The 72,089-nt window shown below is 39.2% G+C and overlaps 1 pseudogene; it reads right to left on the reverse strand.

The window, feature by feature from the left end:
- Positions 1-7,451: 7,451 nt before the first annotated feature.
- LOC126470762 (glutaryl-CoA dehydrogenase, mitochondrial-like) lies at positions 7,452-36,797 on the reverse strand (annotated as a pseudogene).
- Between the last annotated feature and the right edge of the window lie 35,292 nt (positions 36,798-72,089).

Below are 72,089 nucleotides of genomic sequence, written 5' to 3' on the forward strand. Positions count from 1 at the left end.
AGTCACTCTAAACAGTATGTATTGTCAAAGTTTTTCATCATCGTTATCACTGAGAAACATGGCACCACACCCTCTCAGCTACTGTTCAAAAACAGTATGAACAATAATGGAAATTCATAAACTGTGAGTTACCTTATTACATTACGGTATGGGAAGATTTCAACTTACTAACTATAGGCTGGAAAACTCTATAATGATTATGGCAAGCAATAACAACAGGGATTTGTGTGATATTGTTATGAATCCTTATCTAAAATTTACCTTGAACAATTAGTAAGGGAAGTGACTTATAAGGGGAAATGTCTTAAATCTTGTTACAAATTGGTCATAACATTTTAATTTAGTTAACATAAAGCAGAGAATCAAAGCTGATATAGCAGTTATAGCATCACCAGCATGAGTGTTATTAGATATGTTAAGAAAGGCAGATAGATATTTCTCATTAATAAATGTGACAAGAAACAGATTTCAGATTATCTGAGCAGACAACATGAAACATTAATCATTCTGCTGTTAGCTGCCCTAAATGGTTGGTATTCCACAATTTTCACTCTTATAAACGACATAAATTGATGTTACAGTATTCATCTGTGGCATGCTAGTGTAGAATATGTGACAAATTCAGCTAAGTAAAAAGACCCAAACATTGCACATGTTTATTTAAATATGTAAACTAACTTTCAGTTTTTCCATGGTGTGAGACCACGTCATGTGTCAGGTAAAACTGATGCAGAATTCTAGAAATATTTTATTGTTTGTATTAAGGCTTGTGTGTATCATAATATATTGTGTATCTTCAAACATCTGTGAGTGCTGCAAAAGATCTGTACTACAATGTCAATTGCAAACTACATTTTGGCAGCAGAACCGATCATTTAGACAACCACTGCCTCCTGATTTCAGTTGGTACACGTGTGCTAAATGATACATTTTTGAGAATTTTTGGAAGCTCTGAGTGCTGTGTGTAACATATTTGACAATAAATCAATGGTTTTGAGCTATGGTTGTGTACTCTGCAAACTTTAGCAGCAATATATTTTTGGAAAATCATTTCCCCACGTGAATCTGTTAATGAAGATGATTTCAACAGAAGTTTGAGACAAAGTAATCTTCAAAAATTCACTGATATTTAACAAAAGCCACTTTCTTGGGTGTTGAAACTTCATATCTTAAAAAGGAACTTGGAGGCCTTGTAGAGTAATAAATCACAAAACTAAAAAATCCAAGATTAGTTTAAAGTTACTTGTTTATTGTTCAACAAAAACAATCAGTTTTTGAAAAAATAAGTTAAATTTAATTGGATAAATAAAAAAAATCTACTCACCAAGAGGTGGCAGAACACACACATAAAAGAAAATTGTAATTAAGCAAGCTTTTAGAACCAGTGGCTCCTTCTTCAAGCAGAAGGATTGAAGGGGAAGAAAGAGGGGTGAAGGAAAAGGACTGGAGAGGTCTAGGAAAAGTGGTAGATTTTGGGAAAGTCACCCAGAACCGCAGATCAGGGGAGACATACCGCACAAGATGAGAAGGAAAGACTGATTGTTGGGGACTGCATCAGATGATATTTGAAAACCTGAGAGCTTAAAGGTGGAACACAGGGTAATATGCAAGACAGAGATTACTGCTTACACATCATGCACAAGTTAATAAGAGCAAAAAGATAAGTACATTGTATGTAACAGACGTGGGAGGGGGTGGTGAAAAATAGATAGGTAAGATAATGAAAGATGTAGAAAACTAAAGTGGAGTGAAGAGAAGAGTAGTTACTGTGAAGAAATGCTGGGATGGAAGAAGTTAACATATATTAAGGCCAGATGGTTTGCGAGAACCAAGGACATGTTGTAGTGCTAGTTCCCACTTGCAGAGTTCTGAGAAACTTGTGTCTGGGGAAAGAGTACAGATGGCATGTGTGGTGAAACAGACTCCGAGGTCATGGTTATCATGTTGTAGAGCATGCTCTGCAACAGGATATTGCATGCTCCCAATATACACCCTCTGCCTATGCCCATTCATCCTAATTGATAATCTGGTGGTTGTCATGCAGATATAAAAGGCCAAACGGTGTTTACATACCAGCTGGTACAAGACATGTCATTTCACAGGTGGCTCTCCTTTTGATAGTATATCTTTTGCCAGTTACAGGGCTGCTATAGGTGGTGGTAGGAGGGTGCATATGGCAAGTCTTGCAGTGAGGACGGTCACCAGGCTAGGAGCCATAGGGTAGGGAGATGGGTGCAGACGGAGTACAGGACCCGACAAGAATATTGCAGAGATTGGGAGGGCAACAAAAAGCTGTTCTAGATGTGATGGGTACAATTTCAGACAGAATGAATCTAATTTCATGGTATGTTTTTAGGAAGTCATGGCCCTGTTGAAGTAGCTGATTACACATTAAAGTCCAGGATAATACTGAGTCACCAGTGGTGTGCTTCAAAGCTGTTTTTACAGTGATCAGCAATACGAGGATTGGATGGGATGGCCCGGGAAATCTGCTTTTGAACTTGGCTGGTGGGGTAATTATGTGCAGTGAAGGCTGAAGTGAAATTCTTGGTGTATTGCTCTAAAGAGTTTGCATCTGAACAAATACGTTTGTCTCAAATGCCAAAGCTGTACGGGATGGAACATTTGACATGTCAAGGCAAATGTATTTGTTCAGATGCAGACTCTTTACAGCAATATACACCAGTCTCACCTCAGCCTTCACTGCACATAATTACTTCACCAGCCTAGTTCAAAAGCAGATTTCCCGGGCCATCAAATCCAATCCTGGTACTGCTGATCCCTCCAAAAAAACAGCTTCAGAACACAACACTGGTGACTCAGTATTGTCCTGGACTGGAATGCATAAATCAGCTACTTCGACAGGTCAATGACTTCCTAAAATCATGCCCTGAAATGAGATGCATTCTGTCTGAAATTTTTCCCACCACATCTAGAACAGGTTTTCGTCACCCCCCTCCCCTCCCCTCCCCTCCCCGCCCTTCCCTTCCCCTCCCCTCCCCTCCCTCCCCCCCCCCCCCCAATCTCCACAATATTCTTGTCAGACCCTATGCTCCTTCTGCACCCATCTCCCTACCCAATGGCTCTTACCCCTGTGACCATCCCTGCTGCAAGACTTGCCCTATGCACCCTCCTATCACCAACTATAGCAGCCTTGTAACTGGCAAACATATACTATCAAAGGGAGAGCCACCTGTGAAACAACACGTCATGTACCAGCTGTCATGTAAACACTGTTCGACCTTTTACATCAGCTTGACGACCACCAAATTATCAATTAGGATGAATGGACAAAGGCAGAGGGTGTATTCTGGCAACATGCAACATGCACGCTCTACAACATGACTATCACGACCTGGGTGTCTGTTTCACCAAACATGCCATCTGGATTCTTTCTCAGACACTAATTTCTCAGAACTCCGCAGGTGGGAACTAGCACTACAACATGTCCTTGGTTCTCACCACCCACCTGGCCTTAATTTATGTTAACTTCTTCCACCTCAGCATCTCTTCACAGTAACTACGCTCTGTGTGCTCTCAGGTTTTCAAATCTCATCCGATGCAGTCCTCAATAATCAGTCTATCCTTCTCGTCCCGTGTGGTAAGTCTCCCCCAACCTGCGGTTCTGGGTGACTTTCCCAAAGTCTACCCCTTTTCCTAGACCTCTCCATTCCTTTTCACTCATCCCTCTTCCTTCCCCTTCAACCCTTTTGCCTGAAGAAGGAGCCACTGACTCTGAAAGCTTGCCTAATTACAACATTCTTTTATGTGTGTGTTCTGCCACTGCTTGGTGAGTAGATGTTTTATCTAGCCAATTAAATTACTGTTTGTTGTTCAGATAAACATTGCACCACCCACATGCAGCCCCACTGTGAATGCTGCTCTCAGGCACTGGGTGAACTACTTGGTGTTTGCAAGTAATTGGAAATTGTCCAGACTGCTATCAAGCATTTGAAAGCCGGTGTGAATGGATGGTTGGGTAGACTTCTGTCAAAGGAGCGTGAACTACTACCCTCTCCCAAGGGTACTGTTCCTTCTCCAGGAAATACAAGATGTTGACAACTAGACTTTGAGTGGTGAGTCAATGTTTGGTCCAGAGGAAGGCCAGGACTGGGAAGAACTTCAAAGTTCTACACTTATCACTTTTACCAACAGGTTTAAGGTGCTGTCTCCCACTGGAATGATAACTGTTGGGGCAGTAGGACTAAAAAAAAACATTGTTCATTGTTCATTGGTAGCATAGTAGGATAATGCAGTCAATCTACACAGGAAACTGCTTAAAAACACTTCCACATTCCATTTCAAGTGTATGGGGCCCATAACAATTAGTACTGACATGTATATTGAATGTAAACAAGTAAAAGTAGTATGAATGGTCACAGGTTTGTTTGACTCACAGGAATGCTGAAAACCTTAAACTGGCACACACTTGAATATAGATGCCATCTGTTACTGGTAGTGGTGCATACACATCTTGCTGACACAAGCACTAGTCATTTTTTTAATAGAATTATTCTTAGTCTCGCAGCCCAACCGAGATGATGCAGCTGTGCCAAATGAGGACACCACATGGGCTTGTCAACAGAGGTTATTAGTCGAGGCCACTGCAGGACAGCAGTTTTGCACACTACATCTCTCCACAGACTTATGGAGGCATGACACCACTGGCCACTCATGTGCATCCCCGGCAGCACAGCACCTTTCAACGAAAGGTATGGCACATACACAATGGTACTCATGTTCTCTTTCTTGTTTTTGTTCCACAGTTGCAGTTTTACCAATGGTATTGAAATATATTCCTCTTCCGCAACTGTAATAAGCGACTTATTTAGACCAGACGCATTTCTCTCTTTTGAAGCATCTTCAGAGGACAGTATTTTGTCTCCTCCATTGCCAAGTCACCTATCATAGTTTTGCGCTGCGGTTACACAATATTCAATGTTTGTGTCGGCTGATCAGTGTTTTAGCAAATAAATGCTGTTTGTGTGTGCCACACACAAAAATTATATTTGACATAGCTCAGAACACTTCACTGATAAATGGAGTCCTAATGTTTTTGTAAGTCCACAGTTTTGTTTAATGTATTTTGTCTACTTCCTTTTGATCGCTTGAAGTGCTTTTAAATAAAGCCAAACGTGCCCAGTGTAAATAAAACTTTTGTTACAGTCGCGAAAGATGGAATATTTCTCAATATTACATACGACACCTATGTGGTACTTAAATTAAATGAGATATTGTTATACAGTAAATTTTACATGAAATTTAGGTATCTTGTCCACATTTCATTCTCAACGTTGTGGCAACTAAAATCGACCATATGGAAAGTATACTCTATGGACTTTTACCTCTGCAAACTCTTCAAAAATTTCGTGCAATGGTTTACTATATTTAATGCTGCATAATAACTGTGTTGAACATCAAAACAAAATTAATTCATTTATGGGGGGAAGGTATCAGTCAAGAAAATGTGTAAAAATCTAATTTTTGGGCCAAATAGTTTTTGTGAAATCGAATGATAAGTGTGTCAAAGCAGTCAGAACACCATGTGTCTGCACAGGCGAGCAGTGCAGTGACAAACGCGCACAGCGCAGAATGCAGGGAGCACGTCTTTGTAGCAGCGAAAGGGTTAATGCGGCCGTAGTAGCTTTACTTCATGAACTGCGCGTTCCCTCCTAAATGTAAACTTGCGAATTATTCTATACTATGGCACTGCTTCTCTTGGTGCGTGCGTCGTGTGCAACTGGCAACGCAGCAATCTCCCGCATCTGGGCGGGCATGCGCGAGCCGCCAAGATAAAAGAATTGAACTATAGTGCACACATAAAGTTACACAGATGTAAACACACCTTTACAAGCAGGTTAGTTTACATGCATCTAGCAGTAGTTTTGTCAGAGAAAGTTGTTGTTGCGTCAAAAGAAAACTTCACCTGATAAAACAATAAATTATGAGACAGAATTTCCTCCAAGTGCCTATTTTCTGGGGGCAAAACTGTTAGTACGGCCAAAACATATAAAATTATACAAAAATACCCTAGCTTTCAAAACTATCTGCTGCTGCTACTGCTGCTGGTGTGTGTGTGTGTGTGTGTGTGTGTGTGTGTGTGTGTGTGTGTGTGTGTGTGTGTGTGTGTGTGTTTTGTATGTTCCACATCTTCTCCTAAACCAGTGGACCAATTTCAACCAAACATGATATACATATCCATTACTGTCAAGCAACAATTGCTGAGGGGCAAGAACCACCTACCCACCACAGTTCAGGACATATGACTTCATTAACACTGAGATGCATGAAAAACTGCTACATTGTGCATGACATTTACATTTTTTACTCCTTTGCTACTAACTCTATTCACAACACATTTTGCAGACACTATCCACAAAAGCTGCTGAATGTAACTATAAAATTATATCATTGTATGATATACAGATCAGGAGAAACTTTTGCATCATGCATGACATTTAAATAAACTTATTCTTAAGTACTAAAACACTCCTAGTCAAGTCAACTTAAGGTAATCCCTTACACCTGCTTGTGCTTTTGGCATGTTTGAACTGTGAAGCACAAACGGCATTAGACGAAAACTATAGCTGCCTACAGAGATATGGAGAGGCATTGCCATAGTGATGTTCACAAAACTGCACATCTCACACCAAGTATACTGCTCAAATACATACAAGGTTTCATTTCTAATAGAAAATTGGCAAAATTAATATCCACGCAATGCTGGGTTTGTCAGCTAGTAAGTCTATAAAAATCAGCAGCAGGGTGCAGTGCTGTTTATGAAAGAAGACAGTATATTGAACATTTCAGAAACAGAAGTCAGTGTTTCCAGTAAATGTTCAGTATTTATGAGAAATAACATGTTCTTACGTAGTACTTGAAAGTCAGTAATAAAAGTTAGTGTGATCTTATAATCTTTTAAATGAACAGATGCATCACCCATGGGGCAAGTGAACAGCCGATCTATTTCCTAATTCTTGTCAGTAAACTTTTACTTGTGTTTTATCTTTGTATCAAACTGATGTTGGACATATGATTTATCTATGGATAAACAATAAACTAAACAATTGTGGCTTCATACTTCTACAAACATTATTCATTGTATAGGAATCATAGCCAGAGTTAGGAAATTGTATGTCCTGTTTTCCTCATTATATTTTCCACACACAGTCAAACATCAGTTCAGTGTCAGTTATTATTACTAAATTTTATGGACAGAAAACTAGAACTTACAGTGTTGACATAAAATTTACACTTCATATTGCAGGTAAGTGTGGCTTGGTGGTAAAGTGCAATCTTTGGATTGGTGACTGATTTACTTTTTCTATTCCAGGTAAACTTCGAGTAAAACACACTGGATATTCTCATTCAGAATAAAGCAATAAATAAATAAATATGTACAGTATTATTTACATATTTTAGAATCACAGTGAATAAGTATTGTCACACATACCTCAGAAAGTACAGCAATGCATAAATATTCAGTAGCAACACAATATTTAGTCCAGTTTTTAGCTAAATGCTTGTATTCCAGTTATAGCTCTCCCAAGAATGAGAGCATGGATATCGTGAGTACCTATAACAGATTGATCAAGTGCAGTTGTCCATTATTTGCATTCAGGAAACAAAGAGGAAAAAGACAGAAAAAGTATATGACCTTACCTTCATATGTATTGACTGATTCCAGATTCAGAACATGTCTAATAACATGATATTCATCAGAAATGCCATTCCCACCCAACATGTCACGGGCAGTGCGTGCAATGTCCAAAGCTTTTCCACAGGAAATATGTTTCAATATTGATATCATTTCTGGAGTACACCTTAAAAGAATATGTACAAAATGAAACTTTACTTATGTGGAGAAAATGAAGATGGTTTAATATGTAAGTGAGAAAGTGAGGAATTTGTGTAAAATCTTGAGAACAGCTATTTTTATTACATTATTATGAAACACGCAATAACAAATGGCTTTTCATGTAAGACAACTTTTGTTGGTGAAACTGAAGCATATAATTAGGAGACCACTCTTGCATCACAACATCCAGTTTCATACTACACCTAGTCACCTAATAGATAGCTGCCTCATCTTGACATACAAGACAGCTGCACATTATCAGAACATGGAATCTCCATGTCCCCAATGCATGGTTAATGACACCCCAGACCAATTCAACTGGGATTATGTGCAATCAGGACATCAAATATCCCTCAAACCACTGTAGCGTGATTTTGACCTGTTGGTATGGATTGTGTTTTCCTGGGAACGCCACATCTGGTAGGGAGACCATAAACTATGAAGGAGCATATGTGACTAATAAAAATACTCGCATATTCCACAACTTTCATAACGCCTTCTATAACAACCGCAGGTCCCAACAAGGTCCATGTCACCTTTTCCGAACCTTCAACTGAGTTGCCACTCTGCTACTAGGAAATACATATTTCAAACTCTAATCTCTAATAGGTTACAATATAATTAGTTTGCTTTTGATAAATATTAGTGATATCAGAATATGAACATCCAATAACCTATGCTGCTTTTGCAGTAATCATTTCTAGCTTCTAAATTATCAAAATGTGACCTCTGTTGAAGTTAATCAGCAGTTTTCTGTAATCTCAGAATACGGAGTACACTGAATGACTTAATTGCACTCTTGGCACCTGTCATGCCATGAGTACATTAATTTGAGATAGTTGCTTTGTAGGAAAGAGAGTGGTCCCGTTTTCAAAGTGAACACTTCGGCATGCCACATGACTGGCAGTCATCAAATTTTGTACTGGTCATTGGCATAACAGTTGAGAGCAGGATGTTAAAGATATGCAATATTAGCATATTTCATCAAGATCAGATCATGTGTATATGGCACGTGAGACACTTCATTTGAGGCTATGCAATTGATGGGCTTTTCATATGCCACTCTTTCAAGGGTGTTCCTGAGGACTTGCTTATAGGGAAAATAACTACCACCAATGTCATAAGTCATGAGAAATAACACAATAATGAAAGAGATTGCCACTAGCTCCATTAGTTAGTGCAGGTTGTAAGATTTAAGTGGTGGGCCACAGCCAGTTCAATGCAGAACAACAACAATGTCATTTTCTCCTCTGTCATTCCTTAGTTGCTTCAAATTTCATGGAGGTACGTTTCAAAAATGTAAGTCAATGAAAGTTAGATTGTTTATGCCATATACGTTTCACTTCTTTTATTCATGAAGCATCTTCAGTGGCCTGTAATACATTTTTCTTTTTATACATAAAATAAATGTATTATGTAATAGTTACAATATGTTACTATGTTACATTTTGTCATGTTTTTCTCTTGTTTTTTAGATTACAAACAACTTTTATTTCACAGATCTTGTGAGGTTCAATTATCATTTGATGTTACTTCCGATTTTCAGTATTGTTTGTCCATATGTGTGGTCCTGTAGCTGTGTTCGTTCAGTCCCCATGCTCCAGCTGGCCGATTTCTGGCAGTTTTTTCACCCACATTTATTACAACACATTACTTGCACTTTTCATTTTGTGATCAATATGTGCTTGTTTACAGTATGTGGTATTGCCAACTATCACCATGTGGTTTATCTTTTGTCTTTTATGTGTGGTTTCATATTTTTCATCTGTTTTGTGTGTGTCTATTTTGTTATGTGTAAATGTTACATTATTTGTGAGAGCAGTCTTCTTTTTCCTTAAGTGAATAAGTGTGTGTGTGTGTGTGTGTGTGTGTGTGTGTGTGTGTGTGTGTGTGAGACAGAGAGAGAGAGAGAGAGAGATGGGGAGGGGGGGGGGGGAGAAAGAGTCGTCAATTATTTACTCTGGTTAATGTTTCCGATTTCTGTTTATTATTGTTTTAGTGGCTAACATGATCAGAGAGTTATTGATTACATTAATTAGGTCATTAATTACTTTCTTTTTCATTGCATGGGCTCTTTGTATGTGAAAGTTTTCTCGTAATGTCAGGAGTTTTTTGTTGTGACTGTTCACTCTTCTCACATAAAATTATTAGAGTGAACGATCGCAACAAAACTCCTCATATTAGAAGAAAACTTCCACATGCAAAGAGCCCTTGCAATGAAAAGGAAAGAAATTAATGACCAAATCAACACAAGCAATAACTCTCTGATCATGTTAGCCACTAAAACAATAACAAACAGAAATCTGAAACATGACAAGAGTAAATAATTGATGGATCTCTCTCTCTCTCTCTCTCTCTCTCTCTCTCTCTCTCTCTCTCTACACACACACACACACACACACACACACACACACAGACACACACACACACACAATAAATGAAAAATGATAAATGTGGGTGAACAAACACCAGAAATCGGCCAGCTGGGGTATGGGGACTGAATGAATACATCTCCAGAACCACATATGGACTAACAACACTGGAAATCATAACACCAAATGATGATTTAACATCACAAAATTTGTGATACAAACGTTGCTTCTAATCTATAAAACAAGAGAAAAACATGACAAAATGTAACATACTAACATTCTGCAACTACTACATAACACATTTATAAAAACTAAAACTTTGTGTTCTGCCTTATGGCAGGTCTTGTCATGGAGGAAGCCTCATCAGAGAGGTCCACCCCATGACCATCTAGGGAAGTGATTCCAGTGGTGGTTTCCTTTTGCCTTCCACAGATGATGATGAAATGATAATGAGGACAACAAAACACCCAGTCCCTGGGCGGAGAAAATCTCCAACCCAGCCAGGTATTAAAACCGGGCCCCATGACATGACAGACCGCCACGCCGACTTCTCAGCCATCAGGGCGAACACACATTCATTATATGTATAAAAAAGAAATATGTATAACATGCCACTGAAGATGCTTCACAGACAAAGGAAGCAAAAGGCATATGGAGATAAACACACTGCCTTTCATTTAGTTGCATAGATGGAACATACCTCCATGAACAACAATGATGATTGGTCAGCACCCACAATCATCCTCTCACTATAATGTGTAGAAGTCACCACTCTCACATGCTTATTGAACATCAAAGAGCATGGATATTCATATCATCACTGGACACTGACAGTAAAGAAAGTTACCTGAACTGACGAGCTGCAGAACACACTGGTACACTCTTATGGCGGGGTACAATTACACCAAAAACCAGGTGAGCTGTTTTTCCAAAAGAACACCATTCAGGCCAGTAGCAGTGGTATAACCATATGGTGGACATGTACGTGGAATGAAATGTGGTTCCTGGTATGACTAACATTGTTCCTCACTGGTGAATGATACAACCACCTTCAGCCCAATCAGGTGCACACTAAATCTCTCACCTCCCTCTCCAGGTGACTTGTACCTTTAGAAAGACATTCCCTTATCTAGTTGCTCCCAAATTGGAACACTGCATGAAATGAGAAAGTTTTCTGGTCCTCCAGGTCACCTGACCTTAATCATATTGAGCACATATAGGACACCATATGTATGTTTCTTGGATCCATTTCTGGCCAATTTCTGTGTGTTGTGGTCAACAGTTGAGTAGTTACGGATCAGGGTGGCTATCTACACACACTGTTTCACACAGCCCGAGCAATGACATGTCACTGCTGTCATAAGGCCAAAACGTTTTGCTAGATGCTATTAGGTTATATTCCTCACTACTCCATAATACCTCTGGTATTATGACATCCCCCCTGGGTTACTAGGTGAGCTCAATCTTGACAGAAGGATGTTCATAATATTAATATTATAGGCAATCGGTGTGTGAGGAATTTTCTTAAGCTTGGTCTTCAGTTTTTCCCAATATCCACCCGTCATCCATTTAAATTTGTTGAAATACTCCGAGACAGTCACTGTGTGAAATGTACTAACTTATCTCGTGTTTAAAACAATTTTATTTTAATAGTAAAAATTGCACAATTTAAATTGAATTTGTTGTATATAAATCAATATCTTGTAGGAATGAGTCATTTTACATTCCATCACAAATTATTTTGTGAATATTGTTATGGCATCAAAATTTATAAGGTTTTTTTTTTTTTCTAAAATATGCGGATCTGATTTGGTAATTCTTACCCATCACCTGTAACACGTTAGAATTACATAAATTCTTCTATAGAACAGAAGGAGGTGTCAAGGAGAAACTTTCTCAGTTTGTTCTCAAATTCTGCTTTGCTGGCTGCCACACATTTTATATGCCTCATTAAGTGATCAACAATTTTTGTTGCAGCGTTACACCACCCTTTCTTTTGCTAAAGACAACCTTTATGGGGAGTAATGGATGTCATTTTTCTTTGTGGTATTGTAATTATGTACATCATAATGTACTGTAATGAACTGTAATGGATTATTTACAACAAACTTCATGAGGTAATAAATATACTGTGAAGCAGAAGTGGGGACGCCCAACTCCTTAAACAAATGTCTACAAGGTGATCATGGGTAAGCTACCACACATTATTCTTGTTGATAAATAATTAAACTTTAAGTGTTTCGTGATACAACACTGGAAAATTCTTACTCTTATCAGTAAGTATGACAAGCACACTTTTAGGATCCATTTTAGAAGTTCTGGGCATGTTATTCATCTGCAAATGTGTCACATGACACACGAAAGTCATGTTTTTTTATCAGCAATCACATTAAAGGACATTTTGAAGTTTTCAACCTCAGATGATTTTCACGAGTATTCATTTTACAGGGTGATTATAATTAAAGTTAAACTTTCAAAACACTGTAGAAATAACACCACTAGTCAGAATGATGTCAAATTGCAATGGAAAATTATTGGAGAAGGGGAAAAACGTATGGCAGATGAAAAATATAGTATGAAAATTGATCAACAGATGGTGCTGCATGTGACAGAATAGGTAAATGAAAACACCTGTCATGAGCACGACACATTGAAGTTGGTATAAACGCTCCAGGTACACGGCTTTTCCTCCTTTCGCATCTGCGATGTTCGCAATGACTGTCTCAATGCAGAATCACACTCTGCTTGTAAAGCTGTATTACAAGAACGATGACTGTGCACACATCATTCTGTGGAAGTACTGGACACTGTAGGGTTTTAAAAAAGGTGTTGGTCCAATGACTGCCGTGGGTCTGGAAAAAATTATTCATAAATTCGAAAAGACGTGTTCTTTTGGTGAGCAACCTGATAGACAGAGGAAACAAATTGATTCGACGTCAGTGGAAGCAGTGGCCACAGCAGTGCAGGAGGAGACAAGTGGTGGTGTGCAAACGTGTAGTGCATGGAGAATTGCCTGAACATTGGACATACCCATGAGCATTGTGCGTAAAATCCTACAAAACACTCTTCTTTGCTACACATTCAAAATTACCCATGTGCACGAGTTGCTTCCTGTTGACCTGCCAGCAAGAGAGACCTTTGCTTGCATGGAAGTGGACAATGATTGGCCAGGGAAGATTTTGTGGAAAGATGAAGCCCACTTCCATCTGACAGGGTATGTCAATACACAGAGTTTTCTAATGTGGGCAAGAGAAAATCCACACGCAAATCAACCGGTTCCACTTCATCCTGAAAAGGTCACTGAGTGGTGTGGGTTTACGGCATCATTTATCATAGGGCCATATTTTTTCGAAGAGACAGGTGCTTCTGGTAAGTGCTATGAGTGTCTCTTGCGCAATCTAGTTATTCTAGCTCTCCAAAAGCCTGGATGTGTGGATGGGATCATTTTTATGCAAGATGGCACACCTCTGAACATTGCAAATCCAGTTAAGCAGCTGCTGAAATGCCATTTCAGAATTGCTAGAATTATCGGCCGCCATTTTCTTACAGCCTGGCCATCCTGATCACCTGATCATAACCGTATGACTTCTGGCTGTCCGGCAGCCTGAAAGATGATGTGTTCAGTGTTCCGACTGCAAACTTCGCTGCATTGAAGGCACGCACTGTGCAACACATTCTGGACGTGACTCCGGAAACACTTCCATCAGTTGTGTAACATTCTGTTCCTCAATTTCAACTTGTTGCAGAAAATGGTGGACAGCATACTGAACATTTTTTGGACCAGTCACACAGAAATTAATAATGTTATCTGATTTTGATTGATGCTTTTTGTACGGTTTTTGGTCTCAGGACAATTAAAAACTGATGTAAGTGATGCTTTTTATGTGATTTTTGGCCTCAAGACAATTAAAAACCAATTTTTCCCATCCAATGTGATATGAACTTGCCGTGGTGGATGGGCTTACGTAACTAACAGTATCACACCTGTACACGCATGCAAACTGAGTAGTTAAGTTTGTTTAACGTCAAACGTACACCTTAGGCATTGTTGTATGATTCATTTGTCATTTGTAGTTGACCACTAATAAATTATAATGCTTACAGTGCCATCTATTGCTACATTTTGTAACTATTTATTTTCCGTCTGCCATATGTTTTCCCCCTTCTCCAGTAACATTCCGTTACAATTTGACGTCATTCTGACTAGTGGTGTTACTTCTACAGTAGTTTGAAAGTTTAATTTTAATTATAATCATCCTATATTATATCTTGCATGATTGCCCAATTTTGGCCTTGCAGGCCATTTTCAAGCATTGTAGGTGTTGATGTGTTGTGCAGTTACCCTGTTATTAAACAGTGCATACAGCCGATCTGAAAGCCAGCACATGACGTGCAAGTATGGCTGTGGTACCCCATGTGAACCAAATACGCAGTTACATCAATTAAATATCTAGGTGTAAAGTTGCAAAGCAATATCAAATGTAACAAGCACATGACATCAGTTGCAGGGAAGGCAAGTGGTCAAATTTGTTTTATTGCAAGAAGTCTTTTTAGTATGGCTCATCTCTAAAGGAGGCCACATACAGAATACTTCTTGAATACCACTAGAGTCTTTGAGACTCTACCAGGTAGGATTAGAGTACATCGAAGCAATTCAGAGGCACGTTGTTAGATTTGTTATTGATAGGTTCAATCATTATATGAGTATTATGGAAATCCTCTGAGAACTTGAATAGGAGTCCCTGGAGGAAAGATGACATATTTTTTGTGAAACACTATTGAGAAAGTTAAGGAGACCAGCATTTGCAATTGTCTGCTGAAGAATTTTACGACACCCAATGTACATCTTGTGTAAGGAATATGAAGTAAACATAAGGTAAATTTGGGTTCATACACAAGCAATTAGACAGTCTTTTCCCCCTCACTCCATTTGCGAGTGGAACAAGGAAGAGAATGACTCGCTGCTGTGCAAGGTAACCTCTGCCAAGCACCATAAAGTGGCTTGTGGAGTATGTATGTAGATGTAGATGTCTACATCAATTTATGGAAGTAAAGGAAAACATAAATAACTTTGAGAGGATCTGAACTCTCCTCCATCAAATTTGTGTCCAGTTCCTGTAATTAGTACTCTTCCTTGGGAACTTTGCAGTGTAATAATGAACCTCAGAATATACTGTAACTAAGTACATGATTTCACAGTACTCTAATCAAATGAGTCATTTAGTTTACAAAGGACTTACTCAGTGAAAAATATAGTAACATGCTAGCCATTTATATGATCGTCCTTTAATTAATATTAAGCTATCTTTAATCTCCATTTTTCAACATACATTGATTTATACTTAACTATATGTGCAATGTCACATACACTTTACAGTCTTGTACATTCAGAAATTTTTCAATTGTATACAAGCAAAATGGCACAGTGTAAGACACTCAACTCATTCGGTTCAAATCCCCACCTGGACATCCTGATTTAGGTTTTCCTTGATTTGTTTAAACAGTTTAAGGCAAATGCTGGGAAAGTACCTTGGAAAGGTACTTTTAAAAGGGCACAGCTGATTTCCTCTCCAACCTATTTCTAATGGCCTCATCATTGACAATGTTAAGCTCTAATATTCCATCCTTTTCCTATGGAGATGGAGATGTCAAGCAGACATGATTTCAGTTTGCGTTTGAAGTTAATTATATTGTATATTAGATTTTTCATATACTTGGATAAAGGGTGAATTATTTTTGGGACTGCATAACCCACTGCTTTCTGCATCACACTAAGCCTGAGTGAGTTTTGTTACCAGGAATTTCTGAGTTGAAAGTGAACATCTTCATTCCCAAATGAATTACATAGCATTTCTTGTGTAACTTTGAAAATTATGACATAAAAGTAGTTACAGGTCAATGTGTCTTTATAGAGGCAGTTAATACCACAGGACAGAATTCTAGGATGAAAAATGTTATTTTTCTATAATATACCTTATATTTTACCCTTATTTAAAAAATTTATTTTCAGTAATGAACAAGTTTGGATTATCTAAGTTTTTTTCAACATATTTCAAATTAAGTTTTGATTTGATTGAATATGTTGTTTTCTCTTTGTGATTAAAATCAGCAATATTACAAATTCTTATTCCTCAAAAATTAGTACACTTACAAATTCTTATCCTTCAGGCGACTCACATGAAGACATGCTTGAAGACCTATTGATATTTCTGTAAGCATATCTGCTAATTTCTTCTGAATGAGCTGGGTGGCTGCTAAAGGCCGTCCAAACTGGTGACGCTCTAGTGTATATCGACGTGCTTCTGCTAAGCAAAACTCTGCTGCACCCAGGGCTCCCAAAACAATACCATAACGAGCATTACTAAGACAGGTAAAAGGTCCATGGGGAAAAAGGGCACAAAAAAAGAACCTTAAGTTACAACAGATCCAACACTTACAATAAAAATGTGAAATATGGAAGAGTTTATTTTGAATATAAATAGAACACACAGAAAAATTTTATCATCTTCACTTCAAACATCAGGCCTTTTTTAGTTTTGCCTGTTACAGTATGCATCAATTCCTCAGTATTCTTCGAGTTCATTATATCCACATTGTGTAAACTGTATGAACCAAATGAGTATTGATTATATAATCCAATGTGCCTCAACTAAGAATACATTTGCCATGTTTACCAAGATTCATCCACAAGATAACAGATCGTAGGGATGAGAGGGTATTTTTTTTTTTTTTTCTTTTAGGCTTTGAAGAATAAATCGGATCAGCCATCATAAATGAGTGTAATGAATACAACTTTAATCTACGTGACAATCTGATTGTTGATTTGGAAATTATGTACATATCTGGAGATGTGAATTAAGGTCAGTGAGAACCTAGGGATGAGAGTTACTTTTTTCTTTTAGGCATTGAAGAATAAATCGGATCAGCCATCAGACATGAGTGCAATGGATACAACTTTAATCTATGTGACAATCTGATTGTTGATTTGGGAATTATGTACATATCTGGAGATGAGAATCTAGATTATTCCATGATTGAACTTAGAACATCCAAAGTGATTGTGTCAACAATTTGCTTACAATACTTCATGAAATCGGTGCTCAGCTGCAGGATGATTTGCCTCATAATGGGGAAGAAGAAGATAATTTGAAAAAGAGTAGCAACATAATTGTACAAATTTTCTCACTTTAGATGAAAGAGTAGTGTCTCAAACTAATTGTATTTTCTTAAAATTAGTAGAAATGGTCATACATATTGCAAATCTTTAACTGGCAATACAATTATAGTAAATAATTAGTTTTATTTCCTACAGATGAAATTATGCTGTTTTGATATCAGCCTGTAAAAGCAGACATAAGTTTGTATCTTTCAACTTTAAACCTGCCTATCTCCTACCACTTACTTTTCAAAATATTTTTCAAGACTATTTATGATCAGATTTATTGACATGTTGCAATTCCTTTCTGATTCCTTCCCAATTTGGTTTCCATATAAGATACTTCACAGAGGATGCTATAATCATTTACAGGAATAAAATACTTTGTTAACAGTATCCTCTGAGAATCTTTTTGAATTTTTGGACCTCTTCCAGGTTAGACTTACAAAATTAATACAGCCTGGGAAATCAGATAGTATAGACTCTTTCAGTGTTTTACCCTCAACCTATTCTTATCTTGATTTTTCATTAATGGCTTTCCAATGATGGTAAATAATCAGGCAGCAATGGTTGCCAATAAAATAGCTGTACAGATCAAGTATTACTACTACACAACACAAGCCACAAAAATGTCAAATTTGTTAATACTATTTTATAATAGTGAATGACACTGTAAGTCATTGAAATGAGATAAATGTGCTGGAAATTCAGAACATACAACATGTAAGGTTCCTATGTAGCCAAACAGACAATTAAATTAGTAGCTTATTGATAACTAACTGAAGCAACAAAGTTTGCTCCAAAAATTATTTTCTGACAGTATGACAGACAAGTGATTCTGTTATATTCTTTGTGTATTTCTATCATCTGCACTAATGAAAAGAATTTACATTTCATAGGCCATAGTTAAACAGAAGAGGGAAGTTCCACAATTGTAATAGGCTTGTCTCTCTCATACACATGGCAAACATGAAAAAGCCAACACACATTACAAAAAGATGGGTAGAAAAGGACTTGCCAAAGGTGGATGTACCAGAATTAAATAATACTAAATATACAATTATGTACCAGTTTCTGAGAAGACATAAGAAAGGAAAAGAAATACGCCTGATTGGCTGACTTTGAAGTAAAGATGCTGTAAATACAATAAATAGCTACAAACCCACAAATGAATCCATTTCAAAAATTTACAATCACAATGTACTATCTTTGCATGACAAGACTATGAAATACGCAGCTCTTTTTTTCTTTTTATTTACACATCAAGTTCCGTAGGACCAAATTGAGTAGCAAATCTCCAAGGTCATGCAACATGTCAGAACATGAAATTACAACATACAAGTAATAACAGATAAAATAAAATGTATATGAACTCAAAAAAAGACAAGCCATAAGTTTGAGTAAGCACAATCAACAATATAACATAGGAATGAGCTTAATTTTTCAAGGAACTCCTCGACAGAATAGAAGGAGTAACAAATGAGGACACTCTGCAGTTTCAATTTCAAAGTGCATAGATGACTGCTAAGATTTTTGAACTCCTGTGGTAGCTCATTGAAAATGGTTGCAGCAGTATACTGCACACCTTTCTGCACAAGGGTTAAGGAAGTGCAATCCAAATGCAGATTGGATTTCTGTCTAGTATTAACTGAGTGAAAGCTGCTAACTCTTGGGGATAAGCTGATATTGTTAATAAGAAATGACAGTAAAAAATAAATATACTGAGTGGCCTATGTCAATACCCAGACTAGTGAACAGGGGTCAACAAGAGGTTTGCGAACTTATTGCCCAAACTGTGCATTTCTGAAGCACAGATATCTTTTGAGAATGATAAGAGTTACCCCAAAATATAATACCATATGACATAAGACTTATGTCATAAGTGAATGAAAATAAGCAAAGTAGACTAACTTTCATGTTGAACGATCACGTACTTCAGATACCAATTCGAACAGTAAAAATGGCATCATTAAGTCTTTGGACAAAATCCTGAATGTGGGCTTTCCATGACAGTTTACTATCTATCTGAACACCTAGAAATTTGAACTGTTCAGTTTCATTAATCATACGCCCATTCTGTGAAATTAAAACGTCAGGTTTTTTTGAATTGTGTGTTAGAAACTACAAAAGCTGCGTCTTACTGTGATTTAGAATTAGTTTATTTTCTACAAGCCATGAACTTATGTCATGAACTGCACTATTTGAAACTGAGCCAATGTTGCACATAACATCCTTTACAACCAAGCTAGTGTCATCAGCAAACAGAAATATTTTAGAGTTACCTGAAATACTAGAGGGCATTGCATTTATATAAATAAGGAATAGGAGTGGCCCCAACACTGATCCCTGTGGCACCTCCCATTTGACCATACCCCACTCAGACTCCACATCACCACTATTCTCAACACTGTGAATAATGACCTTCTGCTGTCTGTTGCTAAAGTAAGAAGTGAACCAATTGTGAGCTATTACCCACATTCCATAATGGTCCAATTTCTGCAGCAACATTTTGTGACCAACACAGTCAAACACCTTGCTTAAATCAAAAATATGCCTAGTACTTGAAACCTTTTGTTTAACACATCAAGTACCTCACAGAGAAAAGAGAATATAGCATTTTGAGTTGTTAAATGACTTCTAAAGCCGAACTGTACATTTGATATCAAAATGTGTGATATGAAATTATCAATTATCCTTACATACAGAGCATTTTCAATGACTTTAGCAAACATTGATGGCATAGAAATAGGTCGAAAATTGTCTACATTATCCCTTTCTTCCTTTTTATAAAGCGACTTTCCTACTGAGTACTTTAATCATTCAGGAAACTGACCATTCCTAAACGAAAAATTATAAATACGGCTAAATACAGGGCTAACATGTGCAGAAAAGTACTTTAATATTCTGCTAGGCACTCCATCATATCCATGAGAGTCCGTAGTCTTCAGTAATTTAATTATTCACTCAATCTCCCCCTTGTCTGTATCACTGAGAAATATTTCAGACATCAATCTCGGAAAGGCATTTGCTAAGATTGTTATACGATTTCCTGTAGAAACTAAATTTTTAATTAATTCACCAGCAATGCTCAGAAAATGATTGTTAAATACTGTACATATATCTGATATACAAGTAACAGAAACTGACTTTATATTGCCAACCTTGTGCTGCTGACCGGACACTTACTTCACAACTGACCATATGGTTTTAATTTTATCCTGTGAATGAGCTATTGTATTTGCATGCCATGTACTCTTTGTCTTCCTAATAACATTTTTAAGCACCTTGAAGTACTGTTTGCAATGCACTACTGTAGCTTGATTGTGACCACTTCTAACGTTTTGATATAATTCCCGCTTTGTTCTACATAATATCCTTACCCCACTAGTTAGCCACCGAGGCTGCCTTTTACTGCTAGTACCCTATTTAGCCCCCCCCCCCCCCCCCCATGAACCATGGACCTCCAAAGTGGGGAGGCTTGCGTGCCTCAGCGATACAGACAACAGAGGGGTATCTGTCGAGAGGCCAGACAAATCTGTGGTTCCTGAAGAGGGGCAGCAGCATTGTCAGTAGTTGCAGGGGCAACAGTCTGGATGATTGACTGATCTGACCTTGTAACACAAACCAAAATGGCCTTGCTGTTCTGGTACTGTGAACGGCTGAAAGCAAGGAGAAACTACAGCCGTAATTTTTCCCAAGGGTATGCAGCTTTACTGTATGATTAAATGATGAAGGCGTCCTCTTGGGTAAAATATTCCGAAGGTAAAATAGTCCCCCATTCGGATCTCCGGGTGGGGACTACTGAAGAGGACGTCATTATCAGGAGAAAGAATACTGGCATTCTATGGATCGGAGTGTGGAATGACAGATCCCTTAATCGGGCAGGTAGGTTAGAAAATTTAAAAAGGGAAATTGATAGGTTAAAGTTAGATATAGTGGCAATTAGTGAAGTTCGGTGGCAGGAGGAACAACACTTTCGGTCAGCTGAATACAGGGTTATAAATACAAAATCAAATAGGGGAAATGCAGGAGTAGGTTTAATAGTGAATAAAAAAATAGGAGTTCGAATAAGCTGCTACAGACAACATAGTGAACGCATTATTGTGGCCAAGATAGACATGAAGCCCGTGCCTACGACAGTACTACAAGTCTATATGCCAACTAGCTCTGCAGATGACGAAGAAATTGAAGAACTGTATGATGAGATAAAAGAAATTATTCAGATAGTGAAGGGAGACGAAAATTTAATAGTCATGGGTGACGAATTCGATAGTAGGAAAAGGAAGAGAAGGAAATGTAGTAGGTGAATATGGATTGGGGGTAAGAAATGAACGTGGAAGCCGCCTGGTAGAATTTTGCACAGAGCACAACTTAACCATAGCTAACACTTGGTTCAAGATCCATAAAAGAAGGTTGTATACATGTAAGCAGCCTGGAGATACTGATAGGTTTCAGATAGATTATATAATGGTAAGACAGAGATTTAGGAACCAGGTTTTAAATTTTAAGACATTTCTAGGGGCAGATGTGGACTCTGACCACAATCTATTGGTTATGAACTGTACATTAAAACTGAAAGAAGCAGAGGTTGTACAGAGTTTCAGGGAGAGCATAAGGGAACAACTGTCAGGAATGGGGGAAAGAAATACAGTAGAAGAAGAATGGGTGGCTTTGAGGAATGAAATAGTGAAGGTAGCAGAGGATCAAGTAGGTAAAAAGATGAGGACTAGCAGAAATCATTGGGTAACAGAGGAGACACTGAATTTAATTGATGAAAGCAGAAAATACAAAAATGCAGTAAGTGAAGCAGGCAAAAAGGAATACAAACGTCTCAAAAATGAGATCGACAGGAAATGCAAAATGGCTAAGCACGGATGGCTAGAGGACAAATGTAAGGATGTAGAGGCTTATCTCATGAGAGATAAGATAGATACTGCCTACAAGAAAATTAAAGAGACCTTTGGAGAAAAGAGAACCACTTGCATGAATATCAAGAGCTCAGATGGAAACCCAGTTCTAAGCAAAGAAGGGAAAGCAGAAAGGTGGAAGGAATATTTAGAGGGTCTATACAGGGGCGATGTTCTTGAGGACAGTTTTATGGAAGTGGAAGAGGAGGTAGATGAAGATGAAATGGGAGATATGATACTGCATGAAGTGTTTGACAGAGCACTGAAAGACGTAAGTCGAAACAAGGCCCCGGGAGTCGACAACATTCCATTACAACTACTGACAGCCTTGGGAGAGCCAGTCCTGACAAAATTCTACCATCTGGTGAGCAAGTTGTATGAGACAGGCGAAATACCCTCAGACTTCAAGAAGAATATAATAATTCCAATCCCAAAGAAAGCAGGTGTTGACAGATGTGAAAATTACCGAACTATCAGTTTAATAAGTCACAGCTGCAAAATACTAACGCGAATTATTTACAGACGAATGGAAAAACTGATAGAAGCCGACCTCGGTGAAGATAAGTTTGGATTCCACAGAAATGTTGGAACACGTGAGGATATACTGACCCTACGACTTATCTTAGAAGAAAGATTAAGGAAAGGCAAACCTATGTTTCTAGCATTTGTAGACTTAGAGAAAGCTTTTGACAATGTTGATTGGAATACTCTCTTTCAAATTCTGAAGGTGTCAGGGGTAAAATACAGGGAGCGAAAGGCTGTTTACAATTTGTACGGAAAGCAGATGGCAGTTATAAGAGTCGAGGGGTATGAAAGGGAAGCAGTGGTTGGGAAGGGAGTGAGACAGGGTTGTAGCTTATCCCCGATGTCATTCAATCTGTATATTGACCAAGCAATAAAGCAAACAAAAGAAAAGTTCGGAGTAGGTATTAAAATCCATGGAGAAGAAATAAAAACTTTGAGGTTTGCCGATGACATTGTAATTCTGTCAGAGACAGCAAAGGACTTGGAAGAGCAGTTGAACGGAATGGACAGTGTCTTGAAAGGAGGGTATAAGATGAAGATCAACAAAAGCAAAACGAGGATAATGGAATGTAGTCGAATTAAGTTGGTTGATGTTGAGGGAATTAGATTAGGCAATGAGACACCTAAAGTAGTAAAGGAGTTTTGCTATTTGGGGAGCAAAATAACTGATGATGGTCGAAGTAGAGGGGATATAAAATGTAGAATGGCAATGGCAAGGAAATCGTTTCTGAAGAAGCAAAATTTGTTAACATCGAGTATAGATTTAAATGTCAGGATGTCATTTCTAAAAGCATTTGTATGGAGTGTAGCCATGTATGGAAGTGAAACGTGGACGATAAATAGTTTGGACAAGAAGAGAATAGAAGCTTTCGAAATGTGGTGCTACAGAAGAATGCTGAAGATTAGATGGGTAGATCACATAACTAATGAGGAGGTATTGAATAGAATTGAGGAGAAGAGGTACTTGTGGCACAACTTGACTTGAAGAAGGGATCGGTTGGTAGGACATGTTCTGAGACATCGAGGGATAACCAGTTTAGTATTGGAGGGCAGCGTGGAGGGTAAAAATCGTAGAGGGAGACCAAGAGATGAATACACTAAGTAGATTCAGAAGGATGTAGGCTGCAGTAGGTACTGGAAGGTGAAGAAGCTTGCACAGGATAGAGTAGTATGGAGAGCTGCATCAAACCAGTCTCAGGACTGAAGACCACAACAACCCTATTTAGGACATTCTAATGGAAAGCAGCTCTCAAAGAGCATCAGAAATGTGTTAAGGAAAGCATTATATTTGTCATCTATGTTACCAGCACTATAAACATCCTGCCACTCTTGTTCCTCGACAAGGTTTAAAAAATTCTCAGTTGCTTTTGGATTAAATGGTTCAAATGGCTCTGAGCACTATGGGACTTAACTTCAGAGGTCATCAGTCCCCTAGAACGTAGAACTACTTAATCCTAACTAACCTAAGGACAACACACACGTCCATCCCCGAGGCAGGATTCGAACCTGTGGCCGTAGCGGTCGCACGGTTCCAGACTGTAGTGCCTAGAACTGCTCGGCCACTCCGGCTGGCTTTTGGATTAACTTTCCTGCATAGTTTGTAATTATATGTGACATTTGTTTGAGTACAAAATCCTTTTAGTGTTAAAATTGGTGCATCATGGTCTGAAAGGGCATTGACCCTTTTACCAACAGAATGCCCATCTAGTAATGAAGAATGAATGAAATTGTTGTTTATGGCTGTGCTACTGTTCCCCTGCACCCTAGTTGGAAAAACACAGTCTGTATCAGATCATTTGAATTTAGGAGATCTACCAACATCATTTTTCTTGCACTATCATGTACAAAATTTATACTGAAGTCACCACACACAACTAATTTCTCGTACTTCCTATAAAGTGAACAAGAACCCCCTCTAGCTTGGGCAGAAATGCTCTGAAGTCAAAATTATGGGACCTATAAACAAAAACAATTAAAAGTTTAGTTTCACTAAATTCAACTGCAACTGCACAACATTCAAATATCTGTTCAATGCAGTGCCACAATACATACCTCTATGGACTCAAAAGGAATACTGTTTTTTACATACATGGCCATTCTCCCACCCCACAATGAAATCCTTGAAAAACAGCCAGCTAACCTGTATCCTGGTAAAGGAAGCCTCTGAATCGTCAAATTATTTAAGTGGTGCTCCGATATACGAATAATTTCATAGTCAACATCTATAAGCAGTTCACTAACTTTATCTCTAATAGCTTTAATATTCTTATGAAATATGCTAACTCCTTCTCTACTTGGAAACATGACATCCTCTGAAGGTGAGCCCTTAGAGGGACTTCCTTTAAGCAGGTATATCCATCAGCTGACTTCATTCAAAAACGGTGCAGCTCTAACACCAACTACTACAGGAATTTTTCCAAGAGTGTCCTACCACCACCCACTACACTTGCACCTATAAGCTTTGCCAGTATCCTCTTCCCAAACCTGTTGAAGTGCTGGCCATGCCTAGTGAAACCCGATCTACTGATAAACTCAACTGGCACCACTGCAATGTGACCCATGCCCTCTGCCATCAGTGCCCTCTCCAGCCCAATGTTAACGTGCTTAACAGCTGCATTAAGATGAGGCTGATCATGATGCTGAAACAGTTGCATGAAATGCAGATTGATGCCATCAGTTTGAGTAGCTATCTTTATCAGGTCACCACCTACATCACATTCCCTGTCCCTATCAAGGCTATTCCCTGCACCAGGTCTAATTTGGTGCGTAGCTTTGTGTATGTAATTAATTTCCTAATTTATTTTGACCATTCCTAGTTAATATCTTTTGTTATGGAGTGAAATCAGTAATTGTTTCAGGACTTAAATTCTATTGTTTACTTATAAACAAAAATAAAATCTGTAATAATTATAAACATTTGGAAGAAGAACTACTAGAATCCTTTAAGTATTTACTTGGCTCTATTCGAAAACATGTTAGCAAAGCCAGCCCTTATTTAATTCCAAAATAATTACCAGATTGGTCAAAAGCATTGTTTGCATAACTAGATCTGCTAATTTCATTATTTAAACAAATAATTTGGCCTAATCTTTGTGGTAGAGAGAACTGTTAAAAAGGAGGAAATTTTCGATCTATTCATATAATTGAATGAGTTATGTTTTAATTGGTAACTTAAAACATCAAAAAAGTATAGTCTCAGTACCTATTTACTGTGAGGATTTATAAAGGCCCTATTTTTGGTCCTGAGACAGTCTGTCCACGGCCAATTTTCAGAGGGAAATTATGTACTGCTTCAAGTAACAACAATGCATCAAATTTAACAGTGGAATTAGTGTAACACAAATAGGCCATGTGTTAAGGCAATGACAATGTCTGTTCATGTTATTTGAGAAATAGTGTCACACATACCTTATTCTTCTGCAAGAACTGTGAACTGTGTGGTTAGGTTTACACTGCTCATAGATGTTCAACAGCCATCATAGCAGTATGCTGATGTTTGCCTGCAACCTATTAATGAGGCTTATCAAAATTTACCAATAGTGAGCTATGTAATGTTGGGGGTTGTGGACAGTGACAGTAAAGAACTGTGAAACACAACTGTGCAACTGTTAGCTACATTAATTACATTAGTCAGTGTTGAACTTCCACCCTCCACCCCCCCCCCCCCCCCCTATTTTTTAGCCAGTATAACAATGCAGTACGTCGACACCAAGGACCAATGAAGAAACAAAGCAGGTGAACATCACAAGCTTTCAGCCAAGTGCTCATTGGCCTTTTTCAAGAGGTATGACTGCCAGTGGGCTGCTGGTACACCCTTATATATGCTAGCTGCCATCTGATATCACTGGTGCTCACAGCCTTGCCATATATGGGCATAATTTGACTTGGCATTCAATATGTCCACTTCAACCATGTGATCCCTGGATTCCACATCATTCTGAGCTGCAGGAGGCCATCTCCATTAAGGGCGTTATTGGTGATTTTTATTTCAGTGGCTTATGTAATTACACAGTCCCAAAAGCCATTAGTGTGAGCCACAACAGTGGTTTCATCGAATTTGATCAGGTGACCGTTTTCTAAAGCATGTTCAGCTAAAGTCGATTTCTCAAGGTAGTGTATGCGATAAAGCCTCTTGTTCTTCTGTCTGCATTGTTCTACCATTCATACAGATTTCCAACATATGACTGGCCGCACTCGCAAGCCATCTTGTAGACCCGAGGTATTCTGCGACCTACTCCATCTCTAACTGGTCTCAGGACTTCTGAATATTTATCAGAGACCTGAATATCAATTTGATTTTGTGTCTTTTCAGTAGGTGGCTTGTCTTGCTCAACATGGACCCACAGAATGGCAAGAAGACATGTTTCTTTTCCTACTTTTTGTCGGTGGTCTTATTGTGATTCTCACTTGAAAGCACTCCATTTATTTGATGAATATTGTAACCGTAGTTCCTGAAGACCATACTGTCACCCTCATTAAGATGAAGATGGTCAGTCTGGTTGATAAAATCATTAGACCACAGAGCTGTGGTCAAAACGCACAATAACCCTGAAAGAGTGGTTTGGTGTGGGGCGGTAGAGGGGTGACGTGGACCGCGGTGGCCATCGTAGGGTTGTGGACCACTCTGGCTGCGGCAGGGATGGAGCCTCTCCGTCATTTCTAGGCCCCCAGTTAACATACAATACAATACAATACAAAACAACACAATGATGATCATTTATGAGTCACTGCAAGCTTAATATCAGTAACATGTATTGTCTTAATACAACTGGCCAGAGCCAATAGTTTTTCTTATTGCACAAAAAAAGTATTTCATTCTCCTCCATCTATTTTTCTGCTTTGCACATCAAAACTAAGAATATTCCTGTTACTGTCAACTGGAGATACTATAAACACATTTTTTGTGTTTTCTTGATTTTATAAAGTGTGGTCAGTTATGTTGTTGTTGTTGTGGTCTTCAGTCCTGAGACTGCTTTGATTCAGCTCTCCATGCTACTCTATCCTGTGCAAGCTTCTCCATCTCCCAGTACCTACTGCAGGCTATGTCCTTCTGAATCCGATTAGTGTATTCATCTCTTGGTCTCCCTCTACGATTATTACCCTCCACGCTGCCCTCCAATACTAAATTGGTTATCCCTCGATGCCTCAGAACATGTCCTACCAACCGATCCCTTCTTCTAGTCAAGTTGTGACACAAACTCCTCTTCTCCCCAATCATATTCAATACCTCCTCATTAGTTGTGTGATCTAACCATCTAATCTTCAGCATTCTTCTGTAGCACCACATTTCAAAAGCTTCTATTCTCTTCTTGTCTAAACTATTTATCGTCCATGTTTCACTTCCATACATGGCTACACTCCATACAAATACTTTCAGAAACGACTTCCTGACACTTAAATCTATACTCGATGTTACCAAATTTCTCTTCTTCAGAAACGCTTTCCTTGCAATTGACGGTGTACATTTTATATCCTCTCTCCTTCGAGCATCATTAGTTATTTTGCTCCCCAAATAGCAAAACTCCTTTACTACTTTAAGTGTCTCATTTCCTAATCTAATACCCTCAGCATCACCCGACTTAATTCGACAACATTCCATTATCCTCGTTTTTCTTTTGTTGATGTTCATCTTATATCCTCCCTTCAAGACACTGTCCATTCCGTTCCACTGCTCTTCCAAGTCCTTTGCTGTCTCTGACAGAATTACAATGTCATCTGCGAACCTTAAAGTTTTTATTTCTTCTCCATGGATTTTAATACCTATTCCAAATTTTTCTTTTGTTTCTTTTACTGCTTGCTCACCTCACCAAAAGTCTTGTTCCTCCTGCCACCGAACTTCACTAATTCCCACTATATCTAACTTTAACCTATCCATTTCCCTTTTTAAATTTTCTAATCTACCAGCCTGATTAAGGGATCTGACATTCCACACTCCGATCCGTACAACGCCAGCTTTGTTTCTCCTCATAACAATGTCCTCCTGATTAGTCCCCGCCCGGAGATCCGAATGGGGGACTATTTTACCTCCGGAATATTTTACCCAAGAGGATGCCATCATCATTAACTATACAGTAAAGCTGCATGCCCTCAGGAAAAATTGTGGCTGTAGTTTCCCCTTGCTTTCAACCGTTCGCAGTACCAGCACAGCGAGGCTGTTTTGGTTAGTGTTACAAGGCCAGATCAGTCAATCATCCAGACTGTTGCCCCTGCAACTACTGAAAAGGCTGCTGCCTTTCTTCAGGAACCATACATTTGTCTGGCCTCTCAACAGATACCCCTCCGTTGTGGTTGCACCTACGGTACGGCTATCTGTATCGCTGAGGCCGCAAGCCTCCCCACCAACGGCAAGGACTATGGTTCAAAGGGGGAGGTGGTTGGTTATATAATTGATATAAATGGGTTTCTGTATATCATTCAGGTTCTTAAGGGCAATTGTAGCCTCAAAATGAATGGAAATCGTGTTTATGACATGTTTTAACAACATTGTGTGTAAAGTTACTCCATTCAAAGAGTACATGCATATTCAAATGCAGAGATATGTAAACAGGCAGAATATGGTGCTGCAGTCAGCAATGCCTATATAAGACAACAAGTATCTGGTGCAGTTGTTAGATCGGTTACTGCTGCTACAATGGCAGGTTATCAATATTTAAGTGAGTTTGCACGTGGTGTTATAGTCGGTGCACAAGGGATGGGACATAGCATCTCCGAGGCAGTGATGAAGTGGGGATTTTCCCATATGACCATTTCACGAGTGTACGGTGAATATCAGGAATCCAGTAAAACTTCAAATCTCTGACATCGCAGCAGCTGGAAAAAGACCTGCAAGAACGAGACCAACGACAACTGAAGAGAATAGTGCAGCATGACAGAAGTGCAACCCTTCCACAAATTGTTGCAGATTTCAATTCTGGGCCATCAATAAGTGTCAGTGTGTCAACCATTCAATGAAACATCATCAACATAGTCTTTTGGAGCCGAAGGCCCACTCGTGTACCCTTAATGACTGCACGACATGAAGCTTTACACCTCACCTGTGATCATCAACACCGACATTGGACTGTTGATGACTGGAAACAAGCGGATGGATGTGTAAGGGTATGGAGACAACCTCATTAATTCATGGACCCTTCATGTCAGCTGAGGACTGTTCAAGCTGGTGGAGGCTCTGTAATAGTGTGGCGCGTGTGCAGTTGGGAGTGCTATGGGGCCCTTGATATGTCTAGAGATGACTGTGATAGGTGACACATACGTAAGCATCCTGTCTGATCACCTGCATCCATTATTCATGTCCACTGTGCATTCCAACAGATTTGGGCAATTCCAGCAGGATAACTCGACACCCCATACATCCAGAATTGCTATAGAGTGGCTCCAGGAACATTCTTTTGACTTTAAACACTTCCACTGGCCATCAAACTCCCCAGACATGAACATTATTGAGCATATCTGGGATGCCTTGCAACGTGCTGTGCAGAAGAGATTCCACCCTCTCATACTCTTATGGATTTATGGACAGCCCTGAAGCATTCATGGTGTCAGTTCCCTCCAGCACTACTTCTGACATTAGTCGAGTTCATGCCACATCATGTTGTGGCACTTCTGCATGCTTGCGGGGGCCCTACACAATATTAGGCAGGTGTACCAGTTTTTTGGCTCTTCAGTGTACTTTGCAAGATATTTGGCAGTATTACCTTGTAATGGATAACTTTACACATGTCTGGAAATTTTAAATGGAAAGAAAACAGAAATCTGAAGTGGCATGACACTTTTCATAGCTTTATTGACTTGTTGGAACCTATTACAAGGATAAATGCAATATGGCAAGTCATTTAAATTTTAAGTTTTTATTATGTAAATTGAAAATTATATTTCTGCTGTGTCTGGAGCACGAGTTTCTCACCTTCACTTTTATAGTATTTCTATAGCAGGATGAGGCACTACTAACCTTGATTTCACTTCAATAAAGACTGGATACATACATAAAAGATTGCAGGTGTTCTTTGAACTACAAAGATCATCTTTGTAATACCACAGGTTCATCAAGTAGCCCCTAGTTATTGATTTTGGAGATATCTCCAACATCAGGCCATACAAATGTCTATGTTGAGTCACCTGTCATCTTCACGAATTTAACTTGAATCTCATCATAAGATAGCACTAGTCCAATAATTTCCTCAGTATCCTTATTTTCTGCTTTTGTTTGCAGTCGTCGTAAAGTTACCCCCACCCAAGCAAAAGTCACACACCTTTGCTTGTTTTCAGCTTGCTAGTAAAATGTCTCCACTAAAAAAGTGTTTCACCTACTGTTCCACATAACTATGATATGGCAATGACAGTTTCTAAGCAATGTAAAAATACGTAAAGATACTCACATCCAATTAACTGCATTTATCATCCTGCATCATGATGTATGAACAACACTGTCATGATTTTTCAATCCAGTAAAGTTCACTATGTCTTATCTAAGCACCCATTTTACTCAGAATTTCCAAAACAGGCCATGGGCGGCACCCCACAGAACTTAATGGGAAGTGTGTAAAGTAACCCAGGTTGCATAATTTAACCCAGTTTATGGTACATCAAATTCAGTCGTTATCTTAAAACCATTGCTGAGTATACCCTTGTACGTTTCATCCTCTCAGAAACTAAACTCTGCTTATATTCTGCTAAACACAAAAATAGTTTCATACATAATCACTATTATGAATTTGAATATTTTATTTCCATGCATTCGAAAGACAGCAGTAGATTTTAAGCAACTTTCTTCTTCTCTGAATTTCTAATTCCTCTGAAGCACACATAAATTTGATAATTACTGAAGATTTTTGTACCCAAATGTACAAAAAACGTTGGACAAAAACAGAAGGCATTCAGCCTGATCCATCTATTTGCCATGCTTTCTGTCAAACTACAGCAAGCTGTAGTCTCAAAATAAAATGGCACAAAACCTACAGCACTGCTCCCTGTCTAGCACTGCTGCAATTGCATTCTCACAATGAGTGGCTTTTGGATATTAGCGAGATCATGAAAACCAATCCTCTGCAACAGTTAACATGTTCATCTGATGATTAGATTATAGTGTATGTTTTAGAGTTCAGTTGTTACATCATATTTCAAAAGAAAATATAAAACTGACAAGAATATTTAGAACATACAGAGTGAATATCGAACACACACAGAGACTGGCAATAGCAAGAAAAACTTTCCTGAAAAGCAAGATGATGTTAACAACAAATACAAATTTAAGTGTTAGGGAGCCTTTTATGAATGTATTCATTTGGAGTGTGGCGTCATGTAGAAGTGAAATGAAGAAAATAAATGGTAAAGAGAATATAAGCTTATTTGGTGCTACAGAAAAATCCTGAAGATTAAATGTATAGATTGGATAAGTAACAAGGAGGTACTGAATGGAATTAGACATCAAAGAGCTTAACATCAAAACTTGCCTAACAGAAGAAAGAGATTGATTAGACACATCCTGAGGCATCAAAGAATAGTTTAATTTGGTCTAGAGGAACGTGTCAGGGGTAAAAATTGCAGGAGGAAATCAATGTTAAATACAGTAGGCAGGTTTAAATTGATGTAGGGTGCAGTAGTTATGCAGGTAGTAAAAAGTTTATACAGGAAAACAAGTCAGTCTTCAGACTGATGAATTCAACAATTACAATAAGCACTCTGTATTACTCGGCAAGGTGAATCAGTTACCTGGCTGTAATGGGAACTACTTGGCGATGTGACTTGTTACAGTAACGTTCCAGTCCATCTCAGAGTGTGAGCACAAAAAGGGACTGCAGAAAATACCTTTGTGCAAAGCCATGACTACTTGCTATTAACATCGTTAATATTACAGGTTATGAAAACAAGGAAAGTGTGATAGTGCTGACACAGAAGGTGATAAAAGATGCATTCAGTTAGGGAATGGTGTGCAAATTACAGAAGGAGGGATATGATGCCAAGTGGAGTAGGACATCAAGTATGTGCTCCAAAACAGAATTAGAGAAATGCATACAATAAATATTTCATTGGTGATCTAAATAAATTGCTGCAATATTATGGCCATGGAAGGAAATACAATCTTTGCAGAAATTTCACAGCTGTTGTTTCACTGAATTAGCCTTCCCTACTAGAAAAGAAACTCTAAGAAAAACTGTTCCATCTATGGGATTTGATTTTAGAAGTTGCTAGAAAGAATGAGTCATGAACATACTGGCAAAAACGCCTATGATATCAGACTTTTAAAAAAAATTTATAAAATGAAGCATTAGCATAAAGTGACCAATGGTTTACTTAGATGAGCCATGGATCCATACACACTACACTGTGAAAAATATTGCAAAGTGGCAATGTGTGAACAGTGTCATCGGACCACAGTGCCAGAGAGCGTTTCATTGTTGTGACTGCAGAGTTTTATTTTTTGTTCACATTTCCTCTGTGACAACAGGAAAACTTCAGACTATCATGTAGAAATGGCAAAAAAAATACAAATCTGTAGAGACAAAGAAAACCAAACTTTCACATTAATTATGGAGCAACAAACACTTTCTCTTTATTCAATTGGTACACTCTTGCAAAAAATGTCCCTTCTTACTGCTGTCATGCCATCTAGACCTAAATCCTACAGAACTATTATGAAATCTTGCAAAGATAATCATGATCCATCACACATCTTACTCTCTAACCTGAAAAACTTAACAGCTCATGCTTCTGCTGCTAGTAAATAAATGTTGTTTGTCATCTAGCTTGGTGCATACCTTTTGATGTAACACTACTTTGGTGATTTATGCATCAATTTTTCTGGTTATAGTTGGCATTACAAGGCTAAGTGGGTTTCCTTCCAAACCTTTCCACCTACGAAAAATTTGAGATGGTCACTGGGAATCAAACACAGGACCTTGGCATTACTAGCCACAAATGCTAACCACTAGACCACAATGTCACTTTGCTTATGTGGCTGTGACATTATCTTTTACTGCTGTGTCCTTAGAAGACTTGAAAGTATACGTATCATGCCAAAAAAGCGTGTGATGATGAGTGGAGGAGACACACTTTGATGGCCAAGGAACTGAAAATATAAATAAAATCACTCAGCACAGATTCAAACAAAAAGTCAGCATTGTCATCCTTCAGTGAAACAGCAGCAAAGAATCAACAGATACACACGTAGAAAATAGCGATGTCACTGGGGAAGATAGTTTTCCAGATATTGCCCTTCTTACTACTGCCCACTGTGAGCAGCCAAGGTGAGATATACTATGTGTCCCAATTCCGGTCTTATTCTAAATGGGTACTTCATTTAGATGTGAGTATAGACATTTAGCGTGTGACAGCACTCCTCTTGTAACAGTACTGGAAGGTACACCATTACTACCTCCCCTCCTTGCTTATAGGGCATGAACACAGGGGCACCGGCACCCTGGCCAGATAATTGGATTGCTTTGCTGGGTAAAACTTCAGCTAAGGGAATTAAAATACACTCATCTATGGAATCTAAAGGAAGTTCTAGACATTACAGGCATAATAAAGAAGAAAATTGTAGAAAATAAAGTAACTTTTGCATCTGTTGCCTAAAGATGCTTCTACTAGAATAAAGAAATTTTTCTTGCTGTTCTGAGTTAATGCATACACAAAACATGACACTTTGCCGTCACTTGTTCCTACCAACACACAATTCTCATTTAACAAAGAATTAAATACTGCTCTTGGTTGGTGTCGCAACGTAGTTGTCAGTCTCACACATTGCAATTCTTGACTGAATTACTCTGCCCATATTTAGAATGTTCTGGTATAAGATTAGGGATCATGGTAGTGAGTTATGGTGACACATGACAAAAACAAAATTCAAGCTTACTTTGAAACTGGTCACACCAGGAAGAACGTTTTCCTCTGGAACTTCAACTTCATCTAAGAAAATCATTCCTGTAGCAGATGCCCGAAGTGAGAATTTGCCTTCTATTTTGGGTGTTGCCAATCCTTTAGCTCCATTCCTTTCCACAATGAATCCTCATAACTTGCCGTCTTCACATTTTGCCCAAATAATTAAAATATCTGCAACTGGGGCATTGCTTATCCTGAACAGACAATAAGTTACATAAACATAGATGCAGTATTACAAGTACACTTTTCAAATCAAAAGAAATCAACACAATGGAAACTCATCATAGATAGTATCAAGGAACAAGCATATGACAATATGATGTGTCTGAAATACCCAAATATAGCTACAGGTATGTACTATTATGCATGCCCACTCGGTTAGCTGTGCAGTCTAACGCACTGCTTTCCAGGTAGGAGGCATGCCGGTCCCCGGCACAAATCCATGCAATGGATTAGTGTCGAGGTCCGGTGTGCCAGCAAGTCTGTGAATGGTTTTTAAGGCGGTTTTCCATCTGCCTTGGCAAATCTGGGCTGGTTCCACTTATTCTGCCTCAGTTACACTATGTCAGCGATTGCTTCACAAACACTTTCTCCACGTACGCATACACCATCATTATTCTACCATGCAAACATTGGGGTTACACTCGTCTGGTGTGATATGTTCCTGGGGGAGGGGAGGTGTCCACTGGGGGCTGAACCGCACAATAACACTTGGTTCGGTGTGGGGCAGCGGTGGAGTGAGTGGACTGCTGTAACCTGTTGTGGGATTGTGTACCACTGTGGGCTATGGCAGGGACGAAGCCTCTCCATCATTTCTAGGTCCTCAGTTCCATACAATACAATATTATTATGCATGATTATTAACATAGAAAAGCACCAGTGTAGGATTTTTATAACATAGGAAATGATATTAATATTATTATTATTATTATTATTATTATTATTATTAACCTTTATTTGTCTATGATACCTTTACAGCCTTGAACATTGTAATTACTGCACACTTACAATGATGATATCATGTCGTACATATAAGGAATACATAAGCTAAAATAGAAGCACATTAGATGCCATTATATAAACATTCAACGCCACTAATACACTGCAACATTCAAAAGTAATACTACTGATAATGGAGTTCAGAAATGTCTGAGTGGATATAAAAGTCTTTTAATTAACAGCTGTTTCAACTTGCTCTTAAAGAAATTTCCACAGAGCTGCTTTACATTATTTGGCAACCTATTATAAAATGCAAGTGGACTTTCACTTGTAGCACTTTTGTTACTCAGTATCATAATAACAACACCTTATGAGACCTTAGTTTCTCCCAGTGTATAGAATGTCGTCACCCAGCTGCATTCCCCTAAGTTATTTGAATACACCTTGTTCATGTATTGCATTAATAAAATCTCTATTCATTATGCTTATTGCATTATTCTCTTTTACAAATATAATTGTCATAAGCATATACCTTTATTGTATAGTCAATAAATTATACTTAATATAGTCCCAACATGACTAGTGTTTGCTTACAGTAGTAATAACCATAACTAGTATCTTCTGAAGCCTGAATATTTTATCCATGTAGACTGTGGGTGCTCCACCCCAAATTTCAGTCTCGTGTTGTAAATGAGAAGGGATTAATCCATAGAGCATTTGTTTAATAATAGGAGGAGTTACATATGTTTCAGGTGTTTTAGTAACCAAATATTTCAGCTAGTCTCTTTACAGATGTAGCTGACAGACTCTTTTCATGTAAGACACTCATCAATAACAATGTCTAAAAATTTATGTTTATTGGATGTTTCAACTGTAGACAGTGATTCAATATTTATATACACTTGAGACTGGTTGCAATTGAGCACCAACTTTATCACAACAGTCTTGGCCTTATTCGGTATAAGTTTATTCATGATCAGATGTTCCATGATTAGTTCAAAGTTGTCTTTATTGTTTTGGAATGCTATCTGCTCCTTGCGGCTGAGGATAATAAATGCTGTATCAGCAGCGTAGTTCACTAGCTTTAAGTTGTATGATCTAAGAATACTTCCCTGGGAACTCCAAAGCTGAGAGTCTTGTATACTGATTTTACTGTGGGGCATTCTTACTTGCATTCTTATAAGATAGTTTAGCATACTGTCTCCCATCTCAGAGCTAACTTATGAATTTTAGTGATACTGCTATTATACCGCTAATTTGGATAAAAGTACTGTATGATTTATAGAACCAAATGCCTTATGCAAATCTAGAATTAATACTTGCAACACTTAATACAGTGAAAAACCATACTTCAACATAATTGTTTCTTTTGTATCTACACAGGCACGACAATGTTGCAAAACATAGCCATCAGCACAAATGTCACTAATCTAGCCAACTGTGGGCACTCAACCCGGGAGCCTGGAAGCTGGACCGCAGAAGAGGATAAACTCAATGTGCAAGTTGATGTATGGGGGAACAGGGAGTCCAAACACCATGTAGAGACACAAGGAGAAAAGCACAAAATGCAACCAGCATGAATTACCAAACAAATAACATGTGGAAACAAGAGCATGCTGCAATGTGAAAGTCAGGTCAGTGTTAGTCGATCACTCCATAGGAACTCACTGGCCCAACCTATCGTCCCTGGCAAGTAAACACCTGAGTCAGCAGTTCTGCCCATTTGACACTCCACACATGACGTCCATGATAGCTTCTGCACTACTCTACCACAGAACCCACTGCAGTTCATCTGTGTCCATACATTTGTCTGCTGGTGGGGATACCAAAATTTCAATTGAGCAACACATTATTGGCTAGTTCTACAGCCCTGAAAGTTCTCCTTGGTACCTTGCCACAAAACATAATATCTTTATTTATGCCAATGCAATATTCTTCTACATGCACATTGATACAGGTATTTCAACGATTGGTGGTCCATGAAAGGTTCCCTTACCTGAAATGAAGCTCAGTACATTTCTATCATCTGTTCTATGCAAATAATTGAGGTTCAAAAAATTTTGAACTCAGGTCTACATTATTCATGTAATGTCCTGACAAACTGACAATTATTCAGGTATCTGTTTCAAGTTTCCTGTTGTTGTTGTTGTTGCTGTTGTTGTTGTCTTCAGTCCTGAGACTGGTTTGATGCAGCTCTCCATGCTACTCTATCCTGTGCAAGCTTCTTCATCTCCCAGTACTTACTGCAACCTACATCCTTCTGAATTTGCTTAGTGTATTCATCTCTTGGTCTCCCTCTACGATTTTTACATGCCACGCTGCCCTCCAATGCTAAATTTGTGATCCCTTGATGCCTCAGAACATGTCCTACCAACCGATCCCTTCTTCTAGTCAAGTTGTGACACAAACTCCTCTTCTCCCCAATTCTATTCAATACCTCCTCATTAGTTATGTGATCTACCCATCTAATCTTCAGCATTCTTCTGTAGCACCACATTTCGAAAGCTTCTATTCTCTTCTTGTCCAAACTATTTACCGTCCATGTTTCACTTCCATACATGGCTACACTCCATACAAATACTTTCAGAAACGACTTCCTGACACTTAAATCTATACTCGATGTTAACAAATTTCTCTTCTTCAGAAACGCTTTCCTTGCCATTGCCATTCTACATTTTATATCCTCTCTACTTCGACCATCATCAGTTATTTTGCTCCCCAAATAGCAAAACTCCTTTACTACTTTAAGTGTCTCATTTTCTAATCTAATTCCCTCAGCATCACCCGACTTAATTCGACTACATTCCATTATCCTCATTTAGCTTTTGTTGATGTTCATCTTATATCCTCCTTTCAAGACACTGTCCATTCCGTTCAACTACTCTTCCAAGCCCTTTGCTGTCTCTGACAGAATTACAATGTCATCGGCGAACCTCAACGTGGACTACAACCCCGTCTCACTCCCTTCCCAACCACTGCTTCCCTTTCATGTCCCTCGATTCTTATAACTGCCATCTACTTTCTGTACAAATTGTAAATAGCCTTTCGCTCCCTGTATTTTACCCCTGCCACCTTTAGAATTTGAAAGAGAGTATTCCAGTCAACATTGTCAAAAGCTTTCTCTAAGTCTACAAATGCTAGAAATGTAGGTTTGCCTTTCCTTAATCTATTTTCTAAGATAAGTAGTAGGGTCAGTATTGCCTCACGTGTTCCAACATTTCTGCGGAATCCAAACTGATCTTCGCCGAGGTCGACTTCTACCAGTTTTTCCATTCGTCTGTAAAGAATTCGCGTTAGTATTTTGCAGCTGTGACTTATTAAACTGATAGTTCGGTAATTTTCACATCTGTCAACACCTGCTTTCTTTGGGATTGGAATTATTATATTCTTCTTGAAGTCTGAGGGTATTTCGCCTGTCTCATACATCTTGCTCACCAGATGGTAGAGTTTTGTCAGGACTGGCTCTCCCAAGGCCGTCACTAGTTCCAATGGAATGTTGTCTACTCCCGGGGCCTTGTTTCGACTCAGGTCTTTCAGTGTTCTGTCAAACTCTTCACACAGTATCATCTCTCCCATTTCATCTTCATCTACATCCTCTTCCATTTCCATAATATTGTCCTCAAGTACATCGCCCTTGTATAGACCCTCCATATTCTCCTTCCACCTTTCTGCTTTCCCTTCTTTGCTTAGAACTGGGTTTCCATCTGAGCTCTTGATATTCATACAAGTGGCTCTCTTTTCTCCAAAGGTCTCTTTAATTTTCCTGTAGACAGTATCTATCTTACCCCTAGTGAGATAAGCCTCTACATCCTTACATTTGTCCTCTAGCCATCCCTGCTTAGCCATTTTGCACTTCCTATTGATCTCATTTTTGAGACGTTTGTATTCCTTTTTGCCTGCTTCATTTACTGCATTTTTATATTTTCTCCTTTCATCAATTAAATTCAATATTTCTTCTGTTACCTAAGGATTTCTACTAGCACTCATCTTTTTACCTACTTGATCCTCTGCTGCCTTCACTACTTCATTCCTCAGAGCTACCCATTCTTCTTCTACTGTATTTCTTTCCCCCATTCCTGTCAATTGTTCCATTATGCTCTCCCTGAAACTTTGTACAACCTCTGGTTTAGTCAGTTTATCCAGGTGCCATCTCCTTAAATTCCCACCTTTTTGCAGTTTCATCAGTTTTAATCTACAGTTCATAACCAGTAGATTGTGGTCACAGTCGACATCTGCCCCTGGAAATGTCTTACAATTTAAAACCTGGTTCCTAAATCTCTGTCTTACCGTTATATAATCTATCTGATACCTTCTAGTATCTCCAGGATTCTTCCATGTATACAGCCTTCTTTTATGATTCTTGAACCAAGTGTTAGCTATGATTAAGTTATGCTCTGTGCAAAATTCTACCAGATGGCTTTCTCTTTCATTTCTCTCCCCCAATCCGTATTCACCCACTATGTTTCCTTCTCTCCCTTTTCCTACTCTCGAATTCCAGTCACCCATGAGTATTAAATTTTCGTCTCCCTTCATTACCTGAATAATTTCTTTTATCTCATCATACGTTTCATCAATTTCTTCATCATCTGCAGAGCTAGTTGGCAAATAAACTTGTACAATTGTTGTAGGCATGGGCTTCGTGTCTATCTTGGCCACAATAATGCGTTCACTATGTTGTTTGTAGTAGCTTACCCGAACTCCTATTTTTTTATTCATTATTAAACCTACTCCTGCATTACCCCTATTTGATTTAGTATTTATAACCCTGTATTCACCTGACCAAAAGTCTTGTTCCTCCTGACACTGAACTTCACTAATTCCCACTATATCTAACTTCAACCTATCCATTTCCCTTTTTAAATTTTCTAACCTACCTGCCCGATTAAGGGATCTGACATTCCATGCTCCGATCCGTAGAACGCCAGTTTTCTTTCTCCTGATAACGACATCCTCTTGAGTATTCCCCGCCCAGAGATCCGAATGGGGGACTGTTTTACCTCCGGAATATTTTACCCAAGAGGACGCCATCATCATTTAACCATACAGTAAAGCTGCATGCCCTCGGGAAAAATTATGGCTGTAGTTTCCCCTTGCTTTCAGCCGTTCGCAGTACCAGCACAGCGAGGCCGTTTTGGTTAGTGGTGCAAGGCCAGATCAGTCAATCATCCAGACTGTTGCCCCTGCAACTACTGAAAAGGCTGCTGCCCCTCTTCAGGAACCACACATTTGTCTGGCCTCTCAACAGATACCCCTCCGTTGTGGTTGAACCTATGGTACGGCCATCTGTATCGCTGAGGCACGCAAGCCTCTCCACCAGCAGCAAGGTCCATGGTTCCTGTTAATAAGCCATAATTCTTTCATAAGGTACAATGTATTCCCTTCCACAGAGAAGATGCAAGCAATAAGAACTGAAATTGACCAGCAATAACTTCAGCATGGACAACACCAACACCATCAACTACTTCAGCAACAACTAAACAAACAGGAGAGCCAATAAAAAAGTTTGGAATAATGCAGTCACCAACAGTCTTAGAAGATACAAGCTTTAGTGTCCCTACTACCATGTCCATCGTCATTTGTGCCATTCCAAGAAACACAGGGGCTTGAGACTCTTACAGGCAATACCAAAAGCAACATTTTGAGGTGTTCCAGGTGCATTGTGTGAATGTATGTAATTCACTTTTGTAATGGTTCTGCCACACATCTGTCACTGGCAGAAAACTTGAGAGGCTATCGTTTCTTATACCAGGTAAACTCTTATATTATTATGTTAATTGCTAAATAATATTTTAACATTTTATTTTAGACAGCGAAAATAACCACTAAATTTTTGTACTATTCTGAACCACACAATGATAAAATTACTGTCACAACAAAGCAGCAAGAATGGGGACCAATGAGAATATGTTGGGGGCAACAGAAAGGGAGAAAAGACATGGGAGTGTGTCCTCTGTGACAGAAACAAACAGAAGGCTGTCAGAGGTGGGAGCTTTCCACTGTTTATGGTCAAGATACAGGACAGCAGTAGCAGCCAGCAGGGGGTCTTCAGCATGGACTGGTGAAGAAGGACATGGCACCTGATCCCACATAACGCTGCCATTGTAGGTGATGCAGCCACTGCCATTATGGACACTCCATCCAGAATTAGGAGCTCATTCAATTGTTAAGTCCTAGTCTCCAAGATTACAGGGGTAATAGTCTCAAAAGGCCAAAATGGCTGTCATTTGCTATGCTACACAAAGGAAGCATCAACTACCATTTTGTAAAATGATCCCTGTTGCTTCAAAGACTTGCTGTAAGGACATTTTATTAACTGAACTTAATGCTGTAGCAGTGGTTCAGAAATTCATTTATGTAAGCTACCATGTTTGCTGAGAATACGTAAGTCACAAGATATTTGAACCTGTGAGTTATCATCTCCCAAGTCACCGTAAATTAGTGACTCAACCCCTTTTGCAAAATTTCTTCTAAAAAATATAGTATGGAAGGATATCACAGCAGCTATGGAGTTTAGTGGCATCATCTTGCCAAAGGTGCTATGAAGACATCACAACTAACCGAACTTTCCAACTACATAGAACTGTAACCACAATAATTTAAAAAAAATAGAGTTTATTGTTTCATTTACCTTTCACTTCATTAACTCTGTCACTATTAACTTTTTACTGGACTGTATACTGAACTCTTATTTTTTTCTCAATACTATCTCAGAAGGAAAACTGGTAAGAAACTTGTATTTTTCATCTTATTCATGTATATGTTTGGACTCAACTTTTTCCATGAAGTTGAGTGTCACCTGTCAGCACTGTTGGCCACAGAACTCAGGTTACTGTGGAGCAGAGATATGAATGTATCAAGTTTTCCTTTGCAGGAAAACAATTTCATAACTACTATGATCAAATGTGAGAAGAGCAAGGGAGGTTGTAGAGAGTGAAAGTGATGGAGGTTGAGGCCAGCCTGTTGCCAGGGGCAGAGACGTTTTTGTATGGGCATTTATGAACCCAGTGTAGTGGGACCACAGTATAGCACATATCTATGTAGAACTAGCATTTCTATTGTTAATAACTTTTCTCATACAGCTCAGGATAACAAAAAATAACTACTAATTTTCTGTCTAAAATAAAACATACAATCTTATTTTGTAGTAAATATTATCTTAATTATCTCTTTGTCTGCTGTGTAAAAGACTCAAACTGTTGTGACAGTGCCATGACATTTAACAGTGCCGCCACGACAGTACGCGCAAACGTTGATAGAGGCACTCCGCAACTCGGGTGAGCGCGGGAGCGCCACCTAGCTACGAACGGCGCTGGCCGCATGTCACGGCACGGCAGTCGAATAAGAGATACTGAGTTGTTATCATGTAACCAGCTATTGCTTCTAAGTGAGTGTGTTTGAATATCCACGCAATTATTGGGGATTAAAGGTTATAACACTTTTTGGCGACGAGGTCGGATATTTTCACTGCGTTGTGGATTTGTGTGTTCGTGATGGGGCAGACATGGAACAGCTTATGCAAGCGCTCATTGAACAACAAACACAGTTGACGGCTGCTATTCAATCATTGTCGACATCACTTACTCATCGTCTGGCTTCCTCTTCTCCACCTCCATTCTCTCCTTACGACGAGGCCGCTGAAGACTGGGAAGATTATGAGAAGCGTTTGCGGCAACACTTCTTGGCTTTCGGCGTTGTCGACGCTCCTATGTGTAAGTCATTATTTCTATCTTGGATTTCCCCACGGATCTATCAGCTGCTATCTCAGTTAGCCCCTCTGCGGGAACCTGCCTCTCTGTCCTTCCAAGAAATGTGTGACTTATTGTCTAACTATTACCGAAAAAACACCCACGTCGTTGCCACCCGCATGGCGTTCTACCAGTGTGGTAAACAGCCCCATCAATCTTACTGGGCTTGGGCGGTGGAACTACACGATCTGAGTAGGAAATGTCAGTTTGTCACGGACACTCATCATGAGTCTTATGCTGATTCAACGGTTAGGGATGCTATTCTATGGCTTGCCCCTGATAAAGATGTTCGGCAACGTGCCCTACAACTGCCAAACCCGTCGTTGTTGGAAGTTCTAAGCATCGCTCAATCCTTTGACGTGTCTCACACTGCTGGCGCGCAAATAGATGTGTGGTGTGATGTAGGCGCTGTACAGTCAACTTTCGACCTGGACAATTTGCCTGTTTCACAGGAGAACGAAGATGTGGCGGCGGTTCACTCGCGTAAGCAACATCACGTTGGGCCGCAACGCTCGCAGCGACAACAGCAACCACGGAAGCAGGTTCGTTCCGCACTTCCTTCTTGTCCACATTGTTTCGTACAGCATGACAGGGCCGTGTGTCCAAAACGTTGGGCCACGTGTAATTCATGTAGGAAAAAAGGCCACATTGCTTCTGTGTGTCAGTCCCCTAAAGTTCCTGTCGACGAGGATGAGGCATCGGACATGGATGTTAACTGTGTGCTTTCTCAAACAAATAAGTTGTTTGTTACTGTTCGTGTTCTGGATAAAGACATTCGCATGCAAGTGGGCACTGGCTCTGTAGTAACTCTCATTAATTCTCGCACATATTTGGAGTTGGGCTCCCCTCCCTTGTCTCCAGTTACGCGAAACCTGAGAACTTATAATAAACAGAAAATTCATATCATTGGCCCGTTTGATGCTTCCGCTGCCTACAAATCTGTTGTTCGGCCCCTCACATTTTATGTAGTGGATCATGCGGGCTGTAATGGAACTGACGAATAGACGTCATTTTATTTTATGATACACTATTAGACGTCACTTTATTTTATTATTCACTAAAGTCATGTTATAAAAGCTTTTGCTTAAGATAATACTAAGTTAGGTGTTGCGATCAATAATCGATATTGCAATTGTATGTTCTTTGTAGCTTATGACCGTGTTCTTTGGTCTACTACGGGCTTTCGGCCACTTGTGTGTTGGCCGCGGTTGAGTGTAGTTGTGCATATAGTTCTTGCAATAAATGTGTTTGATACAAAGAAACCGTGGAATACTGCGTCATTTTTCGATAGTCCAGTAATAATTAAAAAACCCGCACCTTTTTCTTGGACCCAAAGCAGCCAAGGAATCATCGCCTAGACAACAAGAAGCCACAAGGACAACGCAGACACAGCAGCATCAACAAAGGAGACATCATGGCCAGCTCGACTAAATTACTTTACAGCCATTAGCCACACCGTAACGGTGTCCTTATGGAGTTAACTTTTCCTGCACAGTAGAGCCGGTTTGTGACAGGGCACTGAAAACTGTTCGGTTATGATGCTTTCCAGTTGTTCGGGTTCTCCGTTGATGATGATGTGCACCTCATATCTGAGGATATTCCATATCAACAGCTGGATGGATTGGGTTCTGAATTTTTGTTCGTGTTCTCTGCTGGTCTGGGTCGTGCCAAGGATTTTGAAGCCAACATTACTCTTAAACCTACAGCTTGCCCTAAGTTTTTCCTGGCACGCCCTATTCCGGTAGCGTTGCGTGCACCTGTCAAGGCTGAGATAGACAGGTTAACAGCTTCGGAGATTCTCCTTCCTGTTACCTCCAGCGAATGGGCATCACCAATCGTGGTGCTTTCTAAACCAAACGGGAGTCTGCGATTGTGTGGTGATTTTAAAGCCACTGTCAATGCTCAGAGCCTCATTGACACTTATCCTCTTCCCCATCCTGAGGAGTTATTTACCAAGCTCACTGGGGGCCAGTTCTTTTCCAAACTTGACTTATCGGAGGTGTACCATCAGTTGCCATTGGATGCTTCTTCTAAGGAATTTCTCGTCATCAACACTCCTTGTGGGTTGTATCAGTACCAGCGGTTACCATTTGGCGTCGCTCACGCGCCGGCCATTTTTCAGCGGTTTTGGAACAGCTCACGGCTTCCGTTCCTGGCTGCATAAACTATCTGGATGACATTGTTGTCACGGGGGCCTCCACTGAGGAGCACCTTCGCAATTTGCGTTCACTGTTTCAGGTTTTGCATTCGGCTGGGTGGAGGTGCAATCTGGACAAGTCACAGTTCTTCCAACCCTCCATTGTGTATCTTGGTTTCCACTTGTCCCGTGAGGGTATACGTCCTCTACGTCAGCATGTTGCGGCCATTAACGCTCTACCCCCGCTGTCTACGGTCTACGGTCAAAGAACTTCAGGCGTTTCTAGGCAAGATTGCTTGTTATCACAAATTCATTCCATCCGTGGCAGCGGTCGCTCATCCTCTGCATCAGTTGTTATGAAAAAACGTCCCTTTCTGCTGGTCCGACGAGTGTGAGCAGGCTTTTGTTCGCCTGAAGGCTCATTTGCAGTCGGCGCCTTGTCTTGCCACATTCCGTCCGGATCAGCACTTGGTTCTGGCGACTGATGCGTCACAGTATGGCCTAGGGGCTGTTCTCGCCCATCAGTATGAGGATGGGTCGGAACAACCCATTGCCTATGCTTCCAAGACCCTCAATGATGCGCACCGCATTACTCTCAAATCGAAAAGGAGGTGCTCGCTATCATTTATGCTCTAAAAAAGTTCAGCATTTTTTTGTATGGTTCTAAGTTTCACCTCATCACTGACCACAAGCCGCTGGTCTCTCTGTTCAGCCCATCGGCGTCGCTTCCGGATAAGGCAGCTCACCGCCTGCAACGTTGGGCCTTATACTTGTCTCGTTTTCACTATGAGATTCACTATCGCCCCACGGCCCAGCACGCCAACGCTGACGCATTGTCGCGATTGCCGATGGGCCCCGACCCAGTTTTCGATCGTGATGAACTACTCTGTTTCCACATTGATGAGGAAGAACGTCGTGCGGTCGAGGGTTTTCCACTCACAGGTTTGCAGGTCGCGTCAGCTACTGCGCAGGACACGGTCTTGCGTCAGGTGATCGGTTTTGTTCAACGGGGTTGGCCGGACAGGACCCAGGGCCGGGCATCAGATCCCCTTCGCAACTACCATGCCTTGCGCCTTCGTCTGTCTGTTCGTGATGGTGTTGTTCTTCTGGCCACGGATGGTGCATCTCCATGGGTCGTGGTGCCAGCCTCTCTTCTCAAAGATGTTCTCAAACTGTTGTATGAAGGCCATTGGGGTATTTCTTGGACTAAGTCCCTGGCCCGCAGGCACGTTTATTGGCCCGGTATTGATTCGGACATCGCCCACATGGTTGCTGCGTGTGGTCAGTGTGCTCAACAACTGGCTGCACCTCATACAATGCCCTCTACGTGGCCTGATCCAGCACAGCCATGGGAACGGGTGCACGCTGACTTTCCCGGCCCCTTCCTCGGTACTTATTGGCTACTGTTGATTGACGCCTTCTCGAAGTTTCCGTTTGTTGTTCGATGTTCGTCGTCCACCACTGCGGCGACGACGCTGGCTTTGTCCAAAATCTTTGCGCTAGAAGGTCTTCCATCCACGATCATCACAGACAATGGCCCTCAGTTCTCTTCGCAGGCCTTCCGTGATTTTTGTACTGGACAAGGGATTCATCATGTTACAGCAGTGCCCTTCCATCCGCAATCGAATGGGGAGGTCGAGTGCCTTGTCTGCAGTTTCAAAAGCCAGATGAAAAAATTCCGTAGTGATTTATCCACAGATGACGCTCTGCTGCAATTTCTGAGTTCTTATCGCTTCACGCCTCTGGGTGATCGCAGCCCTGCTGAACTCTTGCATGGCCGCAAACCGCGCACTCTACTGCACCTGTTTCACCCTGTCAGGCCTTGTGCTGTGTCCCCTAGTGCGGGAAAATACTTGGTGGGTGCCGACATGTGGGCATGAGAGTATGGATCTCAACCTAAATGGATTCCAGGGGTGGTCAAGGCTCTTCGTGGCCGCCGGCTATGTGAAATACATGCGGACGACGGCATGGTTGTTCGTGATTACAACTAGATGCGCCCACGAGTGGTGGCCACGCCGGTGCCACCGCCCCTTCCTTCTCCTCCACCAGCCCGAGAAGCCAGTCCTGTCGCTGCTGCTGATCTACCATACGTGTTGATGCAGCCGCCGTCGCTACCGTTGCCGAGTACGCCGGAACCGGCCCCAGTTGCGACGCCGCCTTCTCCGGGACCCATCTCGCTGGAGCACAGCCCCAGGTCCATGACACCTATGGATTCTGCTCCGGAGTTTTCACCCATCTCATCCAGGAGGCACGTTCCACGCACGAGCTTCCGTCCTGGACATTTTCGACCATACTCTCGTGTCTCTCCGCAGGATCTTCTCGGGGCCTCACAAGAGGCCATGGATGTCTCCGCACTGTCCATGTCTGCAAGGAAGTGAGTGTTTTCCTTTCTTCAAGAGGGGAAAAGTGTTGTGACAGTGCCATGACATTTAACAGTGCCGCCACGACAGTACGCGCAAACGGCAATAGAGGCGTTCCGCAACTCGGCTGAGCGCGGGAGCGCCACCTAGCTACGAACGGCGCCAGCCGCATGTCACGGCACGGCAGTCGAATAAGAGATACTGAGTTGTTATCATGTAACCAGCTATTGCTTCTAAGTGAGTGTGTTTGAATATCCACGCAATTATTGGTGATTAAAGGTTATAACACAAACCCTTCCATCTTCATACTCTTCATCAATATTTTGCCACATTTGATAACTTTTGAGACAAAAATTAGGTCAAAATATAACAGAATCGTTACAATTTCTTGTCATGGATAGAGACACAAATATTTAAGGTACTGAGAAAATATACGCCATTAATGAACACAGTCTTGTTGCCTATGGCCTATTCCAGTCATATGTCAACAAGGAAAGCCACTTTGTTGTATATCAGTGCCAGAAGCATCAGGGGCAACTTTATGAGGTACTATATTTGTGGTTTGACCTGTAAATGCCATTTGCATGAAACAAATGAAGATCTTTGTATAAAATGTTTTCAGTTATCTTGCCATGTGAAATCAGAGTAAAAACTAAAAATTTTTATGATTATATCAATCGACTTCATCAACAGTACGTAACAGCAACCAGCTGATGGATGTAATCATTAAAACCTAAATGTTTTACTATAATTTCAAGCAGCAAAAAGACTAAAAACACCAGATTCTATATGTTTAAATTCTGAATTTGAACAGTCCTATACAAACCTCCTAATGCACAGTGGTACTGTCCATTTTAGGAACTCTGTTGTGAGTAATTAAAACTAGATGATCACACAGTAGAAGACTATCATACAGATTTGGAAGTGTCACACACAGAAAATTGCAATGCCAGGAGATTTGAAAGTAGAAGTGCCGTACAGCTCAAACTGCATCACTTCCCTCACGTTCAATACCATCAACAGCCTATAACAGTACACACCTCATTGGCAAGCCATGTGGGTTGATCATCCATAGCAAAAGAGGCTACTCCCAAAGAAAGCAACAGAGTGACAACACAGCAAAACTGGTTTGTCACTTATGTACGTAGGATGTGACAGTCTAACTTGAAGACATCTGTAGGCCACATAAATTTAAAAATCCTCAGCTATTTGTGATCTCAGCCAGTGTGGACATAATGCAGTCACTTAGTCAGCTTTAATGATTATTGCAAACACAAAACTATGTTCCATTTGGAAACTTCATTACATTTGGCCCCATAATTAGGGATGCTGTTAAGTCAGTGTCCAATGCAATTCCCTTCTAAGTATTCAGAAACCTCTGCAATTAATTTGCTATGATTTTCTCACCTGGATCAGGGTGTGCTACAAGTTATGAAGCCAACCATGGACCTTGGTGCAGTGGGATGGCTTGTGTGCCTCCAAGATACAGCTACCTGCACGATCGGTGTAACCACATGTGAGGGGTGTCTGACTCAGATTAACATAGGCCTCCTGAAGAGAGATAGCAGGTTGTTCAGTAGTTGTTGGGATGATTGATTGATCTGGTATTGTAATATTAACCAATATGGCCTTTCTATGTTGGTACACCACTGGCTGAAATCAAGAGGAAACTACAGCTATTAGATTTGCTGAGGACACACAGTTCTATTGCATGGTTTAACGGTGCTGGTATCCCCTTATTTAGAGGGCCAGTAATTTGATAGCAATAAATGGGAAATGGGAAAAATAGTGGGAAAATATGGACTAGAGGAAAGGAATGGAAGGGGAAGCAGCCTGGCACAATTTTGCACAGAGTATAGTTTCATCATTTCCACACTTGATTTAATGAAAAGAAATTTGTATGCAAAGAAAAGACCTTAAGACACAAGAAGGTTACAGACAGATTATATAATAGTAAGGCGGAGATTTGAAAAGCAGGTTTCAATGTGAAAAATATTTCAAGGGATAGATGTGGACTCAGACCATAATATAGTGGTTATAGACTGCAGATTAAAACTAAAGAAATTGCAGAAAAGCAGGAAATTAAGGAGATGGGGCTGCCTAAGTTAAAGGAACCAGAGGTGGTTGAGAATTGCACTTGGAGCATTACAAATTAACTGAAACAGGCAGAAGGAATACAGTAAAAAATGAAAGGGTAGTATAATGAAAGCAGCATAGAATTATAAAGGCAAGAAGAAAGGCCCAGTAGAAATCCTTGGATAACACATGAGATATGGAATGTAACTGACCGAAAAGAGAAAATACAAAAATGCAGTAAATGATGGTGTCAAAAGGGAATGCAGATGTGTAAAACATCTGACTGACAGAATTGCAACGTGGTAAAGCAGGAATGACTAGGGGAGGAATATGAAGCTGTAAAAGCATGCATGACTACAAGAAAGACATATGCTGCCTAAAGAAAAATCATAGAGACCTTTGCAGAAAACAGAAGCAGCTGTATGGATGTCAAGAGCCCAGTTGGCAAGCTACTACCAAGTTAAGAAAGGAAGGCTGGAAGTTGGAAGGAATATGTGGAAGGGAAATAAAGTTGAAGACAATATTATAGAAAGGGAACAGGAAGTAGATGAATATGAGACAACACATTTGATTCTGCAATAAGAATTTGGTAGACAGCTGAAAGATCTAAGACGAAACAAGGCACGTAGGGTGGATGACAATCCCTCAGAATTACAAAGAGCCTTGGGAGAGACAGATATGAAAAAAAATAGTCCACCTTGAGTGCAAGATTTGTAAGAAAAATGAAATATAAACTTATTTCAAGAAAAATGTAATAATTCCAATTCCAAAAAAGGCAGGTGCTAGCAGGTGTGAATATTACTGAACTATCAGATTATTATTATTATTATTATTATTATTTCTTTCCTTTCTCAGACGTTATGTCTGGTTAAAAATGGAAAGTGACGCAACCTTGATCAAGTGTGACTTCCTTTTAATTGTACGGTATATGTTACATTGCATTTAGGAACTTTTGGGTAATTGAACATGTATCAATAATTACAGATTTCTGTAGTTGTATATATACATTTGGATGTAGCAGTATTGCATCGATGTACTGGTGGATATTGTCTGGTATGACTCCTGTAGATGATAGTATAATTGGTATAATGTCAACTTTATCCTGATGCCACATGTCCTTGACTTCCTCAGCCAGTTGGATGTATTTTTCAATTTTTTCTCATTTTTTTTCTTCTGTATATTTGTTGTATTGGGTATGGATATTTCGATTAGTTGTGCTAATTTCTTCTTTTTATTGGTGATTATGATGTCAGGTTTGTTATGTGGTGTTGTTTTATCTGTTATAATGGTCCTGTTCTAGAATAATTTGCATTCATCATTCTACAGTACATTTTGTGGTGCATACTTGTATGTGGGAACATGTTGTTTTATTAGTTTATGTTGTATGGCAAGTTGTTGATATATTATTTTTGCTACATTGTCATGTCTTCTGGGGTATTCTGTATTTGCTAGTTTTGTACATCCACTTGTGATGTGATCTACTGTTTCTATTTGTTGTTTGCAAAGTCTGCATTTATCTGTTGTGGTATTGGGATCTTTAATAATATGCTTGCTGTAATATCTGGTGTTTATTGTTTGATCCTGAATTGCAATCATGAATCCTTTCATCTCACTGTATATATTGCCTTTTCTTAGCCATGTGTTGGATGCGTCTTGACCGATGTGTGGCTGTGTTAGATGATACGGGTGCTTGCCATGTAGTGTTTTCTTTTTCCAATTTACTTTCTTCGTATCTGTTGATGTTATGTGATCTAAAGGGTTGTAGAACTGGTTATGAAATTGCAGTTGTGTAGCCGATGTATTTATATGAGTGATTGCTTTGTGTATTTTGCTAATTTCAGCTCGTTCTGGAAAGTATTTTCTTAAATTGTCTACCTGTCCATAATGTAGGTTTTTTATGTCGATAAATCCCCTTCCTCCTTCCTTTCTGCTTAATGTGAATCTTTCTGTAGTTGAATGTATGTGATGTATTCTATATTTGTGGCATTGTGATCATGTAAGTGTATTGAGTGCTTCTATGTCTGTGTTACTCCATTTCAATACTCCAAATGAGTAGGTCAATATTGGTATAGCATACGTATTTATAGCTTTTATCTTGTTTCTTGCTGTCAGTTCTGTTTTCAGTGTTTTTGTTAGTCTTTGTCTATATTTTTCTTTTAGTTCTTCTTTAATATTTGTATTATCTATTCCTAGATATTTATAGGCATCTGTTTTATCCATTGCTTCTATGCAGTCGCTATGGTCATCCTATATGTAATCTTCTTGTTTAGCGTGTTTTCCCTTGACTATGCTATTTTTCTTACATTTGTCTGTTCCAAAAGCCATATTTATATCATTGCTGAATACTTCTGTTATCTTTAGTAATTGGTTGAGTTGTTGATTTGTTGCTGCCAGTAGTTTTAGATCATCCATGTAAAGCAAATGTGTGATTTTGTGTTGGTATGTTCCAGTAATATTGTATCCATAATTTGTATAATTTAGCATGTTGGATAGTGGGTTCAGAGCAAGGCAGAACCAGAAAGGACTTAATGAGTCTCCTTGGTATATTCCACGCTTAATCTGTATTGGCTGTGATGTGATATTATTTGAATTTGTTTGGATATTAAGTGTGGTTTTCCAATTTTTCATTACTATGTTTAGCAGCTGTATCAATTTAGGATCTACTTTGTATATTTCCAATATTTGTAGTAACCATGAGTGGGGTACACTATCAAAAGCTTTTGGTAATCAATGTATGCGTAGTGTAGCGACCTTTGTTTAGTATTAGCTTGATATGTCACCTCTGCATCTATTATCAGTTGCTCTTTACATCCTCGTGCTCCTTTGCAACAGCATTTTTGTTCTTCATTTATAATTAACTTCAGTCATTACACAGAAATTAATAACACATACAACACAGAACAAAATTATAAATGAAGAACAGAAAGGCTGTATAAGTGGGAATGCATTTACATCGATTGGACGAACATTATGAAAACAAACACTCGAAACCGACGTTTCACGTAAGTCACATGCAACGAAAAATCTGTAACGCAACCATCTGTGTGTGGCGTGTTTATAATTACGTTTTATTTATATTTTAGGACAATTAATCTATAAAAACACACCAAATGCCATAAAGAAAACGTGTAAACTGTCTGATGATGAGTCACAACGATTCAAAACCGGTAACGGTTTCCTTTGAATAAAGGAACTCAAAGTAAATTTGTGGCTGGTTGCTGTCCTAACACCATCAACATTTGTCTTCAAACAACAGCCACGGTCTCCAACATGTCATCATATGACAAAATTGCATTAAGCTGAAATTTTTCTTCTATATCTAACATGTGTGTCACTTCGTGTTCTATTTTTGCTTGTTCTGGTGGTTGTTTTAAGATTTCGTTTTCCTCTGATTGTTTAATTGATACATGTTGTTCTTTGTTTATTTGCTCTTGGATATTTGAGTGCATTACTGTATTTTCTTCTTCTTCTGATTCCACATTATTTTGTTCTAGTATTTGTTGTACTTGTTGTTTGATGTTTTCTAATTCTGACTGCGGTATCCTGTTATTGTTCATTATTACATGGATCTGATCAGCTAGTCATTGTTCTGTTATAAATTTTAATTCTGGGTATCTGGTAATAAATGTTGCATATACTTGTGATCTGTATCCAGTTGTGTTGGTTCCTAAGTTTGTTGCTTGGTAATAACAGAACATGAGGTGTCGGTTAACTTTAACTGACCATCTCATCCTCTGTCTTTGTTTTCCTTCTAGAGTGGTTGGAGGAAGCATATCCTGCAAAACACCTCTATTTGGATTTAAATCATTTTCCGTGTGGCTAGCAGTGTCGTTACCATTGTGGACGGGCATAGGGTTCAAGCGTCGTCCCCGACCATGACAGCGCTTGTTTGAGGCTTCATTAGTTCTGTCCTGAACCAACTAATCACACTAAAAGGAGGGTTAGCCCGATTAGTGGTTTGTTCTTTTTGTCGCCTTTTACGACTGCCAGAACATACCAGAGGCCTATTCTTTCCCTGGGCCTCCACAGGTCTTATTATTATTATTATTATTATTATATTATTATTATTATTATTATTACTATTATTATTCATGTATGGGCCCAATAGGACTACGCAAGGTACAATCCATCAATGTCACTTTTGATGGTTGGCCTCCCCTTTTGTGTGTAAATTTGTTTCATCCTTTCAGAATGACATCTCTTTCATTCAGCAGATCACGATGTTGCAGTCCATTTTCTAATTTCCCTGTGACCAACATTCCAATCAAATATCTTTTGCCTGAATGTTTCTCTACATGTAATGTCTGCCTGAGTTATACCAGCTACTTTAAGATCCTCCTTCATTGCAGAAATCCATTTAATTTGGTCAGTTATGGCCTTATTTCTGTTTTTGTAGAGTTCTACTATTTCTTTTGTCAACCTAGTGGGTGCCATTCTTTAAATGTGTCCATAAAATTTAAGTCTTTGTTTTCTCATGTCACCATGTATGTCTGTGTATTCTTCAATTTCCTTATTACTTCTCAGCCTATAAATATCTCCAGCAGTAATTTTGGGCCCTAATATTTTCCTAATAATCTTTCTTTCTTTTGAATTTCTTCAATGTCCCTCTTTTCATTTAAAATTAACATTTCTGCCCCATAAAAACATTCAGGTTTGACACAGTGCTGTAATGCCTAAGTTTACTGAATTTAGAAAGCGATTTTTTTGTTATAAATATTTTTGTTAATCTGAATGCAGTTGCCATTTTTTGACAGCAATCTTCATTTGCCGCTTTTTTCAGATTGATTTCTTCTATGGTGTCCCCCCAAGTATTTGAACTGAGAAATCCTTTTTAATTTTCCATCTTTTGTGGTTGCAAATTTTGGTGCTAGTTTCTTGCATGTCATATATTCTGTTTCTTCAAATGATATTTGTAGTCTTACTTTTTTCTACAACTTCGCTAAGAATTTAAATTTGTTTTTGACCTGTGGTAATATCACTAGTTAAAATTGCCAGATCATGTGCAAAAGCGAGGAAATCTACTCTAATATTACTTCTACCTAACTTGATTGATTGATCTATATTTTGACTTGATGTTTGCTATCGCCATTCTGTAATTACCAGTTAAACAGTAATTGGGAGAGTCCAGCTCCCTGTCTAACACCAGTTGTTATATCAAATGTTTCAGAAATTTCTCACATGAATTTAACTTTAGAGCTAGTGTCAGTTAATGTTTCCTCATTAAGTGTGAGAGTTTTATTATCTAGCCCTTCTTCCTATAAAATGTGGAAAAAGAGATTCACGATCAACTGAGTTGTAGGTCTTTTTAAAATGCACAAATGTACTTACAATATTGTTACCAGAAATTCTTTGGTGCCTAAGGATTAGTTTTAAATTAGGAATTTGTTCTGGACAGGATCTGTTTGGTCTATAGTCTCTTGGTATTCACCAGTTTTAGGTTCTAACTGTCGTTGGGCTCAATCAAGTAAACATTGCGAGAGAATTTTGTATGTGACCAGAAGCAGAGAGATTCCTCAGTAATTATTAACATTGGCTCTATCCCCTTTTTTATGCAATTGATGAATCAGGGCAATTTTACAGTCCTCAGGTATTTCCTCAGATTGCCAGATATGTCCTATTAGTTGAGTGATCTATTTTATAGTGTTAGGGCCAGCTGATTTTTAGTAGTTCTGCAATTATACCATCTTTTCTGTAAGCTTTATTGTTCTAAGTCTCTTAATTTGTTTAATTATTTCAATTTCATCAGGTTCTTTAGAATTAGCGTTGGTGTTATTTTGCTGTGGTTGGAATTTATTCGGTGGTTCTAGACAGCTTAAAAGTTTTAAAAATAATTAGCAAGTGCCTTACAATTTTCCTGGTTGTTAAGAGGCAAACTGCCATTTTCATTTTTGAAGCAAAGACTTTGAGGTTGGTAACCAGTTAGTATTGTTTTGAATGTCTTATAAATGTTTCTTGTATTGTTCTTTTGGAAGTCTTTTTGATTTCTAAAAGTTGGGCATTTTCACAGTTTCTTTTAGTCTGTCGGATTAATTTAGATGTTCCTTTTAATACAGTTAGAAAGGTGTTGCACGTATTTTCAGTTTTGTTACTATTCCAATTTTTAATGCCTCCCACCAAGGGTGTTTTTGTTTCTTTCGAAGCGTAATTAAATTTTGTGCTGGTTTGATGAACTTTTCTTTTAGGCTTTGCCAATTGTTGGATTGTTTTTTGTCAAGCTCACTTGTTAGGTTTGAGGTTATTTTAACAGTGTCAAATTTTGGGATAACATTTTTTGTTTTGAAGAGTTTTTGAGGATGAAGTTTTACTTTTATTCATGTTAAATAATGGTCAGAATCAAGATTAGCCCCTTTCCTAACTTGGAAATTTAAAATTTCTTTGTTGTTAGGGTATGAAATTGCTACATGATCGATATGAAATTCCCCAATACATGTATTGAGCTCCTGTCAAGCTTTTGTTTAGAAGGGTTCTTTTTAAAATGTGCTGATGTGGTTTTAAGGTTAAAATTTTTGCATGTTTCAACAAGTCTTTGACCATTTTGGTTTGTCTACTTATGAGCAGGAAATCCATCCACCATTTTCTTATATGTCCTTCTCTTTACCTAGTTGAGCATTAAAAGCACCCATTAAAATTTCAGCATGGTTTGAGGGAATTTTCAAGATGATGCTTTCTAACATTTCCCAAGCTTCATTAACTTATTCACGTTTTTTACAGTTATCTTTATTGACTGGCATATGGCCATTAATTAAAGTGTACGCTTTATTTGCACATTTAGGAGAAATTGTTATTAGTCTATTATTAATAGGTTTTACTTCTGTCATTGAATTAAAAATATTTTTGGAGACTGAAAAAGTGACTCCCAGATGTGGTGTATTCTTTTATCAGTTTTACTTTTAAAGAGACAATAATTGCGAAAATGCATGGTGTTATTGTTTGTCATTCACGTTTCTTGAAGTGCCAAAATTTGAATCTTCTGTTCTTTTAATGTATCTCCCAATTTATGAAGTTTACTTGGTTGCAAAAAATGTATTTGTGTTGGTTTTAAGATGGTGAGAGGACTCTGACTTCCTCTGTTGAATCACACTGCATTTTAACCTGGCTACCCCAGAATCTGAAAGACCAGTCATGCTAGAAATACTGTCAGTGGATTGACGTCAGTGGATTGTGATTATCAAACTGCTCCATGATGATTGTACCTGGAATAAGATGGGGTTGAGTAGACTCACTGAGTGAACTCAAAGTGTTAAGACTGGAAGGGTTGGTTCCAGAATATAAATTTCAGCCACACAACTGGTGAGCAGACACTGACCACTTTGTGCTTGCTACAGGACAAACACAAAGTGGACTTAGTTTTATTTTGCCCTGGTCCAGGACTGCTTATTCTGCATTCACAGCTGTCTACCATATCTGATGGAACGTTCGCTATCCGCCACCTGTGACCTGTTCAATATCGTTGGAAAGGTTGGCTTCTTAGACTTTTAGTTACAGTCTTGAAACCTGAAAATCAGCAACTTACAGTGGCTGAAGGAGAAGGAATATAAAATGCAGACTGGGAAAACCAAGAAACATGTTTCTGGAAAAGAGAAATTTATTAACAACAGATACAAATTTAAATGTTCAAAAATCGTTTTTAAGTGTATTTGTCTGGAGGGTAGCCTTGTACAGAAGAAGAGAACAGAAGCTTATGAAATGTGATGCAAAAGAAGCAATATTTAATTTGTAAAAAAAAATGTTATTTTAACATTTTTCTGAGCATTTTAAAAGTGCGAATACAAGTTTTGCTGCAGCTGCAATAAAAGTTCTGTCATAGCAGTCTCAAAATCTGTGGTTCTGACCTTTTTTTTTTTTTTTTCCACATGTACCAGTACAGAGTACTGGTACATACCATCACAAATCAAGCACTGAACAGATGTATACTGAAAATTAGATGGATAGACTGAATAGCAAATGAAGAGGTACTGAATCGAATTGTGGGTCGGGGGAGAAATCTGTAGCACAACTTGACAACTTGACAAAAAGAGGGGATCAGATGATACATTATACCCTGAGGTATCACAGAATTGTCAATTTGGTAATGGAGGGAAGCACGGCGTGCAAAATTTTAGGAGACCAATGCTTGACTACAGTGAGCAGGGTGAAAAGATTTAGATCGCAGTTTATGTAGAGATGATGTACAGGTGATCTAATGACATATAAATTATGCTTATTTATATTTACAATGAAGCACCTTTCACAATAGGCCTACACAGATGAACAACTGCTGTGTACTGGATACCACAGATTTTTTAAACTATATATAGAGATGTAATAACAGTGGTGAGAAACCGTAACATTCATACCACAAAAAAAGCTTTTATTTTGATATGAAAGAGCAAAATTTAGTTTTGATGACTGTAAGAAAATGGAAGAGAGATTCATGTAGAAACTGTTTCGATAACTGTCATACATTGATTTATCCATGAATATAAATTGGAAATAAATACAAATGTTCCCAATGGAAAAACCAAGACTCAAATTGCTCAGAATGAAAATGCTTAAGAAAGAGAGATGGGACCCAGGAATCTAGTTGTTTCACATTCTACCGAAGAGTGTATAAGACATCAAACATTAGGAGATTATCTCAAAGACACTAGAAATTATTTAATGCAGAAATAACCTTATACTATTAAGATGGTGTAATAAACTAAATTAACTTGTGAGGAAGCAAGCTGGTTTCAATTTCCCTCTTGTTTTGACATCTACCTCCTTAAACTAATTACCATTAACATACACGAGTATAATCTGTATTTTCATATAAGAGAACAGTTGGCCCTCAGTTTTAAAGAATTTAACACCAGATCCAATTCTGGGCTTAGCTTTAGGTATGTAATTGATTTTCTCATTTATTTTGACTATTCCTAGTTAGTTCTTTTGTTATAGGGTAAAATCCGTAATTGTTTCATAACTTAATTTCTACTGTTGAAATATTAACAAATATAAATTCTGTAATAATTGTAATCATTTTGAAGATGAAATGTTAGTATTCTTAAAGTATTTATTTGGGAAAACCTGCCCTTCATTAATTCCAAAGTAATTAACAGTTTTGTCAAACGTATTGTTTACATAACTATATATGTTAATTTCATCATTTAACCAAATAATTCGACCTAAACATTGTAGTAGAAGAAACTGTTAAAAAGACAGAATTTTTCAATTTATTCAGTTAATTTAATGTGTTAAGTTTTAATTGTAATCTCTGTAAATTTAACTTCGAACAATGTGTAGTTTCAGTACCTATTATTGATAAGGACCCGATTTTCGGTCACGAGGCAGTCAGTCCACAGCCGAGCTTCAGACGTGAAACCTATGTTGGTTAGAACAACAACAATGCTTCAACTTAACAATGAAATAAGTGTTACACCAATAGGCCATGTGTAAACCAATGACAGTGTCTGCTCCATACGTACCTGATTATTCTTCAAGAACTGTGGACTTTGTGGTTAGGTTCTACTGCTTGTAGATGTTCAACAGGAAACTATTGTAGCAGTATGTGAATGTTTGCCTGCAACCTATTAATGAGGCTTATCGAAGGTTAAACAATAGTGCACTGGCCATATCACTGTGTTTTACTGGGAGGGGGGGGGGGGGGGGGGGGGGGGTTGTGGGTTGTGAACGGCAAAAGTAAAAGACTGTGAAAAGTAACTATGCATCTGTCGGATACATTATTTACCATAGTCAGTGTCCAAATTACAAACGTCATTTTTCAGCCAGTGTAGCAACACAGTATGTCGACACCAAGGACAACAAACAAAGAAATAAAGTAGGTGGAACCGTTACAAACTGAGTAGTCATTTTATTCATTAATGTGTATATACTAAGTTAACATTTCCACATGAATGAGACCAAATTAAAAATAATCAGTCACTTAATCAATCAGTAGAACCAATTTAAAGCTAATGGATTTCCTAGGAAGTCAAATCTCACCAATATATTAACACACACAGCTCAAAAACTCTTTCTGAGAATGGAAACTGAGCTGCAATTTAAACACTGCCTAAGAACCACCAGTAGAAACTACAGTAATGAAAATATAAATCACTTTCTCCATTACTTCAGCAAAGAAAACTGGAAAAAGATTTACAACTGCAAACACACGGATGGAAAAATTAATATAAAACTTAATCAGAAATTTTTCCTACTATTTTTAATTGTGCTTCCGTCCAACACAGAGCAAAATATACACAAAGAAAACAAAAAATAAATGGATCACTTCTGGAATTCTGGTATCCTCAAAAGATATTACTACACAGGTTGTCCCAACAACTCACGTCACCAGAATTTGATACTTACTGCAAAACCTATAAAAATATCTTCAAAATGGTTGTCAAACAAGCAAAAATAATGGCAAATGACAAATACATAAAAAATTCCACCAATAAGATGAAAGTCATATGCCACTGGCAGCCCCAAGCCCGGGGGCCTCATGTTGCAAGTGATGAGGAAGGAGGAGGGGGAGGAGTAATACCTCGTTAAAAAGAACCTGTGTCCATCTGGCTCCAGATGGTAGAACCCTGTAAGTGCCCCTGCCTAAGGTTCCTCGGTGAAACCTGGTCAACGGTCTCGAAGGTGGAAGAGGAATCCGATTCCCAATGGCAGAGAGAGCAGAAGAGCCTAGTGGAGTTAACCGTGAATTAAAAATCAAATCAAAATCCAAAAGCGTCTGTTCTCAAATTGGGCACCTTTTGGTCAGCGTCTGTCTCCATGTAAGGGGCAGCTGTGAATAATCCTCCAGGGTTAACAACCTTGGTTGTAAAAAATGGTGGCTCTAGAAGTCACCATCAGGACTCAAAGAATTATCAATCATGAAAAAGTGTGATGTGAAACTAATTAGCCCAGGTGGTCAATCCACCGCACATTAGTGCGCAAGCAGACATTTTGATTCTGATGATTCTGCAATGTCACACAAAGATGAATCGGAACGTCTTCGAACCTCAAACAAAATAAAATACAGGAAAGCAAACTACTTAGCAACTTTTAATGCAAATTCACTTTTGAATGTGGGGAAACTTAAGACTCTAATGTACACATTAAATGAACATAGAATATTCATTATGGCTGGGCAATGGACCAGGTTCTTGAATGAGGACAGCTTTGAATCAGGAGGATTCAGGATACTTAAGGAGAAGACAGGGAAAAGAGTTATGAAAAATGTTCCCCACCTTGGGACAGATTTCATAATTAACAAGAAAGTATAGGCTCCATTATAAGCTTTGAGTCTGCCTCTGAAAGGCTATCCACACTCACGTTTAAGTCAACCAACAAAGTATATACCATTGTAAATGTTCACGCCCCTATAAACATTGACAACAAAAAGAATAAGGAGAAGGTGGAACTATTTTGGAACAAACTAGATGACATGATCCAAAAGGATCCCCAAAAAACATATCATCATCTTTCTAGGGGATTTTAACGCCCAAATGTGGAGAGAGAAAAGGTTGAGGAATATAGTGGGGAGATACCTGGCACATAACAGGATGAATCAAAATGGTATCAGGCTCATCCAATTATGCCAGGCGCACAATTTGGTCCTGAAATCAACTGGCTTTAAGAAATTACCAAGAAAGCAGAAGACATGGGTTTCACCTAACCATCTCCTGGGAGAATTCCAGTTAGATCATGTTGCAATAAAGCAGAAATTTCGTAAGGAAATCCAAAATGTTAGGGTTCTCAAAGGGGCCAACCTCGATTCTGACCAGTATCTATCTAAAGTGAAACTGAAGATCATCCCCAAGAATAACTTTCATAGCAAAAACCTTGCATGAAGGAGATATGATCCAGAGAAAATAAAGGTGAACAAGGAGGAATGGGGCAAGTTAACCAGTGACCTAGAAGACCAGGACTGGAAACAGATGGAGAAGAGTCTTATAACCAAGGCAGAGCAGCTTGGTCCTGTTACCAGCATGAAGAAGCACAGGTGGTGGAATGATGAGTGTGATAGACTACTTGATCTGAGGAAGAAGACGTGGCACATCTGGCAAACCAAAAAGGATGAGAGTGCCTGGCAGCACTTTGTGGAAACTAGAAAGATGGTGTCCAAGGAGGTCAAGAAAGTTAAGAAGGAGCAAGAAGACCAACTGCTCAGGAAGATAAATGACGAATTTGCTAAGAACAACATGAGAAACTATTATTGGATCTTCAGGGAGAAGCTAAACTGATATGACCCCCCCACCTCAGGACAAAAAAGGGAACATAGGGTAGTAATAGGGGCAACTGTAAGATACTAGCAAAATACTTCAAGGAACTTCTAAACTATGAGGAACTACACCAAAAGATGGCGTTCAATGGTGGACCAAAATCATCCCCCAACCCAGGCTCTAAACCCCCACCTGTAAGTGAGATCCAAGTAATACTAAATCATATGGAAAATTTCAAGGCATCAGGTGAAAATCAGATAACAGCCCAATTATGGAAGTATGCAAGCAAAAATGAATTTGTCTTACTCCAGAAGCTTTTTGAAGAGATATGGAAGAAAGGAATCATTCCAGAGGAATGGAAAATGGCCCTGATACACCCTCTTCACAGAAAAGGTCCTATATCTGACCCCAATAACTACAGAGGGATTTTCCTGGTGGGTGTGACCTACAAGATATTGTCCAGAGCTCTACTTAAAAGAGTAGAATCCTAGCCGGATTGCCAGATTGGGGAGTATCAAGCAGGGTTTAGGAAAGGAAAATCTTGCCCTGAACAGATCTTAAACCTCAGAAACATTTTAGCATATCAGAAGCGGAGGGCAAAACCATATATATTGACTTTTGTAGTCTTCCAAAAAGCTTGTGATTCCATAGACAGAGAGTCGTCGTTCAATATTTTGGAGGAGTTTAGCTTGGATGACAAAACTCTAAATATCATCAAGGAGACACTAACGAATACGTCCTCTAAAGTCAGATTCATGGGCGAATTGTGAATTTTTGTGAATTGTGTTTTAATCATCTCATGACGTACATTTGCAATCCATTTGGTTTGCGTACAGGAGACATGTCAAAAATTTATAAAACAATTACAATGATTTTTACATTAATAAGTAATAGCACTATAATAAATAACAGCACTATAAGGATAACACATTGTACCCAGCTCAAATTTCCCATTTGTCCTGCATGAATTCATCCACTGAGTAATAACACTTCAGTGTCAGTACCTCATATAGTTTTCTCTTAAGTGAACCTAAATTCACCTGCATCAACTTGTTCCCTTTTAATTTATTACAAATTTTCATTCCCATGTATTGAGGTCCCTGGGCATACAGTCTGAAGCGGTGGATGGGGAGCATAAAATTTTCTTTGTTTCTGGTATCATGTGAATGGACAAAATGGTTTCCCTCAAATAATTCATGTCTGGTGTACAAAAATATAATAATCTCATATATGTATAAGGATGGCAGAGTTAATATTTTAAGTTTTCTAAATAATGGTCAACATGATTCTTTGTGATTTGCAGTGCACATATTTCGTATGATTTTTTTTCTGTATTTTTAGTGTCCACACTATGTTTGTCGAGTTACCCCAAAAAACATTACCATACCTATTAATCGTTTTTGAAGTAGCTTGTATATGCTACTTTTCGTGTGTCCATGTCAGTTGCATTGCAAAGGCAAAGCTGCTCAGTTTATTTGCCAGGTATTCAATGTGTGCCTGCCAGCTCAAATTTTTATCTACATTTAAACCTAAGAATTTGACTGAGTCAACTTCTTGCATACCTTGGTTGTTGTGTACAGCCTTAATCTGCTCACATTTTGACTGTTTGGTTCTGAACTTTATCATGTGAGTCTTAGATATGTTTAGATTCAACCCATTTAGCTGAAACCAAGTTTCTAAGGTACTGAGGGTACTGATCACAGATTTGGGAATTTTTTCCGAGTCCTGATCTTTAACTAAGACAGAAGTATCATCTGCGAACAGAACTGATGGGGAACTGATATTTAATGGTAAGTCATTAACGTAAAAGATAAATAGGACTGGGCCTAATATGGATCCTTGTGGAACACCCTGAGATATTTTTTTCCAGTCAGAAAATTAATATGTGCCATTTGAAGAAATGCTAACTCTTTGCTTTCTGTTGGATAAGTAGGAGTTAAGCCATTGTAGGGCACTCCCGCTAATGCCATACTTTTCAAGTTTGTAAACAAGCAATGCATGGTTTACGGAATCAAATGCCTTTGTGAGGTCACAGAAAATTCCTGCCACCTTATTTCTCTTGTCTAACGATGTGCTTATTTTCTCAATGAAACTGTTTACTGCATTGATGGTGTTTTTACCCTGCTGAAAACCAAATTTATTGTTTAGAATAACAGAATATTTTGCAATGAAGTTTTGGATTTGTGCAACAGCAAGTTTTTCAAATATTTTATATAGGACTGGGAGAATGGAGATACGACGATAATTTCCCATGATCTCTCTTGATCCCTTCTTGAAGAGTGGTTTGACTTCAGCATATTTCAGTACCTCTGGGAAACAGCCCTCTTCAAAACACTGATTTATTGTCTGAGCTAGTGAGTTTGCAATTCTATTGTGTACCACTTTAATAACTTTGGTGGGTATTCCATCCCAACCTGCAGACTTTTTTTTCTTAATGTTAGAATAGCATTTTCTACATCCTCCACAGAAACTTTTGAGAATTTCATAAAGTTTTCAGAGTTTTTGCCTAGGCCAAAGGGGTTTACTTTGTTGTGATAATCTCTTACATCTACATTAGACTTTGCTACATTTATAAAAAAATTCATTAAAGTACTCTGGCATTTGAGCTGGATTTACAATAGTATTTCCTTCAATGTCAACTTTTGAAATTTCTTGGATACAGGCTTTAACACCTAACACAGATTTAATGACAGACCACACAGCCTTTGTCTTATTTTTATGATTTAAACTTAGCCTGTTATTTGCCAGTTGTTTTGCTGCCTTGACAATTCTTTTAAATATAGTTTTATAGAGTCTAACATATTTAATGAAAGCAATATCTTCATTACATTTTAGTTCTCTGTGCAGTTGCCTGTGAACTGTCAGAACCTTTTGAGATGAGAACAGGGGTCCGACAAGGGGATGGTCTCTCACCAGTGTTGTTTAACTGTGCACTCGAAAAGGTTGTGAGGCAATGGAATGCAAGAATGAGAGGGGAATAAGACTTGGAACAAAAAACAAAGGAAGCACGATTAAGTGTTTGGCATTTGTTGGCGACATGGCGCTGCTTGCGGAAACATGGGAGGAAGCTAAAGAACAAATCGCCAAGTTACAAGAGCAGGCAGGGAAGATAGGACTTAAGATTTCTCGCGAAAAAATGAAGATTATGACGAATATCATGGTTACTCCTAAGAGAATTAAAGTAGGGGCTCAAAAAACAGAGTTGATTAGGAGTTTCAAGTACCTAGGGGAATGGACTAAATGGAACAACCTTGAAGGGAAAGCAATAGAAGCAAGAAGGAATAAAATGGAACTAGCTTTCTCGAAAACCAAAAACACATACAATAAGAAAGCCCTCTCTTAGAAAATGAAAATAAGGCATTATAGCACAGTAATTAAGCTGGAAGCACTCTATGCAGCAGAGACACTAGTCATAGGGAGGAAAGGGCAAATGGAGAAATTGGAAATGAAGGAGAGGAAAATTTTGAGAAAGACCATGGGTCCCAAATTCTGAAATAACAAACAAGTTTTCTATAGAAACAAAGCCCTGTATGCAAAGTCGGATAGACTCTCAAAAACCATGAGGAAAAGGAGGATTGATTTCTATGGACACACACTCTGAATGAATCCCAACAGACCGTCGGTCCAGGAATCTACGAACACGACGACTGAAATGTGCTGGTGCCCCATCATGTTGGAACAACATGCGTTGTCTTGTAGGGAGCCGGACGTCTTCCAGCAATTCTGGAAATGCTCTGCCGAGAAAATTGTAATAGTGCCTGCCATTTAATCGCTTAGGTAGCAGATACGGCCCAATTAAACAGTCCCCAACAACACAGACCAACACATTAACGAAGAAACGCACTTGATGAGCGCTAATAACTGTGGCATATGGGTTATCCTCACTCCAAACATGCGAATTGTTCATGTTGAAGACTCCATCGTGCCCAAACGTTGCTTCATCGGTAAACAACACAGAGGATGGAAATGTAGGATGCGTTTCACACTGTTCCAGGTCCACTGCGAAAACTGTGCTCTGGGTGGATAATCAACTGGTTCCAGATTGTGGACACGCTGTAAGTGAAGTGGACGTAACAATTGTTCTAGAAGGACTGTTCTTACATTCGTCTGATTCGTCCCCATGTTACGTGCAATTGCACGAGTGCTGATTGAAGGATCCCGCTCCATATGCTGCATGACAGCTTCCTCAAATTGCAGCGTTCTTACCGTGCGACGGCGTCCCTGTCCAGGTAACCTGCTAAATGACCCTGTCTCACGCAGACGTTGGTACACAGCAGCAAAGGTCAGGATACGGCGATTAGGATATTGTTGTTGATAAACCCGCTGTGCAGCTCGTCCGTTGTGGTGCGCTACGTAGTACGCACCAACCATATCAGTGTACTCACTCCAGGTGTATCGCTCCATTAGTAAACAGAGACAATGCACTACTACACTGGTGGACAGCAGTTGCCTGCAACTGAAGAGCGTAATGCGCCCTCTAACAACCGAAGATCGTACTACGGCCTCTAACAACTGAAGAGCGTAATACGGCCTCCACCGGTTTAAATAATTCTCATAGGAAAAAATGACATTAGGGAAAAATATTTGTATTGAGGTCCCCTAGACCTCTCAGAGTTTGTCGGTTTAAATACTTTTCACCCTGTATGACAGCGACCCAGTCCAGTTATCAGGATAAAATATGATGGGTAGCTCTCCAGAAAGTGTTTTTATTATGTTTTAACCGGTATAATGACGTATATTGACTTAAAAGTTTAATGGTATCCATTTTATCCGAAATCGTCGGCTACAAATTTCCTCTGCGTGGATCCACTTTTGTAAATAGCTCTCCTACTACTTAAATAGTATAGTTAACGAGTTCAAATGTGTTTGCGAGCGCTTATTTTCTCGTGTTTGATGTACGGTAATTTTTGTACCGTGCGGCGGAACCACACGGAAGACAATTATTGTGCAATAATGCACATTAATTAATATTTCAATTAACAATCAATTAAGTAATTTCTTAACTACTGACATGAAAAGTAATCAATAAATTGTGTGCTGTGGATAATTCTGCAATGAACATTTTGAATGATTTCTTTTTCAGCATCTACTTCCCGTTCTAAAGCCTGCACACATATGCAAATATTTGACTTTTTGGCAAGATGTACAGCGCCAGACACTGACAGTCACCTTGCGGCTGTACAGTCAGAATTGTCTCAAGTCGTAGGCACTCCGTTTCAGCTGACTGCTGAAAATAAAAAGCAATTGCGATTAATTTTGTCGAAACTGTGGACGAGGTGGTACCAGGCTCAACGGAAACGCTACCTATTTTGACATTCCCAATAAACAGTGATTGGACGGATCAATTACATTTGTTGTGGGTACCGTCAGCATTCATGCTATCGTTCATTTCGACACTTTTTGCTTTATAGTAGTGTGATAATACTAATTTTGCATTGTAGAATGGCGTAGCCACAGAACAGCAGCTCAAACAGAAGACTGAAAGAAATACGTCTGGTCGGATTCGTTCCTTACCTGATGACTTTACGGAAAAAAGGAAGCGTCACAGGATGCAGGAACTCAGATCATCGACCAGCAGAGCCGAGTTGGTATACGCTAGATAAATGAGTCTTCGTTCGGACAGTGCCCATGCAGCGTCCAGTTTATTGAAAGTGCCTACAACAATTTCACCGAAGCGAGACATCAAATACCAGAAGGCGCGAAGCACAACACCGATGCTGAACGAGATATCTGGCAACTTAGCTCTGAACGTCATTGTCTCGGATAATATTACTAAGGCAACATATCTCATGGTACGAGATGTGACGAATAAAAACCATCGTTCGTCCATGTATCCATCGTATACCAAAATATTGTCAGATAACAAACGTTGTTATCCACCAAAAACGAGTATAACCGAGACCACAGGCATATTTGAGAGTGAGACTGATTGGCGTGACAAAAAAAAAAAAAAAAAAACCGCAACGAGAACAGTAGTGATGCAACTGTGTTCTTCACTTTGTTCGCACCTTTGGAACTACATCTACATCTAAATCTACGACAATATCAGCAGTCCACCTTACGGCGCGTGACGGAGGGTATTCCTGACACTACTAGTCGTTTTCTTTCCTGTTCCACTGGCAACAAGAATAAGGGAAAAACGACTGTCTATGTATCTCCGTATGAGCCCTAATTTCTCGTATCTTTTCTTCGTGATCCTTACGTGCAATGTATGTTGGAGGCAACAGAATCGTTCTGCAGACAGCTTCAAATGCAGGTTCTATAAAATTTTCTCAATAGTGCTCCTCGAAAAGAACATCACCTTGCCTCCATGGATTCCCATTTGAATTCCCGAAGTATCTGCGTAGCACTTGCGTGTTGTTCGAACCTACCAGTAACAAACCTAGCAGCCTTTGAATTGCTTCTATGTCTTCCTTAAATACGACCTGATACAGATCCCAAACACTCGAGCAGTACTCCAGGATAGGTCGCACTAGCGTCATATATGCGGTCTCCTTTACAAATGACCCGTACTTTCCTAGAATTTTCCCATTAAATGGAAGTCGACTATTCGCCTTTCCTACCACAATCCTCGCATGCTCGTTCCATTTTGTATTGCTTTGTAACGTTAAAACGACGTGACTGTGTCAAGCAGGACACTACTAATGCTGTATCCGAATATTCCGGGTTTGCTTTTCCTACTCATCCGCATTAACTTAACATTTTTCTACATTTAGAGCTAGCTTCCATTCGTCACGCGAACCAGAAATTTTGTATCCTCCTGCAGTCGCTCAACTTGGACATCTTACCGTACACAACAGCATCATCAGCAAACAGCCGCAGATTGCTGCCCATCCTGTCCGCTGATCATTTATGTATACAGAGAGTAATAGCGGTCCTATCACACTGCCCTGGGGCACTCCTGACGATACCCTTGTCTCTGATGAACACTCGCCGTCGAGAATAACACACTGGGTTCCAACTGCTGTGTCTGACAAAGGAGATAAAAGTCTCATTTGGAAAAATCCGAATCCATCATCGACACGTTTCTGCAGACCGCAAAGATTCCAAGTTTTGAAAGAGTCTGTTCAAATGGCTCTGAGCACTATGCGACTTAACGTCAGAGGTCATCAGTCGCCTAGAACTTAGAACTAATTAAACCTAACTAACCTAAGGACATCACACACATCCATGCCCGAGGCAGGATTCGAACCTGCGACCGTAGCGGCCGCTCGGCTCCAGACTGTAGCGCCCAGAACCGCACGGCCACTACGGCCGGCAAGAGTCTGTTGACAATATTAGTATTGATAAACAATATGTGAAAAACCAGATTCAGTTTCTTGTCAATGACAGAAATATGGTGGATAAATATCACTTGGTTTTGACTGCGGTCGATAGCACAGTGAAAACTGCTGTGACGGACACTTTACTGTTGGCCATCGTTGTTATATTTGTAAGGCGACATCCAAACAAAGTTGATTCACTTGTGGATAAGTAGATCAACTCCGCAAAACTTACTCTCGGAGTGTCTTCACTCCAGGTCTGGATAAAGTTTAAGGATTGGTTTACACACTTAGATTGCAGAACTGCTACGACGAAACGGAGAAAACATGGAAGGCTCGGTCTCTAGAGCGGAAATAGCGTCTCGCGGCTCTCGAAGGGAAAATTCAAAGCGGTTTCAGACACAATTTCGGTTGGCTCATTGACGTTCCAAAACAATGACTGGGCACATTGGTGAAATATATGGTAAAACTGTTAAGCGCATTTTGACGATGTGCCATTAATTGTACAGATTTTGGGGATTGATGAATAGCTTACGCTGAAAAGAAAATTAATCTTGCAGACAATGTCAAGTGGGTGTGCCACTGATGTTGAGAAATTTAAACCGTACTGCTTTAAAGTCCCCAGATGCACCATTACGTTTATTAAACTCATGACTCGCGATGCTGACATCTGTCCAGTTTTGATTCACAGATATGCCATAATCTAAGTGCTCCGTTGCCGATTAGCCTGCTGTCTGCAGATGCGAAGAGAGCTCGACATAAGTATATCCTGTATCGTCGAGAATGTGTTACGCGCAAATGGGCCCATGAAAAAACGATGTATGAGGTATGCCATCGGCTTCTGGCGTCTTCAGATCCACTCATCTCAAGCTTTCAGAAAATTATGGGAGAAGATAAACGAATACCATCTGAGGTAAAAGATCTTGTTTTAGAACCATGTCTCAGTGAATAAACCAACAACGACCCTCATGACAACGATAATGACGCAAGCCCACTGTGTAGTGCCCGGAGAGCACTTGTTCATTTCCGCTACTGTGAAATATATTTCTTCTACTTCAAGCTCTTTGATATTACGAAAGACCTACAAAATGCATTAACAAATGAGGGAACATTCATGTGTTGTTGTCTATGAACACATCATGCAGTAAAAATCTATTAGTATTGTTATTGCGAACTGTATGCGCTGTTCTGTGTAAGTATAGCGCTTACGTTAGTTGTAATGGGACCAATTTATGTTGTATTTGTGAAATGCTTCTACACTCCATTACTGAACACAAAAATTCTTACTACTTCAACAACTACAGAATATGCGGCTATATGTAACAACAAAAACATTTGAAAAAAAAAAAAAAAGCGAAGCGATATCGTTTTCGTTCAGGCACAAAACTATAGCGCTGGCGGTGAGATAAGTAGGAAACGAACTTGAGGGAGAGAGGGAAGCAATTATAGACAAGGACAGAAATGCATATCGTCCCGTAATACAAAACATTCTCCGCCCTTGGTGGACAATACCGGCAACGCAACGGCAATACGGCGGCAACTATCTGCAGCAGCATTCAACATGAGCAATACTGCGCAGCCAAAGCGCGTAACTGCTGTCTGTTGCAAGCACATAACAGCAAAGTTGACGGCAACGCTATTCTGGCCAAATATTGCCGTCAAATACAGCCCATCTAAACGCACATTAACGCTTGGCGGCGATAACTGCTCACTAGACTGGGCCGTGTTCATACTCCAGTGGCAGTAAAGTTTTATTCACTGTTGTCCTCAGCAACGCTTTGTAACTATTGGCAATGTGGAATGTTGCTCCCTGTTTCTTCCACCACGCCTAAGCGCAGTCACGTTGGTATCCCACCGACTCGGGACTAACCACTGAAGGCGATTCTACTTCATCACATTGCAGTGGTGCCAGTTGAATCTATCAATAGATCGGGTTTCACTAGGCATGGCATGCACGTCAAAAGGTATGGAAAGGGGAGGCTGGCAAAGCTTATAGGTGACAGTGTAGTGGAGGGTGGTGGGATCACTCATAGAAAAATTCCTGTAGTAGCTGGTGTTAGAGCTGCACCTTTTTTAGATTACAGTCAGCTGGTAGGTATACCTGCTTAAAGTAAGACCCTTTAACAAAGGAATCACCTTCAGAAGAGGTCAGGTATCTAAGTAGAGAAGGAATCAGCACATTCCATCAAAATATAAGAGGTATTAGAGATAAAGTTAGCGAACTGTGTATAGATGTTGACTCTGACATTATTGGTATATCGGAGCACCACTTAAATAATTTGACAATTCAGAGGCTTCCTGTATCAGGATACAGATTAACTGGCTGTTTTTCAAGGACTTCCTTCGGGAGTGGGGGAGTGGTCATGTACGTAAAAAACAGTATTCTATTTCAGTCCGTAGACGTATCGCGGCACTGCACTGAACAGATATTTGAATGTTATGTAGGGGCAGTTGAATTTAGTTACTTCTAATTGTTGTTGTTCATAGGTCCCCTAACTCTGACTTCAGATCATTTCTGCTCAAGCTAGAGAGGGTTCTTCGTTCACTTTGTAGGACATACCAAAAATTAGTTAGTATTAATTTCGTATATGATTGTGCAAGAAAAAGGATGTTGGTAGATCTCCTAAACTCATATGATCTGATGCACCCTGTGTTTTTTCCAATCAGGGTGTAAGGGAACCATAAACAATATTTTTATTCATTCT

Source organism: Schistocerca serialis, chromosome 3 (genome assembly GCF_023864345.2).
Source record: "Schistocerca serialis cubense isolate TAMUIC-IGC-003099 chromosome 3, iqSchSeri2.2, whole genome shotgun sequence".
Classification (NCBI taxonomy): domain Eukaryota; kingdom Metazoa; phylum Arthropoda; class Insecta; order Orthoptera; family Acrididae; genus Schistocerca; species Schistocerca serialis.